Source organism: Hoplias malabaricus, chromosome 12 (genome assembly GCF_029633855.1).
Source record: "Hoplias malabaricus isolate fHopMal1 chromosome 12, fHopMal1.hap1, whole genome shotgun sequence".
Classification (NCBI taxonomy): Eukaryota; Metazoa; Chordata; class Actinopteri; order Characiformes; family Erythrinidae; genus Hoplias; species Hoplias malabaricus.
This window is the reverse complement of record NC_089811.1, coordinates 36,636,421-36,699,857: the sequence shown is the minus strand read 5'-3', so window position 1 is coordinate 36,699,857 and position 63,437 is coordinate 36,636,421. Positions and strand designations below refer to the sequence as shown.

The 63,437-nt window shown below is 42.1% G+C and overlaps 4 protein-coding genes across 7 annotated transcripts in view; 2 read left to right on the top strand and 2 right to left on the bottom strand.

Annotated features, from left to right (window-relative positions):
• The first annotated feature begins 19,227 nt into the window (after window positions 1–19,227).
• Window positions 19,228–29,865, top strand: ihha (Indian hedgehog signaling molecule a). The gene is made up of 3 exons (XM_066641287.1): window positions 19,228–19,993; window positions 22,927–23,188; window positions 27,871–29,865. Exons 1-3 carry the CDS (start codon window positions 19,709–19,711, stop codon window positions 28,548–28,550), a joined length of 1,227 nt encoding a protein of 408 aa, XP_066497384.1. The 5' UTR covers window positions 19,228–19,708; the 3' UTR covers window positions 28,551–29,865.
• An 825-nt stretch (window positions 29,866–30,690) lies between these two features.
• slc23a3 (solute carrier family 23 member 3) lies at window positions 30,691–36,462 on the bottom strand. The gene is made up of 12 exons (XM_066685935.1): window positions 36,322–36,462; window positions 35,722–35,858; window positions 35,508–35,575; window positions 35,161–35,237; window positions 34,822–35,003; window positions 34,437–34,536; window positions 33,266–33,467; window positions 32,510–32,760; window positions 32,002–32,107; window positions 31,751–31,918; window positions 31,476–31,571; window positions 30,691–31,283 (listed from the first exon to the last, which is right to left on the bottom strand). Exons 1-12 carry the CDS (start codon window positions 36,460–36,462, stop codon window positions 31,039–31,041), a joined length of 1,773 nt encoding a protein of 590 aa, XP_066542032.1. The 3' UTR covers window positions 30,691–31,038.
• Window positions 36,463–37,860: 1,398 nt separating this feature from the next.
• LOC136710814 (myc box-dependent-interacting protein 1) lies at window positions 37,861–58,324 on the bottom strand. 4 transcript variants are annotated; one of them, XM_066686644.1, is made up of 20 exons: window positions 58,064–58,324; window positions 54,662–54,742; window positions 54,477–54,531; window positions 54,282–54,376; window positions 53,649–53,744; window positions 52,590–52,700; window positions 52,336–52,428; window positions 52,144–52,229; window positions 51,129–51,204; window positions 50,978–51,033; window positions 50,730–50,774; window positions 50,141–50,213; window positions 48,830–48,952; window positions 48,402–48,488; window positions 48,191–48,208; window positions 43,840–44,115; window positions 43,478–43,519; window positions 42,186–42,245; window positions 41,995–42,096; window positions 37,861–40,278 (listed from the first exon to the last, which is right to left on the bottom strand). In XM_066686644.1, the coding sequence occupies exons 1-20, from the start codon at window positions 58,148–58,150 to the stop codon at window positions 40,177–40,179; spliced, it is 1,764 nt and encodes a 587-aa protein (XP_066542741.1). In that variant the 5' UTR covers window positions 58,151–58,324; the 3' UTR covers window positions 37,861–40,176. The 4 variants fall into 4 exon arrangements, with proteins under 4 accessions (XP_066542741.1, XP_066542744.1, XP_066542742.1 ...); XM_066686647.1 differs by lacking the exon at window positions 43,840–44,115; XM_066686645.1 differs by lacking the exon at window positions 50,730–50,774.
• Window positions 58,325–62,000: 3,676 nt separating this feature from the next.
• The window catches only part of tmem198aa (transmembrane protein 198aa), a 42,854-nt gene continuing 41,417 nt past the window's right edge, over window positions 62,001–63,437 (top strand). Inside the window, exon 1 of the mRNA XM_066686661.1 lies at window positions 62,001–62,427. The gene's annotated coding sequence lies outside the window, so the exon portion shown is untranslated. The remainder of the gene's footprint in view (window positions 62,428–63,437) is intronic.

Genomic DNA, 63,437 nt, shown 5'->3' with positions numbered 1-63,437 from the left:
CTTGAGCGTATATTTTTTAATGCGGAGAGAACAGGGTTAAATCTCTATGCAAAAAAATAGCATTCTAATAACAAGGAGATACAAGGTCCCTTGTCTGGATAATACTCTATTTTACTTAAGTCTTGAGGATCTCGGTTTTTGCTTGAGTTGACATCTGTTTGTATTACACACAAAATGAACAGTTTGTTTCCCTTTCTGTTTACATGTGATTAATCCTATTAATCCCAAACAATTCAGTTCATGATGAATGAGAGTCATAAATGCTGAGTGAATTCACATTTACACCTTCCTCTGTGTGTTTGTCACGAGTAGGAATAGATTCCCAGGAAATTGTGCTTGGTGTCTATCTTGGGCATACTAGAGGCTACACTTCTTGCTGCAAAGGTCAATATTGACCCATGAGGTAATTATAACTCCCTCAACACGACGGGCCTAGCGTCTACAGCTTGGCTTGTAGGCCTCCGGGTTCGGATTACTTGATCAAGGGAGGCTGAGATTTAATTTAGTTTCAATCAATATTTATGTCTTACCACTGCCCTGCTGAACCTGCTGGGTACCGAACAGTAGCAAAATGAGTATAAAAATATATCTGCTTCAGAGAAAAGTGCCTTTTACACTGTAATGATGAGACACTGTGATACCTGTATGCACCCACTGTCTTTTTACTGATAAAATGAATGGTAGAGATGTTAACCCGCTTGTCCTTAGTTCAGTTTTCACACTCCCTCCGATGCAGAGTCTGTACAGAGGAGCAGAGCCTTCGTTCCCTTCTCTCTTTTTTTCTGCCTTGTCAATCAATGGAGAAAAAGTAGTTAAATCTCTCTGTTAGCCATACATGTAATTACAGCTTGCCAAAATGTTACTAAATATGCCCTCGCTGGGTTTCTGGTTTTGTTTTTTCCTCCCCTTTCGCCTTTTGAAGGAGTTCTAATTGGTGGAGACAGTGTGTCAGGATTAGAGGCTGGGAGTTTTAAACCCCAACACCCCCCAAAACCACACAGATCCCCCTCCTCCTCCTCCTTCTCCTCCTCCTCCTCCAGCTTGCTCTGAGCTCCATGCTGTACTGCAGCCTTTGTGAATGCTGTACGGAGCTGTGTGTGTGTGTGCAATGTAGCCGGCCTATCAGCACCTACAGACCCCTCTCCCCAAAGATTGCAGCAAATATAGCCCCCTCCTCACCACCATACGGCAGTAAATACAGCCCCTCCTCACCAGAGTTCAGGGAGCTGTGGAGGACAGTCTTCCATACTGGGCCTTTAACCACTTCTTGTTTAATAGCTGTAGTTACAGGAGAGCCAGCCCTTTCAGGCTACTTGTCATACACTGCACAGGAGTTAAACTTTGACCAGTAATGGTGATTAGAGCACAAAGAAAAAGGCGAACGTCGACAGGATTCTTCACACCAGTAATGATGTGACGTAACCTGTATCTCAGTGACTGAAAAGTCAGTTGTCATAAATCACTGATGTCCAGCCATGCTTGGTTTTTTCCATACACTGGCCCTTTTATTTTATACCGAATATCTAAGCAATAATACAAGAGAGGGTGTACTATAATGTGAGATATTGGCACCAGTGTATTAAGTGTATTATTGCTATTACACTGTAGTTTCTTTAAGATAACTAATACGTTTTGGTGTCATGAAACATTCTCTCTTAGGCTTGCTTTCAGTTTTTCAAAGACATTTCACCACATGTCTAAAGTTAGGAAAGCCGTTGTTTGCATTCTCAGCTTCTCCAGCTGAATTAAACCCAAACACATCAATTAATGTTGTGGTTTGCATTCTGGGATGAACAGCCCTTTGTTCTACGTCCATTGTCTTGAGAAAGCATGTCTTCCATGTGATCACATATACACCGATTAGCCGTAAGGTTAAAAACACATTGTTTAGACCACCTTTTTGAACATTTCTGATCCATGGACTCCACAAGATCTTTAAAGGTGTCCTGTGGTATCTGCCACCAAGATTTTAGGAGCAGATGCTTTAAAGGCAGAGTATTTAAGCCACAGTACTGGGAAAAAAAACCATTCTAATCGTTTCACTTTGGAATGAATAAATTGGCTGCATATGTATTCATTTGTGGGTTTGAGGATGAAATTCAATGAAAATTCTGAAAAAAAAACAATCAACACAAACTCTAATGTCTATTTCAATAAATTTATGTGATTTCATCAAAGCAGACCACAATCTTCCACTGCCCCATGGTTCAGTTCTAATGCTTATGTGTAGTTGCTTTGTGTAGGTGCTTTTGAAGGTGGCCATGAGGTCAACATGAGCACTTTTTTAGGTCTTCAGCTATGGAACCCCACTGTATACTGCTTCACTGTATGCTTCAAAACCATTCTATCATAAACAGTACTAAGTTCCAGCAGTTTGTGTTGCATTAACTCTTCTGTGGGATTGGACCAGGTGGGGTAGCCATTGCTTCGCATGGACATCAGTGAGCCTTGGGCTCTCAAATCCACTCACTAGTTTACCAACTGTCCTGGTTTGGACCACATTTGGTAGGATCTAACCAGTTCATACTGGGAACACAACACAGGACCCCCTGATTTGAAGTTGCTCTGATCCATTTAGTCATCACTTTTCAAAAGCCGCTCCAATCCTGGCTGTCTATTTTTCCTGCTTTAAACACGTCAACTTGACAGGTGTGTCTGTAATAAGATCATCTAATTAATGTTGTGGTCAGGGACTCTGTTTGTTGTGGCCAGGCGCTGTGTTATCATAAAAAAAAATTCTCTTACATGTCTCTCAGTAGTCCTTGGGCCCTGAACCCAACATCCTGTTGCTGATATTTATTCCCAACCACCAAACTCTCTGTACTGGCTAAGAGCACCCCCCAAAAGCCATTTAGGGCAAGACTGTCTGGCAATAACAGTTTGGTGCAATGTAAAAGTCATTCAGGTCTTCACATCTGCTAATTTTCTGTATTGAACACAAATACAAGAACAGACAGTTATCTTATTGCCAAATGTACACTAGATTGTAACCCTGTCAAAAGAAAATCAATATTATAGCCCATCTGTTAGTGCACTTACAATGTCACTCATTGTCTGTAATGATTCTTATTTATGTTGTGAAACAGCCGTTATACTGACAGCTTGTGGCCAGGATGTATCAACGATTATGCATTAAACTTGGCTGCCCTCACTGTGAAGCATTAACTTGCTAATTCAATGATTCCAAAGCAACTTTATTCTTCATCTTACGTTGTTTGCACATTTTAGAGAAAACCCTTTTTGATGCTAAAATGATTTGCTCCCTTAGAGGCTGAAAAATGGAGGGCTGTTACTGCTGAGTCAAGATCTGATTGTTATTCACAAACTGCTAACAGCTACATTAACAACCTTATACTAGCTCCACATCTAGAAAGTTGGGATGCTGCTTAAAACATAAATAAAAACAGAATGCAATGATTTGCAGATCATTTAAACCCTATATTTAACTGAAAATAGATTAAAGACAATATTTCAAATTTTCAAAATGAGTAAGTTTATTGTTTCTTTTGTTTTTAGTTATATGCCCATTTTGAATTTGATGCCAGCAGCAAAACATATGTGACAGCATGACAAAAGAGTGGTAAAGTTATGTAATGCTACAAAAAATGGTTAATTGACAACAGATCAGTTACACGACTGAGTTTAAAAAAGAACATTTCAGAGAGGCTTTTACAAGTAAAGATGGGGAGGTGTTCACCATTGTGTGAAAAGACTGAAAGACAGTGTGGGGGCAAATGCAAGTGCAACGATTCAAGAATTATGTTCATTCATTCCTTAATTGTCTGAGTCACAGTTGGTCTGGAGCCTGCCCAGAATTCAAGAATAATGTTTCTCAACATAAAATACTAAAGAATTAGGGAATTTTGTGATCTACTGTAAATAATATTATTTAAAACTGAAAGAGTCCAGAGAAATTTCTATATGCAAGGGACCAGGCCTGAAATCAGTACTGGCTGAGTGTGATCTTTGGGCCCTCGGGTGGCACTGGATTAAACAAACACACAGGTTTCTGTAGTTAAATCACTGCATGGGCTCAGACACTATCCAAATCATTGTCTGTATCCAAACATTGTCTGATAGTTCATCACTGTATCATTGAATAAAGGTTAAAACAAAGAAAAATCAATAATAATACACTTGATCATGAAACAACGCCGCCTTCTCTGGGCCCAAGCTCATTTAAGATGGACTGAGGTGAAGTGTAAAAAGCTATTTCTCAATATGTGTTCTTGTGGACTTGGGAAACATCATCAGTAACAGCCAAAGTACTGTTCCATTTAAAAAGTCCACATCTAGCCAAGTACAGTCCAAATACTCAGATGTGTGCTTGCTTTGTCTGTATTATCAAAGATGCACAGGAATGTGACTTCTATAGACGTGAGAGAGTCAGATATCCCAGAATGTATTTTTGCACCAAATTCAGCATGATTTTTTTCATTTTGACTGTGAATAATCAAGTACATGGGTGTTCTAATTGCAGAATGACCATACAGTGCCCTCCAGTCGTGAGTTGAATTTCCAAGTTCTGTACTACCAAGTACAGCAGTCCAAAGTGAAATACTTTATATTGAGAAACATCTAAAGTGCCCTGTGGTCAGAACATCTGAAATTCTATTTGGAAATCATGGGAAAAATGCACGTGGCTTGGGTGAATTCCACATCTAAGGATGCACCCTTAATGCTGAATGATGAGGTTTTAGATCAACATGCTGCCATTCAGACAACACCTTTTTTCTTAGCAGGCCTTGCTTATTTTGGTAAAACAAGGCTAAACCGCATTATTCATGGATTACAACAAAATAACTCCTTGGTAAAAGAATCCAGGTGCTAAACTAGCTCAGACTTGTGACACATTGAAAAACAATATGAATAGAAAAACACTATGATGGTGACCCTGAGCTGATTGGCAGAGGCTGTCGAGCAAACACAGGAAAACATTTCACTTTTAAATCTACAGCAATTGGTGTCCTCAGTTCCCAAATATTTACTGAATGTTGTTAAATGTATAGTTGGTATCAAATTCAACATTTGCATATATATATATATATATATATATATATATATATGGAATATTCTCTTTATACTATTTCCTAGTTAAATATAGTCTTTAAATGATTTGCACATTATTGCATTCTGTTTTTATTTAGTGCATTTTACACAGTGTCCCAACACTTCTGGAGATGGTGTTTGTAGAGTGTGAGGTGGTGCTCTCTTGCACTGATGCTGTGCAGAACAGATCTGTATGTCTAAGACAGGTGTATGAGTATAATCAATCAGAGTCTTTCATCACCTCATCCTGCCAGCGCAGTCGACTCAGCGTCCGCTGTGGGGGAGTGTTTTTGAGGGGGGTGGCTGCTGTGCTGCTGGTACATTTCTGCCTCCTTTACTTCACTCACTTCCTGCCCTGAGAGCACGGCCTAAGCAAACACTGCACACAAAAAGCCCCACAGAGCCATGGACAGTGAGCCAAATACAGGATAGCGAGTAAGCTCCAGACCACTGTACTGTCCAGAAACCGCAGTGACCTTGATGGAACTGTAACGACCTTCACAAAAGTTCAGAGCCACAAGCTGAATGAGTTTGATTTCAATAAAAAGAAAAATGGTAAACAAATGGCACAATTTCCCAAACTTATTGAAAAGGACTGGCTTCATACAATTTTATACCATACCGCTGCATCAAGGCACACAATATAGCATTGAACCATGCTGTCCTTTACTATGTGCCCAGCAGAATGGCTCTCTATTAAATCACAGACTCATACACAGACAGTTTGTTTGGTTCCATATTCAATGGAACAATATGAGCAATCAGTGAAATCTTTGGGAGCAAGCTGGACCAATTGTGTTCCTACCACAATAAACATATGAACAATAACGGAGCATGTTTGAGTGTTGGGGTAAAGTCCTGTGCCCACTGCCCTAAGGGCTGACCCCCTGCTGAGAGCTCGGAGCCATGCCTCTTTGTGAGGGCAGACGGGATTTCCCAAAAGTGCCTATCAGCTCGCTCAGTACTAGTAGAGTTCTGATTTTAGCTTCAGAGCACATACACTGGGCTCCCTCTAGACAAGTCCAGTAACGGTGCAAATGACAGTCATTTAATGGTACCTTGAAAACATCAGGAAACTTAATTGAAGGAATGAATTCAAGTAACTTCATCAAGCACCACAATTTGATGTATAGTTGGAATTTGATACAAACTATACATTTAACAACATTCTGTAAATATTTGGGAACTGAGGACACCAATTGCTGTAGATTTAAAAGTGAACCTAGAAACACAAAAAATGTTTCTAGGTTCCTATTACACACAATTAAAGAGTACAATAATATGACAATATTACACTCTGAGACTGGTAGCTTGTCCAGGGAGTGTTCCTGCCTGGTATGTTCCAGAACCACTGTGGCCTTGATCAGAATAATGATGTTACAGAATTTAATTAATGGTTGGATGGAAAAATGAATGCATTTATAATAATACACAGTTAAAGAGGATTCCCAAAAAACCCTGTATATTTAACTCATGACGATGTAAACAAAATAATTCATACAGGTTCAATATGAAATATGCTCTGTTCTTATGCAGGTGGTGATTGATAACCAACAGACGTCTGAAAAGTGTCTAAAGTAATGCTTCTAAGAGATTCTTCATCTAGAATTATTGCAGGAAATACATGAATGGATTGTAATATGTTGCATGATGCCTGAGGCACTCTTTTACAATACTTTTAAGATGAAGGGTTTTTGTCTAAAATATATTTAAGGCATTATAAGACAAAACGTAAACACAAAGGATTGACATGTTTCCTACATTTCCACTCTTTCACCATTACCAATATTTCATAACAATAATTCACAAGGCAGAATTTGTGGTGATTTTGAGAAACAAATAAAAGGTAATATCTACGTTATTTACAAACTAACCCCTGGTTCCTATCACCATCATTGTTAGCTACTCCACATTTCATTTACATCTCAGATTTTGAATTATGCAGACATCTCAGTAAACTGGTGGTATCCATCAGAGCAGAAGCTCATACATGTCTCTAAACTTGAAGTTTTGTTTTTAGTCAAAGCTGAGAACACAGTTAAGAACCTTTACCTTGTGTTGTTTTGAAATTTACATCTGCTACAGAACATTTAAGAGACCCAAGGGTTTAGTTAGTAAAATCTTGTATGTAGTATTTGTATGAATGGATCAGTTTTTAAACACAGAGCTCACTCACTGTTCACACACCTACCTCATTGATCCTCCATGTAGATGTCAGAGACAGCAGCTCACCTGTTGCCGTTGTGTTGGTCGTCCTCTAGTCCTTCATCAGTGGACACTGGACGCTGTCGGTTTGATATATTTGGCAGGACGACTATTCTCAGTCCAGCAGTGACTCTAAGGGGTTTAAAACCTCCAGGATCACTGCTGTGTCTGATCCACTCGTACAAGCACAACACACACTAACACACCACCACTATGTAAGTGTCACTGGAGCGCTGAGAATGATCCACCACCCACATCCTACCTGCTTTGTGAACAAGGTGAAAGTGGCCTAACAAAGTATTCAACGCAACAGATTTACTACAGTCCATCCATCCATTATCTGTAACCGCTTATCCAATTTAGGGTCGCGGGGGGTCCAGAGCCTACCTGGAATCATCGGGCGCAAGGCGGGAATACACCCTGGAGGGGGCTACTACAGTCTGTAATTGTAAAATTTCGAAGTGCACATATGTGGCAAATGGAGCTCATAACATTGACAGTGAATGTTGAAACAAAGAAATGTTAGCCGTGATATAGTGAATATTAATAATATATAAATCACAGATTCAGAGGTGCTGTATTTTTCTGCTGATCTCTGTGTAGCGTTGAAGTGCTACAATACGACAGCTTGAGCGTTCTATCTGTACAGCACTAATTAACCTGCTTTATAACTGGTATTGGCCTCAAGCTCTTAGAAAAAGAGGCACAACAACATCATGTTTAGTTATGTCTCCCTTTTTTTTTATTCAGCTATGTTGCAATAGCTCAGTGGACCTCAAGCTGTGAAGGGATCAGGAAAGGAAAGGCCAAAGGAGGCCAACTGCCTGGCCAGTTTTACCCCTTTCTCTCTCTCTCTCTCTCTCTCTCTCTCTCTCTCTCTCTCTCTCTCTCTCTCTCTCTCTCTCTCTCTCTCTCTCTCTCTCTCTCTCCCCCCCCCCCCCTCTCTCTCTCCCTCTCTCTCTTGCTATCTCTCTATCTCTCATGCCTGTTTTCCCTCCCTCTCCCTCTCTTCCCCTTTATTCAGGTGAAACATTTACAGGCACTCAGTCAATAAATAATCAAGCTGTTTGTCATGTGAACTTGTGCAGGTAATGCAAAACCTCCCTGTTCATGGAGCTGTAGAAAGGTTCAGACAGAGTCATGAGCTCCACTGCCTTTTCCTCCCTCACATCACAACAGAAGCAAAGGTCTGGTGATTTTTGTGGGTAATAGTGGGTTTTTCTTCACACTGTCAGGTGGAATTGACCCCTCCGAGGACTGAAAACATAAATGTCTGTACATTTACCGTGACGTAGTTGTATGGCTTTGATTCTCACACTAAAATATAGAGTCAATTCATTATTTTGTTTGAAAGTAGTGGCAAAAAGAAACAGGTACATTTTCTGTAAAATGTGAAGATATAAACAATATAACATTTTAGGGAGCTTTCTAGCAGAATGCTCTTTAAGAAATGTCTGTTGTTGGTTTAGTTAAGGTTTTCTAAGGGCTGTTAGTTAAGGGCTATTCCTTCAGGTTTATCCTATGTTTGTCAGTTACGCAGTGTGCTGGAAAACAGACTAACCGCTGTCTTAACATTAATCAGCATTCTTTCGTAATGCTGGCATTGTTCTATCATGGGTAGATTAAAAAGAGAAACTTGAGGAACACTGCTCTGGGGCCCTAGGGTTGTGGGTTCGAGCCCTGCCTCAGGTGACTGTGAGATGTTTAGTGTGTTCTCCCCATGTCTGCGTGGGTTTCCTCCCATAGTCCAAAAAACACACATTGGTAGGTGAACTGGCCATGCAAAAGTGTGAGTGTGTGAATGAATGTGTGAGTATGTGTTGCCCTGTGATGTGCATCCAGTGATCCCAGGTAAGCTCCAGACCCACCGCGACCCACTGTGAATTTAAGAATGAATGAATGAATGAATGAATGAACAAACTCCTAAGTATTTTTCCTGTTTTCATCCCTTCTTCTCACTGCTTCTTCATCCCACTTTCTCTTATTATTCCTTGCTTTCACACCACTTGCAACACAGGAGTTAAGAAGTCAAAGAATTGATCAAGGCAGTGATAAATCAAAAGGCTTTATGTTTGTGATTTCCAGGAGAGAGCTCGCACCTTTAGCTGGGTCAGACCAGACCAGGAACACTTCAGCACAGCTGGACATGGAGCTGACCAGAGTTTCTATCACATCTGGTCTTATAGACCACAGAGAGTTTGAGTATTCTCTCTCTCTCTCTCTCTCTCTCTCTCTCTCTCTCTCTCTCTCTCTCTCTCTCTCTCTCTCTCTCTCTCTCTCTCTCTCCCTCCCTCCCTCCCTCTCCCTCTCCCTACCCTAACACACACATCCCTAAAAATACCAAGAGCAGCATATACAAGGATTATATAAAAGCTCAGAAGCACAAATATATAAATATAAAGTACATAATGAATTTATTGATATTTGCTTTTTCGGAGTAGAGGGAGTGGCATAGCAGCGGTGGACCAGAGTGGCTCTGGCACTCTTTAAAGTGGTGCACTGGGCTGTGGGAATGTGCGCTTTTGGGTCGCAGCGCTGAACGATAGCGAGGACGGCTGGCTCTGGCTCACAACACGTCTCCAATCACTCTGTTTACCCATTCAGACCTTTCTTTTCATTTCCAGAACTTTCCATAACACCAGCCACCATATTAAGTGTTGGGTTATTCCTGCATTTCCTCTTCAGCACTTTTCTCTCTCTCTCTCTGTTTGTGTATTTTGTTCTTTTCTCTGTTCTTACTCCTTTTTCTAACTTCCTCTGCCTCTTGTTCTTTTCCCTTCAATTTACAGAAGTCTCATTTATGTGCAGGAAGGGTGTTTCTGAGGAGATAGTGGACATGCTGATTAAAGCTGAGGAGACAATGGCATTAGTCAGTATTATTCCCACTGATTAGGAAGCCTAGGCAATTGTGAATTGTGTTATTGCTGCTCAGAAGTATTAAATGTAGCGTGATTGAGCTCCGACTGTTGACACATCAAACCCGAGGAGATCAGAGAGCCGTGTTTTGGTTTGGGTGCATCTGGCTGCTCCGCTCTGATTGCCCTTGTCTGCTTTAAATCACCAATGATGACAAATTGGAGCTGAGGTGGGGCCGTTAGCACACGCTAGCTGAGCCCGGCGGCGGCCCCCCGTTTCAGCGGCTGCCTGGGAGTTGCCATTATTACTTCCTCCAGATTTCAATCTTTTGTGAACATGAAGTTTGTTCAATGAGTCCCCTCCACTTTCCTTCCTACGTTGAATTCAACTTTCAATTGTGAGTCTGCACTGAAACCCTCCACCCATGACTATAAGTGGAAATCAAGCTCAGATCACTATTAGTAGATATCCTCCAACGTGAGTCAGCTTTCTCCATTCTTCTTTCTTGTACCAGGACGTGTTATTTTTGCGCTGATTAATTAGTTATGCCTTTTTTTCATTTATTAATTTACGACGTTAACCTGAGTAAATGACTCTAGTGTTAATCCTGTGTGGGTGCTTAAGTGCCTGCCGATGTGGCTGAGTGATCATTTCCTTTCCATGAATTCTGAAGCACCGAATTGAACTCTGCCGAGATGGAAATCAATAAATCAAAGTAATGTTCGCAGAGTAAATACTACTTTTCTGTAAATATCCAGACCAGTGTCATCGCTGTAATTCGGTATACTCTGGGCCTCCTTTCCTCACCTCTTCATAAACTGATAGATCTAGGGGCTGATTCACTTGTAATACATATATATGCGTGTAAAGTACACACACAAACCGTGAAGACAGACAAGCTGTCAGTAATGAATCAGGCTGTGGTTTAGGGATGATATAAGGTCTTTCCTTAGCCGAGCCTACAGCCAGTCTGCTGCTTCTTTAAGAACTCGTCCAGAGTTTCCCTTGATGATGTGTGAGCATGCATTCATTGCTGTGTGGTATTTTTGTCCATTATGGTGTGAGGTGAGCACGTCTGTGGTTGGCTAGTGTTTACCCCGTGGTCAGAGTCTCTATACTGTGCTGCTGTGAACCCACTTATAGGTGAGACAGGGAGTGAGGGAACCTGCAGGCAGACGCAGAGGAGGCTAAAACTGGGAGAAAAGAGGCACTTCTATGTTTCAGGGCTACAGTCATAAAGAACAGAATCAAAGTTCAGACCAACACCACGGACACGTCCTTCCAGTCATGCTCAAACCTGTGATCACACCTGGTCAAACGACATGCTCTAAGAGAACGGGTGAACAAACTTTTGCATACAGCTTTACCAGCGCATGCTTCATACACTAAACTTTTGAATAATTGCCTAATGTTTTATATTGTGATGACCATTTGCTTATTTAGGTTGAGTCTCCAGCTGCCAGTCACTTAAACTCATCCCATGAGAGAGAGAGAGAGAGAGAGTGGACCATGCGTGTCCATGTCTTTTGGGTTTTGTCTCGTGATCCTCTGTGGGATGCCGCTGTCACCCCGGCTGTGGCGAGCTGCTCTGGTGCTGCTGCAGGCTTCAAAGGCAGCAGGCTTGCCCACAGCCCTAATTAGAGGGTCCATGCCCAGAGCTGGGGACGAGCAAGCGGAAAGTGTGCGCAAGTGCACACACTACGCTTCGGTAGCAGCAAGCCGACATGGGCCCTGGACGAAGGGAGGAGTAGCGACCTCATCACATCTGTCCCATGATCCTCTCTCTCTCTCTCTCACTTGCTCTCTTTCTTTCTTTCTTTCTTTCTTTCTTTCTCTCTCTCTCTCTCTCTTCCTGTATTTATTTCTCTTTCTCCCTTTCACACTTTGCACTGTATGCTGTTTGTGAAAGCAGTTCAGGGCAAACAGTGAACTCGTTTCCATGAAGCACTGAAACATATGCTGAGCGTCTCCTGGTGTGATGTCATAGTGGTGCGACACCTTTAAAGAACCACGTTTGTTTTTTCTTAGGAACCTTTCAGTAGATGGAATCTTAACCCAGAGGTTCTTTAGAGAACCACATGGTGTTTTTTATTCGATCTGAAGAACCTATTCTTGCACCTTTTAATATTTTAAAGCTAAACCAGCTGTGTGCATATTCCTCATGATGTCCGAATGACCTCGCCGACGACTCCCCCAAACATCCCAATCTTACCCCCACTGTTACTCTCTCCTCTCCCGTAAGATGTCTCGATCCATAATCAGGCATTATTTTCCAGAGGGTGTTTATGTCAACACCAGACCGTCCCAGCTTGATGTGCCCCCAGTTTTTTAGTTGTTTAACCATATTGTCACAGCCTATTTAAAGGAAACAGACTGTTAGCCAGCGCACAGCTGGCAGGGCCAGCAGTGGTGTAGTAAAATATAAATATAATAAGAACGTTTTTGAGCTGGTGAATCCATTCTGAGCAGTGAAACATCACCACACTGACCACAGCTGTGGCATGCGTGCAGGAAAGAAAAAAAAAAAAAAAAACAGGCCAAGCCTCTGAAGCCATCAGAGAGAAAGCCAGCAGAAGCGAAGAACAGTGAGCATGTGCTTCGGGCTCATCATTACAGACATCATTAACATCTACTTCACCTCTAGAATGTAAACACACTGCACTCTTCTCACCTTCATCATGATCATGACCCTGTCACTGAGCCATAACCTCCTTGGATTTGTGATTTCTGTAGCGATCACCTGCCTCCATGCAGTGTGTGTCAACCCCGATGTTTACAATGAAATCCCAGAGTCTAAATATGACTATTAGTATAATTAGTGTGGTGAAGTAAAAGATTCTAAGACCAAATCAGAAACTAAACGCCTGCACCGCAAAGCTGAGCAGTTCATCCTGTTAACGGTTCCATATTTAGCTGAAAGTAAAGGGCACTGAAGCCAGTGGAGGTGAGGGAGTTTTCTGGGTAACCAGAGGAAAAAGTGAAGGTGGTGCTGAAGGTATAGTGGCAGAAAGCGTAAGCGAGGGGGCAGCTCCCACAGGCTGCCATTGATGCATTGAGTTATTCAGGGCTCTGGACTTTAGGCCTCAATTACAGCCATTTGGCAGGAGCACTAACGCAGAGAGACGCGGCTGTGGCAAGTCCAGTCCACGCTGCCCGACCCTGTGCTCGTCCCCTGGGCAGTGCTTTGTTTTTTTAGCAGGCGGCTAACTCGGGCCGCTTTTAGCCTCTGCTTTTAGACATCTTTGGTATTATTTTTTCCCCGGTCGCTCCAACTGCAACGGCCTCAACCACTCAGAGCTCTGCAGTGCTCTGCGGAGGGAAGCGAGTGATCAGTCACTGATGGCGAATAGTGTTCTGCAGGCATGGATTGGATGCTATGACATCGCCTCTCTGAGCTCCAACCAAAACAAGGGAACCTCTTCTGCCCTCAGGGCCTCTAGAAGTGACCTGCGATGAAGCTGCTGTTAGCTGTTGCTTAATATTTTGTTTCACTGCGGTGCAGAACAGATATTGACACAAAGAAATAGTTTTCTGGATGTGTAACAAAATGGACTGTGGTTAAAAATAAAGATGCCAGAAAGGGTTCCTTGCATAATACATTAGAAGAACCATTTTTCGGTTCCCTGAAGAGCTTTTCGCGGATCAAGATGATGTGTCAGTGTGAAGAACCTTTTTAAAGTTTAAAGAACGTTCACATTATGTAAAAGTTCTAGGACGATTCTTGAGGTGAATAACGTTTATTACTGTGTGAAGGTTCTTTATATCTCTGCCAAAAGACACGTAAAGAGGTTTTCACACTTACACATCTCATTTACACACACGGTTCTTAGGGAAACTATAAAAGGTTACTTTTGGGCCTTCTTGAAAGAACTCTTTGTATCACATTTTTTAAGAGTGTGGCATAGAGGATGGATATTCTCAAGACTGAGGGAAAGACGTGGATTCAGGAATCCAGTAAAAAAAAAAAGAGAGAGTGAAAGAAGAGAGAGTTTATCATTTAGTCTGATGGTTATATCCCATATGAGGTTGGTGGGGACAGCAGGAAGTGCAGAGGGAAAGAAAAACAGCAGTTATTACCTTGAGCAGAGCGAAAAGGCCGTCTTAAAGGACGAATCCTACCGCAGTCCACAAGAACGCCATTCCTGGAGGACGAAAACAACTAAAAACAGAGTTGTTTACCAGTTAATACCAGAAAAACACCAATTTGCCTATGCTCATGCTCTCTCCCTTCTGTTTCTCCTCCTCCCCCCCCCCTCTCTGCTCCCTCTCTTCCCCTCCGTTATACCCTTTGTTGGTTAGTTCCGTGGGTAGCCCTGCTGCCCATGTGAGAGCCCAGTGGACCCAGCGCACTCACCCCACTGACAGCAGATGAAAGGCTGCATGGTTGGCATTATTTGAAAGGCACCCATCTCTCTCTGTTTTGGCCCCAGTGTCCTCTTATTTCACAGGGGCAAATTAATAACTCTGCTACATCAATGGGCTCGTGCTAAAAGGGCCTGGGCTGGCGTCTGAGCCACCGCCATCGCCCAGCCTAAGCGCAGCCTTTAAGGCCGTGGGCTCTTCTCTTGAGGGCAGAAGGGATTTCTGACTGGATCCAACCACTTCTGAAGTATTGTCAACAGCCAAGTTCAATAGGCAGGCCGGCAGGGAGCCATGTCTTTATTTACATCCCTCAAAGCGAAGAAGACACACTTCGTGGGATCCACACGCTCTGTAATTGTGTCCCTGTGATCTCCAGATTCTCACTGCAAAACAAGTCCATCCGCTGCATTCCTTGCGTACATGTGAAGCAGCTCTCACTTCACCTAAGCCCTCTTCAGCTCAGGGGTGCATCCTCTCCTGATTCCCTCAGTGATGCTGGGATTAAAGGGCACTTTGCCCCAAATCCAGCTGATTCAGTGAAAAGTCTAATAGAGCATGGACTGAATTGTTTTAACTCTTTGTGTGAGGCTGGGCATTAAGCATGGTGTCCTTAAATGTATATGCAGCTACTCCTGAGCCTCCCATTTTATTCATTCATTCATTCATTCATTGTCTGAAACCACTTATCCAATTCAGGGTCGCGGTGGATCCGGAGCCTACCTGGAATCACTGGGTGATTCACACACTCACACCTACGAACACTTTTGAGTCTCCAATCCACCTACCAACATGTGTTTTTGGAGCATGGGAGGAAACCGGAGCACCCGAAGGAAACCCACGGAGATACAGGGAGAACACACCACACTCCTCACAGACAGTCACCCGGAGGAAACCCACGCAGACACAGGGAGAACACACCACACTCCTCACAGACAGTCACCCGGAGGAAACCCACGCGGACACAGAGAGAAAACACCACACTCCTCACAGACAGTCACCCAGAGCAGGAATAGAACCCACAACCTCCAGGTCCCTGGAGCTGTGTGACTGCGACACTAAATGCTCCGTCACCGTGCCCCCCCCCCCCCTCCCATTTTATTTCAGGCTTTTTTTGTGAAGATTACACAATGTGTATGTGCAGCTGAATATGAATAATGTAGCACCATTCACTGATTTCAAAGAGTGTCTTCAAACATTTGTAAATGCAAGATGCATTTTAGACACATATCTTTCATGGTAGACATTGGGGCTATATTCACAGGATTTGCTCTGTGCAGGGATATTGTGTGCCCAAAATCATGCAGTAATAAAGATTCACATGAACACATGAATGCTCAAATGAAAGAGAGTACCCACTTTTTCATTTTTTCTTACCTGCTGCACTTCCCTCTTTACCTCTCTGTTCCAAATGAGGACATGCTAACCTCTCCAGGCCTGAAATACTTTATTATTTACCCACACAACAAATAAAAATAAAAATCAACCCCAGACCCCGAAACGTCTGTAAAATTTGCTTTTGAAATGGGCTCAAAACCACCAGCTTCTTTCTGGCAAATATTTAAGTAGCTAATTTGGAAGACTTGAGGCTTTTTTTCTTCCTCATTTCTAACAGAGTGCAAGTGTCACAGATCGAGCTTTTCTTGAGGCTCTCACCGCTGGCCGACCGACGGCAGAATCATGCGCATAGTCCACACTGCACAGGCCTCCATCTGTGTAAGTGGAGCATCCTCTCTCTATCTCTCCCTCTCTCACACATCCTCTCTCTTGCTCTTGCCCCCTCTCTCTCTCTTTCCTCTCTCTCCCTCTCTCTCTCTCTCTCTCTCTCTCAGAGTGCAGTAAAAGAAGAGCTGCTCCTGTGAAAGAGTGCTCCTAATTATACTCTGCCCTCTCCCCCTTACCTGCTCCATCCGCAATTAGAACAGTGGAGCCCTCAGGAGAGTCCCACCGCTGCCCCTCACCTCAGCACACTGCAGCCCTACGCCTCTTAATGGGCTGGAAAGATAAAACTAGGCCTTGTTGTGTGTGTGTGCTAGACTTATTAGTCCAGACCCAAAGATTTTCTTAACTCAAGGATGGTTTAAATAGGATCTTTGACTATGGAAGACTCTAGATCGTTCATAAACATCTAAGATGCTTCAGTGACCACCATAATATTAAAGGCTTGGCTTGCAAACATTACAGAGCCCCTCACCTGCATGTTTATTGACTTTTCATTCTTTCTTTCTTTCTCTTTTCTACATCTTATGTTTATGTTGGTGTTTTTGGTCCTATTTCATATTCACAACACCATATTACACCAGTCACCATCATCATGTTCGTTCTGTCACTTGGGGTTAAACAATCTGTTGGTTTTGGCATTTGAAAATTGCCTCTATTTTAGCAGGGTCCATGTGTGTCCATTTCACACACACTCACCCAGTCACTCCCACAATTACACATATAAACACACCTGAAGAGCCACTGCATCTGCCCACATGTTTCTGGACAGTTGTAGGAAACTGGATCACCCGGAGGAAACCCACACAGACACTGGGAGAACACACGCGAGGTGAGTCTGTATCCACACCCCACAGAACCCTGTAGCTATGTTCCAGCGACATGACCTGTTGTTGCCCAGCAGCTTGAATCCCTTAGATGGCCTGAGGCTTGGACAAGAATTTATTACAACTTTAAAAGTGTTTTTACACTACATCAAGGCCCTTTATAACAAAAGAGGATAACTCTGTTTTCTATTGGCCATTTCAATGAGAAGTTAAAGTAATTCATTTATTCATTCATTATCTGTAACCGTGGGTGGGTCCGGTGCCTACTCATAATCACTGGACACAAGGTACCAGTCCTTCTCAGGGCACACACTCACACCTACGGACACTTTTGAGTCTCCAATCCACCTACCAACATGTGTTTTTGGACTGTGGGAGGAATCTGGAGCACCCGGAGGAAACCCTCGTAGACACAGGGAGAACACACCACACTCCTCACAGACAGTCACCCGGAGGAAACCCTCGTAGACACAGGGAGAACACACCACACTCTTCACAGACAGTCACCTGGAGGAAACCCACGCAGACACAGGGAGAACACACCACACTCCTCACAGACAGTCACCCGAAGGAAACCCACGCAGACACAGGGAGAACACATCACACTCCTCACAGACAGTCACCCGGACACAGAGAGAACACACCACACTCCTCACAGACAGTCACCCGGACACAGAGAGAACACACCACACACCTCACAGACAGTCACCCGGACACAGAGAGATCACACCACACTCCTCACAGACAGTCACCTGGAGGAAACCCACGCAGACACTGAGTGAACACACCACACTCCTCACAGACAGTCACCTGGAGGAAACCCATGCAGACACAGAGTGAACACACCACACTCCTCACAGACAGTCACCCGGAGGAAACCCACGCAGACACAGGGAGAACACACCACACTCCTCACAGACAGTTACCCGGAGAGGGACTCGAACTCACAACCTCCAGGTCCCTGGAGCTGTGTGACTGTGACACTACCTGCTGCTCCACCCAGAAATTATCTTAAAAACTTCTCTTAATGACATATTGAATATAAATACCTGACATAAACATATCATGGTCCCTTGGGGCCTCCAGGTTACTGGAGGCCTCCTTAGACTGGCATTCATTCATAATAATGCTGAACTGACCGACCTCTGTTATGGATACGTGCATCTACCAAAAGTCATTATTGTGAATGCAACTCTCTTGAAGTCTCAGACTGTAAGAGGTGGCCCCAATGGCCCTCTGTCTGTTGTTTGAGATACTTCATTGTGTGATTGATATGCCCATGTGAGCATGGGAAACACATACACACACAAACACACATATCACATGGCAACAGCTAAAGCTAAAGTCGAGATAAAGGTAAACACCAAACAGCCATAACATTAAAATGAGTTTTAAAATCCTAGTTTCTACACTTAATGTGGGATTTATCAGCTCCATTGACCTTGTAGTTGCACATAGTAGTAGTAGTAGTAAGTGTAGTTCTACAGTTAAGTTTGTAGCCTGTTGCTCTGCATACTTTTTTAGCCCATTTTCATCCTGTCCTTCAGTGGTCAGCACCCCTTCAGAGCAGGTGTTATTTCAGTGATGCATCATTCTCAGTGCAGCAGTGACACTGACATTAATGGTATATGTGTTAACGTGTGTTGCACTTGTACAAGTGGATCAGACACAGCGGTGCTGCTAGAGTTCAACACTTCTTTGTCACTGCTGGATTGAGAACAGTGCCCAACAGCAACAAATGAGCTTCTGCCTCGGACTGAAAAGGTGGACCAACAAGGTTAGTGCGTCCAACAGAGCTGACGGTGAGTGTACACAGGGTTTAAATACTCTAGCAGCCATGCTGTGTCTGATCCACTCGTACCAACACGACACACCACCACCACGTCATAGTCACATGACAAATGAGAACCTTCCAACACACAAATCTTACTTGCTCTGTAGTGCTTTTTATGGGGATCCTGATCATTGAAGAACAAAATATAAGGAGGCAAACAAAAGTATACAGAGCAACATATGAACTACAGTCTGTAATCGCAAAGCTACAAAGTGCACCTGTACGATCAGTGGAGCTGAGAGCATAGGCAGTGAGTTTTAAAACAAGGAGGTCACTTTAATGTTGAGGGTAGCAGAGTGTGTTAACTCTGTGAAGGAGGTCACTTCTCTGTTAAAGGACCTAGCGCGCGCATACACACACACGCGCGCGCACGCACGCATACACGTGCACGCCACACCGCCTCCCTCCGCTCTGTTAAACGCGCCCGTCTGCCGCTCGCGCTCAGTGTCTGCCGTGCGCTCGGCGCCTCCGGACCGCGCGTTGTTTGCCTTGTTTGTTGTTGTTTACCCTCGCGCCTCCCTCGCGTCACGGTTACGCAGCGCCACTGTCGAGGAGCGTGGAGGAGAAGGAGGATTAATGAGGAGCTCCGCGAAGAGAGGGACAGAGGAGGACAGGGATGGAGGAGGGGGGAACAGCAGCCGGACGAAGAGCAGAAGTTCATTTCATTTTATTAAACCCTTTCACGTTCTGAACCAGAGCAGCGTCGTTCGCACATTAGTAGGGTAATGCCATAGTAGACACGAACATAAAGAGTCAGCGAGAACACACAGACAAGCCTGGAAAGTACAACCAACTTCTAAGACTGAACTTTGGAGCTGGAGGAGGTGGCGCTGCGCTGCGCCGTGGAGCTCCGGGCGGCATGCGGCTCGTCGCGCTGCTGTGCGCTCTGCTGCTCGCCCCCGGCGCCCACGCCTGCGGCCCCGGGAGAGGATACGGTAAGCGGAGACCCCCAAAGAAGCTGATGCCCCTCAGTCTCAAACAGTTCAGTCCCAACGTGGCCGAGAAGACTCTGGGGGCCAGCGGGAGACTCGAGGGAAAAATCACCCGAAACTCAGAGCGCTTCAAGGAGCTCACGCCCAACTACAACCCCGACATCATCTTCAAGGATGAGGAGAACACCGGCGCAGACAGGCTCATGACGCAGGTAACAGGCGGGAGTGCTCTAGGGTGGCGTCAGTGGTGTGCCCTAACAGCATCATAACAGCTTTCAGTCAGGGGTTAGAGCTGCTTTCAGTCCAGAGTTAGAGCTGCTTTCAGTCCAGAGTTAGAGCTGCTTTCAGTCCAGAGTTAGAGCTGCTTTCAGTCCAGAGTTAGAGCTGCTTTCAGTCCAGAGTTAGAGCTGCTTTCAGTCCAGAGTTAGAGCTGCTTTCAGTCCAGAGTTAGAGCTGCTTTCAGTCCAGAGTTAGAGCTGCTTTCTGTCCAGAGTTAGAGCTGCTTTCTGTCCAGAGTTAGAGCTGCTTTCTGTCCAGAGTTAGAGCTGCTTTCTGTCCAGAGTTAGAGCTGCTTTCTGTCCAGAGTTAGAGCTGCTTTCTGTCCAGAGTTAGAGCTGCTTTCTGTCCAGAGTTAGAGCTGCTTTCTGTCCATGATTAGAGCTGCTTTCTGTCCATGATTAGAGGTGCTTTCAGTCCAGAGTTAGAGCTGCTTTCTGTCCAGAGTTAGAGCTGCTTTCAGTCCATAGTTAGAGCTGCTATTGTCCAGAGTTAGAACTGATTTCAGTCCAGAGTTAGAGCTGCATTCATTTCAGTGTTAGAGCTGCTTTCAGTCCAGAGTTTCACCTGTGTTCAGTCCAGAGTTAGTGCTATTTACACACATTCTATTCACACTTTGCTCATAGTTTAGGTCTTTATTGATCGCCCATGACCTCATTTGCTCTCAATTTCGTTCTCAGCTGTAGCGGGCGTCTTGGTGTCCTGGGATTTGTACTGAGGTCTTGGGTTTAAATCACATCCCCTGCCTCTCCTGCACACCTGCTTCTTTTATTCACTTCTCAGCAGGGATGCACTGATATGGGAATGCTGGGATTCTATTTTTGATGTAAACTGGTTAATACTGGCACTGATTCAGATACATTTAAAAACATAAAGCTGTGGTACATTAAATATAATGCAGAGTCTAATATGTCACCTAAACATTCTGGTTTCCACAATACAAAAATGAATCTGAATGTTTTAAGCACACATCTGCTGATAAGAAGTTGATGTTCTGATCTCATCAGGCATCATTAGATGATTTAACTAATATACTGACAATATTTTAATATGCAAGGTATTGCCCTGAACTGTACTGAAGAGAATTGAACTTAACAGAACTCAGCTGACATTGGGGGGTTTTATTATGAGCCGAGATCAAGTATTATTGGCCAGGGAATACTTTAGAAGAAGGGGGTCACTTGGTAGAAGAGGATTATGGTGACCAATAAATAATAATATCCTGGAGAGTTCCTGCTTAGAAGTTGAGTAACTCTTAGGAAAGCCCCCTTAAATATGTCAGGTTACAACAGTTATCTAACTAACCTCCCCATATATAATTTACATGATCCTAAGTGAACCAATCAAATGATGTTTCTGTCTACTGTAGATCCTCAATGGACTGAGTGACCTCTCTGGTTTAATATCAGTGAACAGAGCAGTGCTGTGAAAAAAAAAAAACAGTTTCATTACATTTGTGCTGTTTCATTGTGAGCTGTCCATATCCAAGGAGCGTCATGGTTTTTCCAGATTGAGCTCCTCACAAGAAACAGTACAGCTCAAGAAATCCTCAGAGTGTATGACAGTTGCTTCTTAAATAGCCCATGTACAAAGGGATATCTGTTTTAAAAATCAGAAAGGTCCCCACAGTTCCCAAGAGTTCACAGTGGACAAGTGCTCACTTCTGATGTTTCCTGACGTCCAGTTAAAAAAGTCCTGATAGGGATTTAGAAATTAATTTATAACAGAAAAAAGGTATATATTTGCAACAATATATTAAATGAGTGTATGGTTAAATATACAAAGGTGCTCCATTTTTCATGTTTTTATTGTTGTATTGTTTAAAACAATAGAATATTCACATAACAGTACAATTTCTGGAAAGTCACAAGCGTTATACATGACATGATGCCCCCTTAACCCCTTATGAAATGGTCTAGGTACTTAAACTTTACATTTCAATTTTTTTTTTTTTTTTTAGAGATTACATCTACATTTTTCTAATTAACAGCTGAATCCTTGGTGTTTACTTGTGTTGGTATTAAACAGAAAAAAATAGCACTGAATGTCAGGGGCTGCTTTACTAAAAAAATTGTTTTTCTAGGAAAACATGTAAATGGCTAGCGGAGAATGTACTTTTTTAAATATGGGTGGTTTAAGGGTTAAAGATAAAGGATATGAGAAGTGAAAACTGAAGGTGGATCTCTCTCAGACGTGCTTTTTTCTGAAAAAAAAAAAACCACAGTAGATATAGACATTGCATGGACAGATCTAGACATAATGGACAAATGGTAAATGTCATAAACAACATCTTATAAAAATAACACCATTTTTAATATGGATTGTTAATAATAAAGTTCTGTATTGATTGAATTAAAGGAGGTTGTGATTTATGAGAACAGATGACTTTAAACCATAGACGTCCATCCGTAGATGTGCATACAATATGTATCGTCTACACTTTCCCAGTTTTAAACTTGCACACTCTTCCCTATGGGAAAGGCTGCATTCTATGTGTTACTGTGATCATGAACTTTGGACGTCTCTGGCAGTGACCCTTTGCACTTTAACGATTACCTTTTGATTGCGTGTCTGCGTTTTTTTTCTCTTTTGTGATGAATAATAAATCATCTTTTCTATCACTTCCTTTCTATGACCAACTTTTCTCCCATGTTGTTTTAGTGTTCTTTACTTATACCTCTGAGATATATAAGCTTTTATAAATATATAACAACGTCACCACTGGCTGGGTTCTTGTGTGGAAACTATGTTATGAATACGTCTAGTACAGTATTTTTGGAGCAGAGGTGATAAAGCAGGTCTGTAGTGTACGGCATACACCACTTTCAGTATCTGACTCAATATCTGATCTCAATTCTTGCTTTCACAGCGCTGTAAGGACAAGCTGAACTCCCTGGCTATCTCTGTCATGAACATGTGGCCAGGGGTGAAGCTGAGGGTCACTGAGGGCTGGGATGAAGATGGCAATCACTTTGATGACTCTCTACACTATGAAGGCAGAGCAGTGGACATCACCACCTCTGACCGCGACCGTAACAAGTACGGCATGCTGGCCCGGCTGGCTGTGGAGGCTGGCTTCGACTGGGTCTACTATGAGTCCAAAGCACATGTCCACTGCAGCGTGAAGTCAGGTAGGAAACAAAACTGAGAGTCCTATCTCATTAATCATTTATCGATTAGACTAATAAACTAGGTCTCACAGTGTCACTGATGCGACGCACTAAAAAGTGAGTTATGTGCATGAGTGATTCACAAGCCAGTTCGGGTGAGGTGCATCTTAAAATAGAAAAATACATAGTAATGTTGTAGCTTTCTTTATGTCTTGTGTTAAAACATGCTCTGATATTGATTCATGCTCTGTACCTTCTCAAAGAAGCACATGTTTCCTGTACCCAGTACTGTAGCACATACAGCTCAGACACTACTGAGAGAGAAGCAGAACCAAGTCTAGGTGGTGTTCTAGCAGAAAAATGCTAACAGAAATTTGAGTGCTTTGCCCTATACACAATTTGTCACTGATTCCAAGTTCCACTGGAACCACATCCCTGAGACCACAAACTAACCAAGCACCACTCATGCCTTTTGCTGTGACCACAACATAGCTGATGAAATACATGTTCCTCAAATCATAATCTTAATTGCTACCATACCCATTATTGCTGCATGTTCCTCTGTTCTAAAGATGCACACAAAGGCTTTGCTGCAGCAGATAAACATCATATTATCTACTACAACCAGCACACCAGTCAATAAGAGCCCTAAACAGGAAATGGCCATCATAAGGTAATGGACGTCTAGCAAAATGATATGCCAGTATGTACAGACCTTAAATCACAGAACGTAAATAACACTTCACTCCATGCTTCCCTCAAATTAACAGGTGAACTCTGTTAGCAGGGTACGGTGTCTTAGCTATGTTCATTCAACCGGGTGCTTGAAGATATCAACCAGAGGAAATGTGAGGAATCAGAGTGCTGCCCTCAGTCACACAGAAAGTGCACTGATTCTGAAGGGGTGCAAAAAAACTGATTCTGATGGAGAAAGAAAGAAGATAACCCTTTTATTTCTAACACACCTACTGCACAATGATCTAAAGCATGACTGGTGTGATCTGTGGGTTTTGAGTCAGTGAGTTCTCTATAGTTTTTCAAGTGTATACTACAGGTCGTGCAAATAGAGATTAGGCTGAAAAATGCTGGAGTATGACTTTTGCACTAAAAGCGCCTCCAAGACAAGACTTTGTTCTGCTTATCTCTCGTGTGACAGGTCTGTTTGTGAAATTTTTTACAACTTTGAGAAGGTAGGTCTTTGTGATTTAATATTTACACAAGGGCAAACGACAACATTCTGCAGCATTTCTCTCATTTTTGTCAGAGCTCTGTAGAAGATTGTGCCTTATGTGTCTGCTCGTGTCAAAAAGAAATTCACAGAATCAAAGGGCAAAATGAACAACATGTAGTCTTTGTGGTGATTTCCTAAAAAAAAAAAAAAAAATAAAAAAGATTGTGTGCAGCAATTCTGTGGTATCATTCCATCTTCAACAGCCCCCTTGTGTCAGTGGGGTGTTAAGGGGTGTTAATCCTTTCAATAAAGGATTTTATTCTTGTTTATATTGGTGCCAGTAGTGCGTGTATGTGTTTGTGATGGTCTTGTTTGGTTTTGCGATCCTGTACATTTCTACATATAGTTAAGTGCTGTTGTGTAATTCTCATTAAAAAAATGCTCATTGTAACAGTGCTATGTTGTCCTTACCTTCTTCAGTTCATGCGTTATCATTTTCTGAAGTATTAAGTTCATTTAGACGGCAAAGAGGTTTAAAATGACAGTGTTAAACAAAAACTTTCACCTTTCAAGGCCAAATGACAGATTTACCTCCTCCCTCAGACACTCCTAATTGCACTTAGCACTCATCACAAGTTAGCCCTTTAATTAGCCCTTTCATGGTGAATGACGTTGAATGTTGAAGTTAACTTTACCTCATTTGCATCTCTAATTAGGCCTTTAATTCTGCCAATCTTACACAAACAGGTCTGAGTGTGTTGGAAAGGCAGGCTCAGTATGATCATAGGTGTGGTTCTTCAGGTGTGTCCAGCTGTGGGGATTGTGGTCAGTTCTCATTAGCTCAGGTGAGATAAGTGGGAGACGAGGGCTGCAGGTGATGACCAGGTAGCAGACCACATCATTAGACCATAACCTAATACGTCTCTTCGGTTCCTCTGGGAGTAAATTACTGTCCAGACAATCGGGACAAGGGAGAGTAGAGTTTTTCTGATTAGAGCACGCCCATTTACCGTTATCTAAATCGGTCGTATGCTGCAGGCATAATGTTTTGCTGGGGATATTGGGCTGATTTTATACTTTGCCAGGAAGCAGGAGAGACCATAGAAACCTTCCATTTCCCCATAGTTTCCATCATGTTTATTTTTGTGTATTTTTGTCACTCAGGAATGTGGGGTTTGCTCATTTCATTCAGCAAAAAAATGTTGCGTTAGTACATTCTGAACTCACACTAGTCACACGCACACACACACAGACAAAAAGCTAACCCTATGCCCTGTCTTAGCGCAACTCTTGGGTCTTAAAAATGTTGGGTTTGGGCCCCTAGTGAGGAATGGGACTTCTGTGTGGACGTTTGTGAAGCACTTTTTGTTATCGCTCAGATAGGCAGTGCAAACACTGGCAAGACCTGTTGTCTGCGGTTGCCTTATCAAAGTCCTTTATAGGTGTGTTCTGCTTTACAGGGAGCAGCACTGCTGCATGGCTGAGCATTTCAATGAATGATAGTTGATTAATATGAAATTGGAGTTATACGAAATGGCATTTGTGAACGGAAGCTTAGTCGTGCTTAAGAGATAAGAAGGAATTGCAATGTGATAAGAAATAGGAAATATTCTTCTCCTGCGTGCAGTTGAGGTGCATTCCTATGAACGTCTGTGTCTCTTTGTCGTGGCGGAAGCTGAGTTTCATAGTGTGTACCTTTGGGTATTAGAATGTAGGTGTGGCAAGGGCAGAGAACAGAGAGAGAGAGAGGGAGAGAGAGAGATACAGGCTGATTGTTCAGAAGTAGAGCAGGTTACTAAAGTGCTCTGAGATGATTAACCCGCTCCTTTGTTTTCCAGATGGTAATTCCGTTGTTCCCTTTCTCAGATCTCTTATCTCAGCCGTGTCTTATCACCTGGCCTTGGTACTCACCTTTCCCAAATATTTGTGTTAGACTATGCAGAGACTTGAGACTCTCATTCCAGGCCTTAAAGTGTCTTACAGAGCCGAACCCTGTCCGTTCTGCTGGAGAGGAGAAGCCCAGCTCTCGGACCCATGGTTATTTATTAGCTTATATTGTATTTCTATGTGGCGACTGGAATGGAGTGAAAAGAGAAAACTAATTAGCTCCAAGAATGGCATTAAAAGTGTTTGCCTGCAAACAAAGTTGTTTTGCCACTGTGGCAGACTTTCAGTTTTATTGGTGCTTTACGTGTTTACAATGAGGGAGAGACAGAGTCAAGAATGAGAGACAAACTCCAAGAGCATACTGAGATTAGTCCCATACAAGAAAACAGGCTAAAAAAAAAATCACAGCATGTTTACAATTAAATTCCTATTTAGGGGAATATTCCTCAAAGGGGAATTACACCATTTTTTAATCACTGACCCAGGTTTTTTATCTATAAAGAGGAGGGATTTACTCCAGTTTGTCAGAATTGTTGTGTAATTGAATGACTGATGTGTAAACCTAGACTTTTACTAATACTAGACTTTTACTAATAAACTAATAACAATCTATTGCATCATGAAGCAATGGCTCAGACATTAAATGCTTCATAGTTCCGGTCACCACTAATGTGAACAACGATTCATGTAAATTTCTCTTGAATCAAAAAAAACTCTACACTCTTCATGGATTATGATTGATATTTTATTTATAGGAACTGTAAGATAAATCACTATTACTGCATGTTGTCGGAAAATGCACATTACTTAACCTAGTAGTAAATTTGCTATTGTTTGATATCTTGCTTCTTTCCGATGTAGTCCGTGAGGCCTGTTTTTAGTCACGAACAAATTCAAATGGGCCAAATAATGTGCCATAAAAGTATAGTACAAAATGTAAATGTATGCAATAATGTGCAAATAATTAAATTAAAATAATATTTAATAGAAAATTAAGCCAAAATATTAGTGAGATTATTGGTTTTTTTTAACATATTAGCCATGCCAGCAATACTTCCAAAAGAGTTGGGACAGGGCTGTTTATGATATTGTTGCATCACCTGCTGTAATCAATGCAGAATGTGGATTGGCCTTGTCAGGCAAGCAAGGTTTTCGCAGAAAAAGACGTTGTCTGGATGGCAGCATGTTGCTCAGAAACATGTATATATCGTTTAGCATTAACAGTGCCTTCACAGATGTGCAAGTCACCCATGTGCATTAATGCACCCCATAGCATCATGATTTAAGTGTGTGCTTATAAATAAGCCTCTGGCAAAGTGGACGCAGGACCCATAATCTCCCAAAAATAAATAAATAAATAAATAAATAAAAATTTGATTTTTTGAGTCACAGAACAATTTTCTATTGTACTTCAGTTAATCTTAAATGAGCTCAGGCCCAGAGAAGGCGGCAGTGTTTCTGGATCCTTCTTATATATGATTTCGTCTTTGCATTTGTGAGTTCTGTGTTCACAGACAGTGGTTTGGAAAGTGTTCAAATTCAAATTGTCATTCCAATGACTTTTAAAAAATATGACGCTGACTGCTAGTGTTTAAACCTATTCTATGTTCGTCAAAAGACTTAAATCTCTCTCTTTCTGTCTCAGAGCACTCTGTGGCTGCAAAGACTGGTGGCTGTTTTCCGGGAGGTGCTCTGGTCACTCTGGAGGACGGGAGAAGGAAAGCCATGCGTGAGCTGCATCCAGGGGATCGAGTTCTGGCCTCAGTCCAGAGCGACGGCAGCGGTCAGCTCCTGTACAGTGAGGTCATCGCCTTCCTGGATCGCAGCCCTGCCGCCCATCAGCACTTCTACACCATAGAGACAGACTCAGGGGCTACACTGAGCCTCACCGCTTCCCACCTTGTGTTTGTGGCAGAGGGGAATTGCTCTGGTCCAGCAGTCAGTGGCAGGGTGCGGACTGTGTTTGCTGGCCAGGTGCAGCTGGGTCAGTGCGTGGTCTGGGCCCCCGGTGTGGGGAAGGAGGGGCAGCTGTCCAGGGTCAGCAGGGTCCAGACAATCGAGGACACAGGAGCGTTCGCTCCACTGACCCGCCACGGCACAATAGTGGTGAATGACATTGTCTCCTCTTGCTATGCAGCCACGGATCAGCGGCGACTAGCCCACTGGGCTTTTGGCCCACTCAGAGTGCTCCACAGCTGGGGGGGACCTATGTCTCACCAGACAGAGGGAGTGCACTGGTACTCCTCAGTGCTGCACTGGGTTGGGAACATCATACTTGACCCTAAACACTTCCACCCCTGGGGCATGATGGACATTGACAGATGAGCGGGATGATGAAGTTGCATGATCTGCGCAAAAGCAAGGGAGCATCCAGGGGAAAAGAAGAGAGAAATGGACAGAATGAGAATGATTCTATAAGACAGGGAAAAATGGATGGTTCTGAAGGGAAGAAATACAGGTGAATGCAAAATGAGGTTTTAGACATTTTTAAAGGGAAAAAATTTCAGTACATTCCCAACAGAGGAGAGGACACTCTTGAATATGGCGTTTTCCTGCAAATTTCAACATATTTTCACTTAGAAAATCGATAAAATGTGCAAATTGACGAGTGTGCCCAATATCTTGGATGCGTCTGTAGTGAAATGACAGAAGAAAAAACTGAAACATTTCCCACCCTAAAGACTCCCTTTAAAGACTTGAAGGATGCAGTAACTCTGTATGTGTTTCATCTCTTGGACAATTGTGTGCAAGGACACAGATGAAAAACTTTCAAAAACCCACATGTAATAATATTCAAAACAACATTATTTGAAAGAAATGGGTTTCTTTTTTTTGTACTGCCTACACTGGAACATTGACACCAACACACGCACACACACACACACACACACACACACACACACACACACACATATATATATATATATATCTAATACACATTCTCATATGGAGTAATGCAGCAGATGTAAACTGTACAAAAATCAGCTCAGGTAAGCAGTGATCAGTTTTAACCTGTTTGATACTGTAGGTGCTGGAATACCATGGAATGATTTATGGAGGAATAGGATGGAAGGTCGAGGCACACATTTACGTGTTGTACAACACTCTGCAGGAATTAGAAAAGGCATCTCACAAAAATATCTCGACACACCAGATGTTAGGAAAGTTATTTTACCTAATAGTCTACTGTTTCATTTGTTATTTGCTCCATACTGTTCTTACTCTTAATATTCTCATACGATCTCAGACCCATTCACGTTGTCAGTATCATGTTTCTCCGCTGGAAAAGTTCTTTTTTACTGTATCAATTATTTAATAGTCACATTGTACACTGTATTTCTACATATAGCATACACCGAGGGGTTAAATATACAATTTTACAAACTGTGTTAGTTTTAGGAGTATGGATATTGAAATATATGATGTTATTCACTCAGTACAATCATTATGTCAGTCAACAGCCTATCGATCGTTATGTCACTCTGTATTCCCTATGTATGCTTTATGGAGTAATACTCCATATACAATCTGACTTGTTGTATTTACCTTTTCTGTGGCATTATTCATTTTTACCAGAAAGATGTCAAAATTATATTATGTTCATAAAAGTATTTAAAGATCTATTTTTCAGAATTAAATGATAAGGAAATAAATTGCGCCCCTGGTTTGTTGATTTTCTTGTTAAATAAGGTACGGAAATATATAGTGCCTTGTCCTCTATGGTCCATGATGCATCATACACGAGCGCTTATTACAGGGGGTTCCAAACTAGGCTTTCTGCCCCATGTGGAGTCACTGGAGACGCTAACAGGTCCTTCACAGGGCAACACACACACACATTCACTCACACCTACGGACACTTTTGAGTCACCAATCCACCTGCAAAGTGTGTTTTTGGACTGTGGGAGGAAACCGGAGCACCCAGAGGAAACCCACACGGACACAGGGAGAACACACCAATTCCTCACAGACAGTCACCCGGAGGAAACCCACGCGGACACAGGGAGAACACACCAACTCCTCACAGACAGTCACCCGGAGGAAACCCACGCGGACACGGGGAGAACACACCAACTCCTCACAGACAGTCACCCGGAGGAAACCCACGCGGACACGGGGAGAACACACCAATTCCTCACAGACAGTCACCCGGAGGAAACCCACGCGGACACGGGGAGAACACACCAACTCCTCACAGACAGTCACCCGGAGCGGGAATCGAACCCACAACCTCCAGGTCCCTGGAGCTGTGTGACTGCGACACCTACCTGCTGCACCACCGTGCCGCCCTTTAATAAATTTCAAATTGATAATATAATAACTTATTACATGAGTCGGAATCTATTACATTTTCAGGAATGTCATGTTTAATACCAGATATTTCAGTTAAAGTTATTACATCATTTTGAACAAGTGAAGTATATTACACTTTTGTGTTCGTAACATTACGTAACTATTTCTCTAGATGTTCCTTACCTCACGTACGACTCTGTAAAGTAATGTTAAGTCAGTTTTTAAGATAAATCTGGAAAAACATAAATATAGAAGTTAAACACATTGAAGGTATGGAACAGTCATAACTTGGGGTCATTTTCCCAAACAGATTGGGAACCCTTGGCCTATCGTCACAAAGAACGTAAATTAGTGCTTTTTCTGGCATGTCAAGGTATTCCTCGATCATTTTCCTGACAATCCTCAAGCTGAAGTTACTCAAGGCTCTCTCAAGGAACAACAAAACCTCAATGTGCAAATTAATTTGTAGTTAACGTAGTTCCCGAGTCTGTATCCAGCCATGCTACAATCTGCTGTCCCTCTATTGAGGCAATAAACTGGACATCTCAATCTCTGGAGATGTTCCAACGCTTTTCTCCACATCTGGGCTTCTGCAGGCAAAGAAAGGGATAATTCGGAGTCCAGGTAAATCCAGCAGTTTCTTCACAAATAATGGAGGCTCGTATAAAGTTTCTCTGCTTTGGTAAGATTCTTCCGACTTATCAGCCAATGAACATATCTTCTTAGTGCTCTGGTCCTGTTCAAACCCACGTTCAGAAAGAGATCCTGCATCAAAAAGAAGTGTATTAATGGTGTTGGAGTTTTATAGCAAAATCCCATATCAGCTGGGTGTAAGAAATCATATAGTAACATTTTTTATGTACAATGTCAAGTCAAAATGGATGATATTGAACATAAATGTAGACGTACTGAAACATAACAACATGCACAGTAACTGTACACTACTCTATTTCATACCTGAAACTGTGTGGTCTAAGAAAAAGGCCAGGAAGCCAACCAATAAAACAGGTAGCATCAGACAAGACTTCAGGAATACACCCAACCAAGGTACACCTAATGACAGAAAGATTCAAATGTAGCTTCTATTCTAAGCATTATGGGCCATTCCTAATGAAATTTTAACAGTGTAAATGACAGCTGATATTTTAACATTGTGTCAAACATTAAAAAACAAAGCATCCTTCGCAAACACACAACTGTGTTAATCAAATCTAAAGGCATTCACATCACACCTGTGTAGATAATATCTGAATGCACTCTGAACCAACGAGGCAGCACCAGAGCCATGAACACAGTGAAGCCTGTGTTGAAAATGTTGCGTCCTGAGTCCACATCTGTGTACTGGAGGTACGTTATACCTGTGGATGCAGCCACGGTGTAGCACACGCTCAGAACAGCACCTGGAGAGAATATACAGAAATTTAGAAGATTTTCAGTTTTTCAGGTGCTACAAGTCGTGGGAGACTACGTAAAATAAGGTCACCATGTACAGCCAGAGGGATTGAGGTAAGAAGGTGTGTCAGTTGCAGAAACACTCCCAGAACCAGCAACATCCCACCAGCTATCCGCACAGTGGCCCGAGACCCACACTGAGTGAAACACACAACGAGAAGTGGTAATATTACTTTAACTGCAAAAAAAAAAAAAGAAAAAAAAGTACAAGTGTTTTGATCAAACACGCAATTAAAAAGTTCTTGGGAAAGTTATGTCCTTAAATAGGTGTGATCTTTAATGTTGTGATCATTATATCATTTTAAAGCAGTTGTGCAAAGATATGCACATTTTTTCATAGCTACATAGCCTTGTCCACTCTGTGCAAAACTTCAGGCACCAAACACATGTAATCAACAAGGCAAGGCACATTGTGTGAACTTCATTACTGGGCAACTGCTGTAAAATAAGGGAGTGACCAAAGAGAGGTGGAATACAAGCACAGCCCAGAGCAGCAGCAGAAAGATCAAACCACGTGAAGAGAAGACACGCTGTCCTACCTGACTAATCCCCAATGTACAGGCATTAGCCACACTGCTGCTGAGCCCCACTGGCGCCCCCATCAGGCCAGACAGAACACTGCCCAGACCCTCCACACTTAACCCTCTGTTACAGGCCTGTGATGGAGGACGGGGGGCCTTCAGGAGCCGAGCCGTAAACACATACACTGCCTCTGAACTGATAGAAGCCGACAAGCCTGAGGCAATTCCGGCTGCAATACTTCTGTCAGACAGCAGGGGGAGCCCTAGACCTGTATCAGGAACAGAGATACAGAAAACGCACAAGTTGACCACTGGTGAAGAGGTTAAGAATATGGCTGGCACTATATGGGCATTGCAACAAAAATAATAATAATAAATCAAATGGCTACAATCCCTCAGCGTACACAAGCAGCGTGGACTTTTTATATTAAAACTTAATAGTGATGCGTCATGCATTCCACACAAATAATACCTAGCCAAGTCAATCTGTAACTAGGGGTTGACTAATTATTTGGTTTGCTACAATCATTAAATGTAATATACATAAGTGTGAATGTGATGCTGCACGTTCAGATGATGTCCAAATCCCTGACATCAATGAGATCAATCAGTTTTCTTAGTGGGAATATCAGGATGTTGGAAAGAAACTTTTCTATAAGGATCACTCCACAGGGCATGCACTTTTACACACATCTTCCTGAACAGCACAGTGCTCTTAAGCTGTAAGGTGTTACCGCGAACTCTTATAAGAATTAACTCTGAGTGTTAACTCACCAGGTAGAGGCAGATGGAGCCATGATGAGGTGGGGTGAGTAAAGGACAGACTGGATGAGTTTGTAACAGTCCAGTATTGAATTATAGTTCTGTTGAATCGAGTCTCGCCTAAAAGCAGCTCAGGAACAGAGTGAGGTATGAAGAGACCAAACTGGTGCAGAGCTGTACACAGGAACCACACAAAGAGCACAGACAGCAGAACCTGCACACAGCCAAAGAGCCATAAACATGAGTGGTGACCATTAAATTACTATCTCAGACTTGATTCTGGATTCAGAACCACTCTGTCTTGGTACATTCCTCAAGACTACAGCATTTCTTTTTAAATATCTCTGAATTGCAATGTATATTTTATAGCACTGCATTAAATAAAAAAAAATGCAGAGATTTTCTTAAAGATGTATATATATATTAAATATATAAATAAACATTAAATAGTATGTCACTGGGCAGCACAGTGGTGCAGTCACAGCTCTAGGGACCTGAAGGTTGTGGGTTCGAGTCCTGCTCCGGGTGACTGTCTGTGAGGAGTGTGGTGTGTTCTCTCTGTGTCTGCGTGGGTTTCCTCCGGGTGACTGTCTGTGAGGAGTGTGGTGTGTTCTCTCTGTGTCTGCGTGGGTTTCCTCCGGGTGACTGTCTGTGAGGAGTGTGGTGTGTTCTCCCTGTGTCTGCGTGGGTTTCCTCCGGGTGACTGTCTGTGAGGAGTGTGGTGTGTTCTCCCTGTGTCTGCGTGGGTTTCCTCCAGGTGACTGTCTGTGAGGAGTGTGGTGTGTTCTGGGATGAATGTGTGAGTGTGTGTCACCCTGTGAAAAATTGGCGCCCCCTCCAGGGTGTGTTCTTGCCTTGTGCATAGTGATTCAGAGAAGACTCTGGACCAACCGCAACCTTGGATTATAGACAATGAATGAATGACATGTGTCGTAATGTTTCTTGTGCATATCATCAATGTCCACAAAAAACACAGTATCTCTATTTTTTTCTGTTTTAATTTTTCTGCATCATTAAAACACATCAGAGGCTGTTTCCACTGTTCAGTAATTACACAGTATGAGCAAATAAACTGGTACAAACTCTGAATTAACTTGCCTTAAAATGTAAGAATATTTTTGCCTTGTCCTGTTATTTTTACTGTTTGTTTTCCCTTCGACAGTGACACTGGGGGTGTACTCACTGAGAGCCTGCTGAAAACAGGGTACTGTGGGAGTCTCAGGCAGTTTGGGAGGAAACAGGAGCGCAGGTGCTGAGACAGAAACACCAGCAGAACCACCGTCCTGACAACAGAAAGGAGTTTGCAGTAGTTACAGCCTCTAATATTTTGAGAAGGCAAGATATTGTGATCATGTGAGCCACTAGTGACTCCAAGTTCTGATGTTGTATGATTCTGCTCTTTAAAATATACTATGTTCTCCAGTAACTTCTATAGATTATATAGTTAGAATAATGGAAATGAGCTTTGTACTGAGCTGAATTTACCTCCCATGAAGCTCAGCCCTTTAAACTTTAAATTTGTAAGTGGCTTCATAAAACAGTCCCTTATAAGCAATGCTGACACTTACAGCAGAGCGAAGCCCCAGTGGTCAGAACACAGCAGAGCTGCCTCTCTGTAGATGGAGAAACCCAAGATGCAAAGTACAGGGGTTAGTACGAGTGGACCACAGCGGCTCAGACAGGCTCCACCAACACCAAACCAACCCACTGACAACTGCACCAGTCCAGCTACTACAGCCATGCCCTGCAACTACACAGCCACAGATATACACATTTGAATTCAGCATTAGTGTTGCATCATCTGATACTGTGAGAGCGAGCGACAGCGTGAGAGAGTAAGGAGGAGAGAGTGTGATCTAGTAAGGGGGTGGTCTGAGAGTTCAGGACCACGGACAGCAGTGCAGTACCTCTCTAACTGGGTGTGTTGTTGGGGCCTCAAACTCCTTTGATTTCTCACACTGCCCCCTGCAGGCTAAAGTGTTCTCTACAGGAAAAGAAAACAATAAGGTTCGGTGCTGAGTGTTTCTACAGAGCAACAACCAGACAGTTATAGGTGTAATTTATATGCCAATATGTTACCAGTATATTATCACAATACATTTTGGGGTATACCACAGCAATTTATAGTACTTCAGCAATACTAAACACCTGCTTATACTTTAAAAACAGAGCAGAGAGAGTCTGTAAACAGCCAAAACAAATGTAAAGTAGCTGAACTCAGTGACTATCAGAGACAAGACAAACCATGACTGACCTGTTTGTGAAAGCAGGACTAAAGCTGGAATCAGAAAGTCCAGAGATGGTGCCTGGATCAGCGGCAAACTTAAAAAGATCAAAATATGTGGAGTTCCATCAATGAATATGTGAAAAGTAGGCTGAGAGCAATGTGACAATGGGAGAGAGAGAGAAAGAGAGAGAGAGAGAGAGAGAGAGAGAGAGAGAGAAAGAGAGAGAGAAAACCTTCCTACCATGATCCAAAATAACTCTGAAGAAATGTGCAAATTCCCGAGTAAAAGAACACAGAGGCGGCCATACGCTCCCTCTCAACCTCCTCCACCAACGCCCCCACCACCAGAGTACACACAGAGACCTGCACTAAAACATGCTGAATACAAGGAACGAGAGAGAGAGAGAGAGAGAGAGAGAGAGAGAGAGAGAGAGAGAGAGAAAGAGAGATAGGTGATTACACTTGGTCCCAGACAGTAAGCAGTGTTCACAATCCCACAGCTAACAGTAAGAGGGCATTAGTAGTGTAAGCAAAGAATGTTTTACCTAAATCTCATAAAATACACAGGAATACACCTACTCCAATAAACAAGACTCTGCAGAAACCGTATGTCACATAAAACGTGTCCTTTTTTCAACCATTTAAAAGGATGGGTTTTATCTTAGTGCAAATACACTTGGGTGATTTTATAAATCACATCTCAGATAATTCAATTATATTACATTGATTTCACATTTGTTTGATGAACTACAATCGAATTTAGCTCTCATTTACTGCTGTGTAGAAACCACAGTCACTACAAACCTAGTCCTTTATTAAAGTAAGTCTAGAACCGTCTCACCTGCAGCGCCAGGGCTATGTTTAGCAGAAATGGAGGACTGCGGTCCACTCGAAGACCCTTCAGTCTTACTTCCTCTTTTAGGTCCGTAGAGTCCTGCTGATCACATTTTGCCATCCGCATACCTCTGTCCACTTCCACCATGTCTCCTTCAGCTAATGTTTATCCTGCTTTCTTTTTCTGATCTGTAACATGCTGAGCACGAACTGCTGTTTTAGCCTTTCATTCAAGCCCCCCCCCCAACCCCCTCAACCCCCAACCCCAGTGTGTGAGTAGACTCAAGACTAAGCTGAGGCCTCCCACCTCTGTCCCTCTCTCTCAGACACACCATGTGTTCTTAAATCATATGATGACCTTTGACTCCAGGTTGTGAAACAGTGAGCAGTGTGTGATTGCCTCTTAGGTTTTTTTTCATTTAATCATTATCTCCTCATTGACAAACAATAACAGAATCATCACTTAATGCCAGTAGCTTTTAGGATCACGTGGCTTTGGGGAGTTTGAGGAGATATTTATGCTGTTGTAACAAAAAACTCCACAATTTAAATAACTAACGATATACTGTGATTTAGAGCTATAGCATTTTTGGTAATTTTTGTTCTTGGTAAATTTGGGGATACATATGCTCAATTACATTTAAATGTGTGTCTATATTTACTATAGTAATGCCACTATATGTTGCTGCAAACCCTGAGGAAATCGAAGTTAAGTGCTTTACCTGAAAACCAGTGGCTGGAGCCATTAAAACTGTAGCTTGACTGCACTGAAGTTTCTGAGGCATAAACAAAGAACTGAAATATAGTGTGGGGCAACATTCATTCATTCATTATCTATAACCGCTTATCCAATTCAGGGTCGCGGTGGGTCCAGAGCCTACCAGGAATCATTGGGCGCAAGGCAGGAATACACCCTGGAGGGGGCGCCAGTCCTTCGCAGAGCAACACAGACACACACTCACACACACTTTTGAGTTGCCAATCCACCTACCAACGTGTGTTTTTGGACTGTGGGAGGAAACCGGAGCACCCGGAGGAAACCCACGCAGACACAGGGAGAACACACCACACTCCTCACAGACAGTCACCCGGAGGAAACCCACGCAGACACAGGGAGAACACACCACACTCCTCACAGACAGTCACCCGGAGGAAACCCACGCAGACACAGGGAGAACACACCACACTCCTCACAGACAGTCACCTGGAGGAAACCCACGCAGACACAGGGAGAACACACCACACTCCTCACAGACAGTCACCTGGAGGAAACCCACGCAGACACAGGGAGAACACACCAAACTCCTCACAGACAGTCACCCGGAGCGGGAATCGAACCCACAACCTCCAGGTCCCTGGAGCTGTGTGACTGCAACACTACCTGCTGCGCCATCGTGCCGCCCTGTGGGGCAACATAACGTTGATTATTTTTCAATGTTCGTAAAGAGTCATAACTCCTTTCACACTAATATAACCATTTTAAAAGTGTCCCCCAGTTATTATTATCCAAAATGCATAAATGAACCCCAAAACCGAACTTGCGAGGATAAAATGTTTATTATTATCATTGATCATTGACAGTAGGGTGCAGAGCAGTAGAATAGGAACACTCATGGCTTATAGAGGCTTAAGTTGGGCCTGGATCTCAAACCCATCTCAGCAAGAGAACATAAATACACCAACACACGCTACATGAGGTAAAGCATGCCTCGATCACATTCACACAATGGTCACACATATACCGTAGATATGTTTAGAGAATATCATGTGTCTTCATCAATGAAGCTCAACAAAATGACACCATGTTCACATTTACAAATGCACTGGCACAATAACAGAAGCAAATATATTCTCAATAGACTAAAGCACAGGAGGAAAAAAGTGTGTTTTCCACCCAGTCAGTGTGTTTATTAAGACCTTATTCAGTCTACAGCTAAATCAAAAGTGTCAGTAACTCACTTTATAATCTGTAGGATACGGAAGTGCACACACACACACACACACACACACACACACACACACACACACAGACTTGCTTGATTGGATGAAACACTTCCATTGTCCTTTTAAAAGGAGGATTAAAAAGAAACAAGATTCCTCAAGTACCACAGCTAATAAATTGTAACCGTGGCTGCAATGTGCCTGGTTTATCTCCTCCTTTGTTTGGACCATGTGCTCACAAAAGGTTAAAGTTCATGTCAGCAGATACGGTAATACACAAGGGAAGTTTAGTTTCCAAGTGAACAAAGAAAGGTACATATGTAAAGAATCAACAAAGACCCAAAGCACAATATACTCAATTGTCCTGTGGATTGGTAAGAACTCCAGGAAACGATCCGGTCCATGGCACATAAGAGTATTTTACAATAAACACTCCCCAACTTCTCAACCACCATCTCACTAGCAATGTACAAAAATAAAACTATAAATCGAGTGTACAAGGATTTAATAAATATGCATGTTCTTGGTTGTGGCTGAAACATAAAGAGCATAGGTTTGATTTTTAATATATTTTAAAACATGGAAGGAATAGAAAGTGAAGAAATTGAACGACATCTCCTCCATTGAAGGTTGTGTTGAGGCTGTTCTCAGGTGGATTTGATCGACTTATGAGAGGACTTCACAGAAACGTTTTGGAGGCAGCTCAAGCGCATACTGTCCTTAAAGCACAATGGGGACACACCAAATACGGAAACACTGAAACTCATAAAAATCTGTTTAGCGCTTCCTTGACACTCAAGCTGTTAGGTTAATAATATGATATGATTAATGTAAAAAAGATGCATGGCCTCTTTTTGGATGTCACTGTATGTCAATATCTCAGATAACACCTCCAAACATTTGGTGGCTACACACATTTTTAAAGACATTATTGCGTATCTGGACGAAATAGGTCAAATACATTATGAAGGAGCCAATAATAGCTTACTATACAACATTGTGTTTTAATAAGCGCTATACAGAATGTTGGGAAGGGAATTGAAAAATACTCTAAATGCATTTAGCAGGGCACAGTGTTTATGGTTAATTGTCCATTTTTTCCTGAGCGAAATAGCTGTTACCTGTGTCTAAAGTAGCTGCATGTTAGTGGTTAATCTGCATATAATAAGGGTTTTGTTGGTTACAGTGGGACAGTTACTGCGATAGTAAGTTTGTAGGATTGATTATTTATTTCTTATCTACTGTATTTAACGCTGAGATGATCGTACATAGTGTTTACCTGCATTCCTTCCAGTTTCACTGATTTGTTCTTCAACTCTTCTTATACAATAGCGTATGTCATGATATTGTTTATCATGCCCTTTAGCTGTGACAAGGTTAAACTTTTTAAATATCATGCAACCTGTTCCATTGCTGTTTAACCTTGTATTACATGGCATTGGTTTTGGGCTCTCTATATTTGTCTATCTACTCTACAATGGTTCATAGTTTTAACTTGAGCACACTGAAAGGATCAGACCAATGAAAGGGACTGAAGGCTAAGAAGGATGCTGCTTCGCTGTAGAACATGTTGTTTGAAGCCCACTGGCACATACATTATTTTCTTCTCAAATGAGTACAACAACACAAAGTATTAGAATGACACCTCACTCACTGGAAAAACAGGCAAAAAGTAAAAGCTGATGCATTGACACAGTCTTACAGCCACTCTGAGAAAACACTGTAAACATGAATCCATTAAAATAGAGTCATCGGGTACTAGGAGCATTTTGTGTTAGATCTGCAGAGGCTGATTCGTTTGCACTAATGTTGTTTCACACACCTCTCTTTAAACTGAACATCCATAAATGGGAACGTGAACCAAGGTTTCATGGAAGAATAACGAAGACTGAGATTGATACTCAAGGTCACATCATGGCCTTTATGGCTTCTGTGTGAAGTTTTCCGGAAACACTCCTTTTTTGTTGAGATCTTTTTTCTGAATCCAATCTGCCTCTCTTACCCCCATCAACCAGCCTTCATCCTGCAAGGACACAGAACATCAATCTGCCTTTGAACTGCCTCTGAAACTTCAGGAGACTCTTGAGATGTTTTCATTAATCCGACAAGTAGCATTATCAAGAATTTCAAACTGGATCAAATTAGAGTGTGGTAATGGGTACAATGGGGTCCACGTAAAATATTAATATTTTGTTTTAGATATAAACTCTAAATAGGTAAACGTCTACGGTTAAAATAAAGTGGAATATTTACAATATATATACAGTTATGCTAAAACCTTTATGTGGGCCATACTTGACACCCTTGTAACTTATATAAACATATATGACTTATGCAAAACCAAGTATTTCTTTCATTCTATTTTTATATATTTTTTTCCATATAATTGGAGCAGAGCAGCCGCTTTATCAATTGGTAAAATGGCAAGGGACCTGGAAGTTGTGGGTTCGATTCCCGCTCCGGGTGACTGTCTGTGAGGAGTGTGGTGTGTTCTCCCTGTGTCTGCGTGGGTTTCCTCCGGGTGACTGTCTGTGAGGAGTGTGGTGTGTTCTCCCTGTGTCTGCGTGGGTTTCCTCCGGGTGACTGTCTGTGAGGAGTGTGGTGTGTTCTCCCTGTGTCTGCGTGGGTTTCCTCCGGGTGACTGTCTGTGAGGAGTGTGGTGTGTTCTCCCTGTGTCTGCGTGGGTTTCCTCCGGGTGACTGTTTGTGAGGAGTGTGGAGTGTTCTCCCTGTGTCTGCGTGGGTTTCCTCCGGGTGACTGTCTGTGAGGAGTGTGGTGTGTTCTCTCTGTGTCTGTGTGGGTTTTCTCCGGGTGACTGTCTGTGATGAGTGTGGTGTGTTCTCTCTGTGTCTGCGTGGGTTTCCTCCGGGTGCTCCGGTTTCCTCCCACAGTCCAAAAACACACGTTGGTAGGTGGATTGGTGACTCAAAAGTGTCCGTAGGTGTGAATGTGTGTGAGTGTGTGTTGCCCTGTGAAGGACTGGCGCCCCCTCCAGGGTGTATTCCCGCCTTGCGCCCAATGATTCCAGGTAGGCTCTGGACCCACCATGACCCTGAATTTGATAAGCGGTTACAGATAATGGATGGATGGTGTGTTTGTGTGTGCATAAATGAATACAAAAAATTATATATATATATAATAATATTTTTTGTAGTAGATGGCGTATCTGGACATATGAACATGAATATTCTGCTATTTGTTTGTTGGGTAGGTATTTAAATTTGTTTTATTATTTTAAATGTGTTTAATATATTAATGTTTGCTTTTTTTGGATGAATGTAAGCTGTCGATAAAACTAATGCTCTACTCCAACCATATTCAAGCTCACAGGAGTAAAAAACATAAAAAATTTAAATCCAGCCCTGCTCCTTCCCAGCACTCAACCTGTATTCAACCTTGTCAAAATAAAAGTCCTGAACTGAGCCTAAAACAGCCTAACATGTGACAAATATCTATGTACAAAGAAGTGCGGTGAAGCTACAGCTTATATTGTTGGCTTTATACTTCGAATTAGAGCACCTCCACAAAGCTCTGGTTAACTTGTGTATACACTGGGAGCTGCATTGCAGGCTCTGAATTTTAGAGGGTGCGTCAGACATGTATTTTCAGAATGACCCCCTCCCAAACACTCAAACTCATATAACAATGAACCCTATTCCTATGTTTAATAAAATGACAGACTGTAATAATACATTTCATTATTATATATAACGTGAGGATTAGAAAAGATTGCGCTAACCTGTTCATCTGGATTATCGTAAGTCATTACGAGCACAACATCTCCCGCCTTCATCTCTAATTCATCAGTGTCATTGGCAGTATAGTCATGCATCGCTTTGACCTACAGCAGACAAATGAGGGACAAAAACTCAAGTGACACAGTATAGACTTAAATGTTGTATGACAATCTGAAAAGAACTTGGGACTCACTTTGTACAAGAATCCTGGTGGCATCTCTACTTCTGTACTCTCGTTGGTCTCTTCTGCTTTCTATGTATAGAATTAAACAAGATTTAAACACAGCACAATCAGGTGTAAGGATGAAAGACTAATACTAGCACTAAAAGCTCTAAAAAGACACTACAGTAAACATATTCCTGCAAATTTTCTTCAAATTTCTCTTTACTTTTTGAAGTGAAAGGTTGAGAATAAGACAAAAAATGTGGCTGATTTAACAGTTATGACATGTTTTATGTTTTTACAGAAAATGCATATTATATTAGTTCACTGTAAAGGACAAATCATTGGTAGTTCCAGTTTGTGTGGCACCTTGGGAAAACCCAACGTTATTCCCCTCCCCACTGCCCCAGGCCCTAATTAAATTTTTAAACCTGTTGTAAGAGCAACTCTTAATTTTGGGTGTTTTCTACTTCTCTCATTATTCACAGAGCTGCTCTTTTAACCAAGACACAATGTAAATATTAAAACATGGTTTATCCACTGTTTAAATCTGAATCATATGAATCATATGATAAAATAATGCTGCCTGAGTTCTGTCTAAATTCAAAGTGTGTTGCAGAATGTGCTTGCGATATAAATTTGTTTGACTACGAGATTTGATTGGATCAAAGAGTTGAAGAATGCTCATCACTAAATACGTTTACTTGTTCACTTCCTGTTTTCACTGTGTACAGAGACGCAATCTGTGAGATGGCTTTAGAATCACACTCTAAAAACAGTTCTGAAAATTTCACAGAAATATCTGCCTCATGTCACATGACCGTGAGTATGACCAAATCTTTTTTCTATTTCTTCTAAATAGAAACTGAGAGTAGACTCAGACTGTTTAAAGTTTAAAGCAGATACCGTATGTATGGGTCCAGAGTCACCGTGCAGACCAGCGGCTCTGTGAGTGAATGTGTGTGTGTGTGAGTGCATGTGAAAACAGTTAACACGCCTGAGACCAGTCCCAGGAATCAAACCGGACATTTCCCTGTTTTTATTTTTTTGCATTTTGCTTCCTGTTTTTAAATTAGACATTGGATAGTGACTTGTTTCCTCTTTCCCATCTCAAAACAATAATTAGATAACTAGGTGTTTCCTGTTTTCAATTTCATTTCAATTCTCATTTCAAAACAAAAATCAAATGGCCGTGAGTACACAGGCCTCCACGCCACACCAAGTAAGGTGCAGCCCTGGGCATCTGTCCATGTTGCCCATGCCTAAATCCAATATTGACAAGAACAGACGTTCAATAGAAGTTTAAATGGTTAAATGCTCACTGCTTCTGCTGCTGCTTCTGTGGCTGCTGCACTTGGTGCTGCCTGAAAAACAGAGAAAGAAAAAGAAAGGGATTGAAATGGAGTAACAATGTGTGTGTGTGTGTGAGAGAGAGAGAGAGAGAGAGAGATAGAGATAGAGAAAGACACACAAAGACATATCGACAAAGAAAGCAAAGTAAATATGTGCTCTCAGACATGCTTTTTCAACATTCTACTTCACTAATACTACTTCTACTTCTACTTCTAATACAACTAGCATGTCCCAAATGCCATGCTAAGTGACCTGGTGCCCAATGCAGCATGCCTTCAGTCCAGCTCTTAAAAAGCCAGCCAAGGCATGTTCACGGCCTCATTAACAATACCTGAGCCCCTTCACTGTCCAAAACCTGAGAGCACACTGGCTGGGATCCGTCATCATCCCAGGTGGGCTCTGCAGCTGGAGCTTGCACTGGATGGCTACCATCATCATCCCAGGTAGGATAAACAGGAGCAGCACGAACAGGCTGACTACCATCATCATCCCAGGTGGGCTGGGCAGCATCATCTCCCCAGCCAGTGCGCACAGGCTGGCTACCATCATCGTCCCAAGTCTGGGGCGCCTCAGCTTGATTCTCTGCCTGCTGCGTGGGGTCAGGGGGCTGGGGGCAGGGGAGGGTGGCAAGTGTGAGGGCAGTGAGGAGTGGTGGGCAACGGTAGGAGGGCATATGGAAGCCAGGATGTAATTCACAAGGGCCAGTGAAGAGAAGCAGAGGCCAGGAGAGTGCAAAAAAAGGTGAGAGTCGCTATGACTACAGAGCTATGTATAAATATGTTGACCTCTTTGAAAAAAGAGGTATTCTGATTTAGATCATGCGAGCACTAAAAGTGTAAGAATGAATAGATGCATAACATTCTGATGGTGTCTAAAAGTTAAATGATCATAACATGAGACAAGTTTACGTGCTTATACAAATACTGTTTCTTGAAAAGTTGTTAAGTTTGTAAAATGCCATAAAAATAAGGATCTGTGATTTGCTAGTTCTCGTTCATTCATTGCCCGTAACCCTTATCCAGTTCAGGGTCGCGGGGGTCCAGAGCCTATACACTGGGAGCAAGGTAGGAACGCACCCTGGTGGGGGCCCCAGTCCTTCGCAGGGCGACACACACTCACACATTCACTCACAGCTAGGGACACTTTGAGTCGCCAATCAACCTACCAACGTGTGTTTCTGGGCCGTGGGAAGAACTGGAGCACCTGGAGAAAAGGTGCGAATAAGGGGAGAATATATTAAAGTCCTCATAAACAGTCATCCGGAGTGGGGCTGGAACCCACAACCCCAGGAACCTGGAGCTGTGTTACAGCGACACTTCACGTTGCGCCACCGTGCTTGTTCTCATGACCCTTACTTAACTGACAAAAGTACAAAGAAAATATTTCCTACAATTTCCTAGCAATGCTTGATTGCATTTCCTAAATATACATTTTGAATATACAGGAGGTCCTCAGGTTACGTCAGTCCCGACACATCTCCCATTTACTGTATAAAGCCTTGTTTCGACATGATTTTGCGTCGCAAACGTCGTAACGCGAACTCCGTGTTTGGTGTGTGCGGCGCGGTGGAAGAATACACGGTTACGCGGCTCGGGACCGAGGAGGATAGGTGTTAGGATAGGATAAGTGCTTAGAGTATGTTATTTACGTACGGTATGTACGTATGTTCCAACTTACACCGAAAAACGGTTTACGACGCGACGTAGGAACGGATCAATGTCGTAAGTCGAGGACCCCCTGTAATGATTTAATGTCTGCCAGACAGTTCATAAACATTGGGACCCAGGAATGTCCACCACTGTGTTAAATCACCTTTCCTTTAAATGACACTTTTGAATCATTTGGGATCTGAGGATGCTGCTTGTTGCAGTTTGTAAGTGGAATTGTTTTTTGCTTCAGACAAAACTTCAGGCATTCCCATGAACATGGTTGGGTTTAGTCCAATCCATCTCTTCGAGATTCACTACAGGAGATGTATTTGGACTGCAGACATACACTCTTTGTCTACAATACCTCGGTGAGGTAGTACATGCAGAAAGAGGCCTGATATTGTCGAGGGGAAACAACCCCATAACACGAGAGATGTTGGCTTTCACGTCTGTCACTAATAATTCAAAGTCTGGTTTCTGGCCTCGTTCCACACAGAACGTTTTATAAAACCGTGTACAATAAATGTGTGAATAGAGTGAACAACTTCAATTCTTTTCAGTTTTGTGAAATGTTCTATTTGAACTGTTTGAAAATTCTCTTTGTTTTTTTGGATGCTCCTGTAATTTCTTTAACTAATTTATTTTTATTTACAAAATAACATGAAGTTGGACTTTAAAACCATTGGAAATATTTTCTTTGTACTGCTGTAAAAATATTGATAATGATTCAAAAATTCACAGAAATCACAGATTTTTGATTTTATTCCATTTTACAAAATATCCCCCCTTTTCCAGAAACTAGGTTTGTATATTAATAAGCAGGCTCTGTACAATAATACAAAATGTATTTGTTTTTTTTTTCTGTACAGAGTAAATATCTCCTTCAGTCACATTTGTGTATACAATGAATTTTTGAAAAAATGCAAATCATCAGAAAACTGTAGAGATTTACAGAGACTCTTATTGTGGAAAAATATAATTTAGAGACTTAATTCATTCCCTCAATTTAGCAATTAATTCTGTCAATTTAATAATTTGTTTCCTCGATTTATTAAATAATTCCATCAATTTAATTGAAGTTATGTAATAAAATTATTTTTGGAGTAGGACCACGCCCAAACTCCTCCTCTCAGCCCTAAATATACCCCGCAAATTCACGTCATTCACGCCACAAACAAACTCACTCCCACCTCCCCCCCCCGTCTCCACCCTTTTCTCGTATTCATTTAACCAATGGGGAGGTCCGGCTGCATACGCATTCATAAGCCACACTGAACTCCTCCCCAAAGACTTCTGAGTTCACCTCCCCGTTTCAGCCTCTGAATATAATAATTAATTCCCTCTGTTTAATAATCTTTCTATCACATTAAAAATCCTGTCCAGGCAGATATTACAGAGGCTATGTGTTTGTGTTCATTCCTTAATAACACGTTACACGCAGGCATTTAGAGACTAAAATGCAGATGTTCAGGTAGACGAGGGAGTGAGCACGTTTGGTGCGGTGCACATTCAGCTGAAGGTGGGCCCGTGGCCCTTGTTGTATTTGTAGGTGTTTGTTTATACCTATTTACTTTGTTCTACATTGTCTCAAATCCTAGCCTGTGATATAAAGGTACGATATTTTATTTCTTGCTTTGTGTTTATTAAAAAATAAATAGTCGCTTTAACAATAAAATTAAAGTTAAGTCAAAGCAGCAGGAGGCACGCTTACTTTTCGCGAGCCCATTTAACACCAGATGCGGTGAGCGTGCCACATGTGCACAGTAAGCACCTCCTTGGAATCACGGATGGTTCCTCTTCATAACTTTATTATTGTAGAAAGATACAAGATGAAGGTGACAGAGCTGGAAATGCCCTGCAGGCACAGCAAGAGCCCACTGTCCTACCTCTAGCTGAATGTGCAATATGAGTACTATCAGATTCAAAATAATGCCTATATTCACTCTCTCATCTTCCTGAACATCTATGTTTCAGTTAAAAAAACATGGGTGTAACGTGTAAAAAAGGAAAGATAAAAACTCGTCCTGTTAGACTCTGTCACGTCTGTCTGAAACGGATTTTTAAACTGAGGGAATTGATGATTAAATTAAGAGAACAAATTACTAAATTGAGGGAAGGACTATCTCAATAACATTCTTTATCCACGAGACTTTAGGGGCTCCGTAGAAGTTTGAGATTTCAGGCATCTGGAATTATAATTAAATAAGAATGATAACAGAATCAGACAGATCAGCCATAACATTAAGACCGACTCCATGCTACACTCACGTTTCACTCTATCAGCTCCACTGACCAACAGGAGCATTTTGTAATTCTACAATCACAGACTGTATTCCACCTGTTGCTCTGCATACTTTGTTTCACCTCTTTCCCCCCTGTGCTTCAATGGCCAGGACCCCCACAGGACCACCTCAAAGAAACCATAAAGCTAAAATATGCCTGGTGGATTATTCTCAGCACTGCAGTGGCACTGACATGTGGTGACTCTGTGGTGGTGTGTTAGTGTGTGTTGTGCTGGTGCGAGTGGATCAGACACAGCAGTGCCGCTGGAGGTTTTAAAACCTCTGAGACTGAGAATAGTCCACCAACCAGAAATATCCAGGAACATAACTTGTAATATAATAACTGCACATAATGTAATAATGTAAAATAATACAAAATAGTATGTACCACAACTAATTTAACATAATCAAAAATAAAGGCCTGTCAGAAGCATCCTGAAATTAATGACACAACCCAGTCCTGACCTTTGAAGAACAGGGTGCAATGCTGGAAAAAACATGCAGCGAAACAGATGGACTACAGTCTGTTCTTGTTGAAATACGAAGTGCTCCTGAGGGAATGGACAGTGAGTGTAGAAACAATGAGGTGGTCACATTGTTATGGCTGACAGGTGTAATGCCACTCTTGGTTTAAAGCCTTAAATCTCCATTATTCTTTTTTTTCTACATAATTTACAGTTATGAGTTGTGTCTACATCAAAATTATATTAACATTATTAGGGACATTAGAAGAAAGCCATAACAAACTCACCTCCCAGGAATCCCAGGTCTTCAGTAAACCAGTGTTCAGCAGATTTCAGAGAATTAATGATGAGACAAAACATTAACATGAGACAAACGAACACTGTCTTTTTACCATGAAGATGGAACAACAACATTCAAAAATGTCTGAGACTTGGAGCCCTTTGAGGCTTTTAGGAAGTAGGAGCGCTAGGAAGAGAAGCACACACACACACACACACCTGTGGGTTGCCTGCGACCGGTGTGGTAGCAGCCTGCAGTGCATCCAGGTCCATGTCCAGAAGATTACTAGTAGATGGGGCATCATACTTTGAAAAACAAGGGCAAAAACGTCAGATTCAGCACACAAGCTCACAACCTCATATTGTCCTTGGACTTACGTAAAGGAACACTATTGCTCCTTTGGCTCCCCCTAGTGTAATTCATATTTACAGCACTGTACTGAAATCAATGGGAAGGTGGAAGGAGTGGGGGTGCTTTTCTGCCCTCCTACCACATTTACATAGAGCGGTTTCTGCAGTGCTGAGCCCTGAGTGACAAAGACAGAGGCTCTAATCTGTTTATTACAAATCAGTGACGTGCCACAATGATTCTGAAGCTGTAATTTTAAGGTTAAAAAAAAGAACGTAATTTTCCTTTAAAGACTTACTTGTGTTGGAGATGTAACATTGACATCTGGAGCAGAGGCATCATCAAACAAGTTTATAATGTTCTCCTGCTTCAGATCCTTGGATGGAGTGACTTTTGGAGGTGGAGGAAGAGCAGGTTTCAGCTGAAAAACACATAAAACACACGCTTCAACTGAGCAAGGAAAAATCTTATTATTCTATTGAGACTAAATTTTAAAATATCAAAGAGATTCTTTAGAGTGTAATTACAGATGAGCACATCAATAGATGTCTTCTTAAAGCAATAGCCCTGTTTTTTGCCTTTTATTTGAGTTAACTTGGACACATTGCCTTTTATTTAGAAGTGGTTACAGAGCCTGAAAATATGAAATTCACTTGTAACAGAAGCAGTGGACGGCATTTCTCTCTGTGATTTTAAACTACTACAGGAATGCACTGAAATAACTTAATTTCCATGGTAACTAGTCACAGACTACAGATTCCACACATTTCTTATGTTTACCCCTACCCCTTGTTTTTTTCAAGTGTTGGAACTGAGTCAAAGTGGGAGTGGTTAAAATCTTCCCCTACAAAATGGGACAACCCTTAAAGAACCTGATACATCATCAGAACACGTAGAAGTAGCGATTCAGCAGCGCTTCTCGTTCAGTTTGTTTTAGGGCATCGTGTGCCAGACCAATCTGCTGCTTATTTTTATTTTTTATTTTTTCAAAACCTCCATCTTAAATCTTGCAGTAGCCAAAGGCTCCAAAACATAATTGATTTGCTATTTAATGTGGAACTGGAAATTCAGAGACATCTGCTAAATATTAGCAATGTTTTCTGTTGTTATGAAGTAAAGGGACATAATGCAGTGAAACTAAATGAAATACACTGACAATCATAGTTCATTAAAGGAGGAAACACTGATATTTGTGGCGTTTTCAGTCGCATCGGCAGCCATCTTGCCACTGATTCACAATGCGTTCATAACCCTTTGTTTGGAGTGTGCCCCTTAACAATCTCTGTTTCAAGCGATAGCCCTCCCCCATGGCCCTACCCCCGTTTCCCGACAAGAAATGACACACAAACCTAGAGGCAAACGGAGTGGTAGGGCTAAGGGGTGAAATGGGCTTCACCCTAAATTAAAAATTGTTCTCTACGGCAGCTTTTTAGAGAATCCAGGTGGCAGCATTATGCATGGGAGGAGCTCAACTGAAGAACGCTGCATACACTGATATATGCAATTGTGCTGGTTTATGTGGTTAATGTGTATGAGAGAGAATATGCCTTAAATGGGCTGATACAAGTCCCCGTAATTAAAAAATAACACAGCTTCATCATCATATCACCTTAGATGGAGATTTGGGGATTGCTGGGGGTCCTCCTGGGCTCAGAGTATGATTGGCATCTCGTGTTCTTTCACTAAAAAAATGAAAGACAGACACAGATACTGAAAATCTATGGCGGTACTGCTCATGCGGGACCTCTTACTCTCATGCTTGTAGTAGCAAGCCCAGCTGTTGTGCATAACAAGCCTTAACGTCTGCAGGCACTATCCTACACTTATGCCGTTATTCTACACACGAGGAGTATCAATCAGGAAATGTGCTTACTCTGTAGTAGACAAAAACAACCTTTTGGTCATGCAAAGAGCCTTACTTAAAAACATGCATGATACTGGGTGTTATTATACTGAGTGTGCTCTAAATGCCATTGGTTTAAACGCAATCAAACACAATTTATTACAGGCTCATGGGCAGCAATCTGTCACTACAGGTTCCATCTCAAACAAAACAAAACTGCTGTCCTGGTGGACAGCACCAATTTTCGCAAAGCAAAAGCCATCATCCAAAGATAGAAAGCATACACACACACACACACACACACATATCCTCAAACAAACACACACACAGAGCACTACAGGGTTACCACCATTACCTCCTTGGAGCTGTTGATGTCTTTCCATCTTGGATGCCTGTTTGTCTGTGAGAGTGGTGTTGTGTTCATTCATTTGTTGACTGCTTTATTATTTTTAATGCTTAAAGGTTGTCATACTGAGCACACATTATCATATTCTCATCAGATGTCATTACTACAGCACGTGGTAGAGGCTCTAAAAGAAGTGTAATGCGCAATGTTTTTCAAAGGTGAAGTAACGATTGTAGTAAACAGAGAAAATGACTGACCCGGATGTGTCTTGGTTCTCCAGTTTCACCAATGTATCGTGCATATTTTGACTCAGCTGTAAAAATAAATATTAAAATTAATACATGTGGGGAAAAAAACAATAAATGTATTTTACATTACAGTGTGTGTACTTGGGGGGGTCCTCTTTACCTTCCCAATTTCTCTGTGAAACTTCTCCTCCAGACCAGACACACTCTGGAAAGTGTTCACGTAGAAGCCAACACGACTAAAACAGAAAAAAGTTCAAATCAACAGCACTTGACAGAAAATAATATACAGAGACTTTGTTTTTCTGCTGGCTGAAGTATGCCTTCTACAAGAATGGCACATTGCTTTACGGAGTATACTACACGACAAAAGTAGGTTCTGTGTTTAACCCTCTGGGGTCGAAGAACGCGCCGACGCATCAACGACCATTCGCGATGTTTCTATTAATATCTTAGCGATAGCACAGCGCAGAAACACAGTTCAAACACTCTGTGAATGTGCAGAAACTGCTCTTTCGATCGCATGTTATCACGAGACTGTACATCCCGAGTTACCAGCCTTTAGACACGCCTCCTCTGCCTCTCGCCGTGTCTCACTGGTGGATTCGCTTGTTTTTAAGACTCGAGTAAAAGGATGTTTTCATAAGAGATATAAAGCTTTTCTAAAATCGGATTTAAGTTTTTCAGGGTTAGAGACAGATTATCTCTTCATAAAATGCTCTAGGTCACATGGGCCTCTCTTAACCAGAGAGCTGAGATTGTTCTGAACATTGTGATATAAAACATGTGGGCGATATAATTATAAGACAAGTGCCTTAAAGACGAATTTCAGAAAACATTGAGAAAATGTCCTTAGACCCCAAAGGCTTTACACAAGTTGTCCCCATATTTAGTCATTGCCATTTCCACTAGTTAAACAGCTGAGATTCCCTGAACAAGCTTGGAGGGTGAAGCATAGTGTAGCGGGGCTGGAAAATGCAGGACGACCCATGCAAATCCCAGCAGTCACCAATGCACACATTCAAGCAAATTCAAGCATGGCCTTATGTACCGTGAAACAGGCATTACCCCCACTCCTTTTGTTTTTAAGAACTACACCCTTGCTGCTAAGTCAACAAAATTTGACACTTAAAAACAATTGGGGGAGAAATCTAACTGTCAAATACGCAACTTATTACCTGTTCCAAAGAGAGGGCAACTCCTCCTGAAGGTCTACATTGATCTCCTCAAACACCTTCTGTGCCCTCTCTAACTCTTCCTCTGCCTGTACACATTCATATGAACAAAATATTGTTAGGGGGTACACAACACTGCTAGTCTTTGCCCTGAAATGAACAGACAATTTGAAGACTTAAAGAGTGTTTAATCACCTGACACCTGGACAGGTTGGTCTGAGCAACATTATGAGCAGAAAGAATCCCCTGCGCCCATCCAGGAGTGGCCCTCTCCAACAAAGATGTTGGCTAAGGACAATGATAATGATACGCAGTTATAATGAATGCATTACCCTCAACAAATCAATGTTACATATGTGATAAGACCAGACACCACATATATGTTTATTATTCCTCACATGAATAGCGCTAATGTCACGCGAATATATACCTATATACACATAAGTTACCTTCGTAATCTTGATCCCACCCTCTTTTTTCTTGCCCTTGTTCACAGCAGCGTAGTTATGGCGGGCGCTGTCAAAGTCCACAAGTTTCCTGTCTCGCTTCGCTATACGAGCCTTTAAAAGAAGACACAGGTGCAGTGCACATGCCCTTAACATATGAATACATGCATGAAGGCCCATAAACTTTAAACATTTACATTTAAATCACTATAATATAGTGTTGATAACTTACATCAAATCTTAGATCAAGATGAACTATCAAATTTCCTGGTCAGATTCAGCTTTTTAGAATTTGTTAAAATAGAGTGTCAGCAAGTGAAGTTTTCAAGATTTTTAGCTGAGTGCTAAACCATTTTTAATTGTTTTTAATTATTTAGACTGACATTTATGACCTTTAATGTATAAGGGAAATGTTTATTCATTCATTCGTTGTCTGTAACCCTTATCCAGTTGAGGGTTGCGGTGGGTCCAGAGCCTCACACTCCTCACAGACAGTCACCAGGAGGAAACCCACGCAGACACAGGGAGAACACACCACACTCCTCACAGACAGTCACCCGGAGGAAACCCACGCAGACACAGGGAGAACACTCCACACTCCTCACAGACAGTCACCCGGAGGAAACCCACGCAGACACAGGGAGAACACACCACACTCCTCACAGACAGTCACCCGGAGGAAACTCACGCAGACACAGAGAGAACACACCACACTCCTCACAGACAGTCACCCAGAGGAAACCCACGCAGACACAGAGAGAACACACCACACTCCTCACAGACAGTCACCCAGAGGAAACCCACGCAGACACAGAGAGAACACACCACACTCCTCACAGACAGTCACCCGGAGGAAACCCACGCAGAAACAGAGAGAACACACCACACTCCTCACAGACAGTCACCTGGAGCAGGACTTAAACCCACAACCTCCAGGTCCCTGGAGCTGTGTAACTGTGACACTACCTGCTGCGCCAAACAGATGTGGGAAAAGATAAAAGTGTATATAATTTATCATTAAACAATTTACTGTTTTTTTCTTCATTTAAAGAGTTTCATTACCTTGATATCTGGAAACTGGCCCAAGTATGTGTCCATGGAGATCAAGGCATGATCCACAAGTTTCTGATGAAAGTCTGTCCACAGGAGGTCTGAATCCTTTTAGTAAAGCATAAATTAGATGTGTTCAATAATAATGAAATTAAACGTCTAAATGCAACACCAAAATTAATAAACTATTTTTAAATTTCTCTAAAATTCTACATTTCAGCCATTGCTACTTCTACTGCTTCACTCTCACTGATCCGTCTAAATCTAATTTACGCCTGTGATTGTTTATACTAGCAAATTATAATAATGAAAAGATTATTTCAGTAAGCGAACTTAACACCTAGGGGGTGGAAGATCTGTACAGAACCAAGATGGATCGATCTACTACTAATTCCAATTCACTTTGACTTTTACAGCAATTACCTCCCACATTTTCTGCCGTTCCTTTAGTGCATTTCTAACATTCAGAAAGAAATCAAGGAAAAACACCAGACAACAAACCAGACTGAGTGAATCACAATGTAATACGAATGCCTTTAGTGAGATGCAAAAGTGAGATAATCATAATAGTACAATTAGAATAAAACTAACTTAGACTTAGAAAAAACCTCTGATGTTAATAAGAAGAGCAGATAAAAGAGTAACCTCAATAACCGAATCCATTTCATCTTTGCCATACCAATCTGGCTCGTACATATCACCCAGGCAGTCTTGGAGACGCTTGGAAGACTCGTGCATTGCTGTTAAACAACAAAGAGAAAGCCTTAAGTAAGCAATTATAAACACATAATAAAGACCAGTAAGAACATAAAACAGTCAGCCTCTAAATAATGAATGCACCTTTTACAGCAGCTAAATAGGCACGCAGGTCTTTCTGCAGTTTGGTTCCTTCTGCCTAGAGATGTGCAATAAAGATAGAGAGAACAAGTAAAAGACAAAATACAAAAGACTTGACCAAAATAGACAGGAACGTGAAAACAACAGGCAAACTCTTTTAAATTAATTTATTCAAAGCGAGTTCTCACCAGCTGTTTGTTGAAGTTAATGACTCCTTCTTCAAATGCAAGATCTTTCGTTTCATCTGCTTTTCCAAGTTTTTGCATAACCTAAGAGATCACAAACAGGGGTTTAGTACTCCAGAGGAAAACTGCAGTATTAAAGAAGGAGAGGCAACTAAATCTATATGCACCCTACACTTTTATTAAAGGAAAAGTTATTTATCTATATTCTGTACTAAAAACATATGAATCTAATCTAACACATGGCCTTATGTAAGCAATGCAAAACATACTATGTTTATTAACATTTATTAATAAGATTTTTCCCCAGTAAATAAAAAGCCTGTATACTATGTGTTGGAATATTTCTGTGAGGATTTGATGGATTTCTGCCACAGTTGCCTTACTCATCAGTTCAGATGAAGATGCTGGATGTTTAGTTGTAGATCACAGCCACTTCAACTCATCACAAAGGTATTGGACTGAACTCTATTACCCAGGGAACATATTTCCACTGCTCCACAGCCCAGCGCCAGGGCCTTTATGCTGCTATGGCCCATGCCTGGCATTGGACATGACGACTTTAAGCTACTGTTTAGTGACTTTTCTGTGGAGATTATTCAAGTATGTGCTCATTAACACATATGTCAGCAATGGGTACACCTTAACGTGGCTTGATCCAGTAATTAGAAGAAGATTCAGAGTGTTTGGATATAAACCCATCTGTAATGACATTCCAATGACCTCATTTAGTCTACATTATATGTCCATTTTATCAGCTCCACTGACCATACATTTATGTGCAGCTTGCACAAAGCATCCTCTAATCAGACTCTTTGATCTTTGGAGGAAGGGACTGTAACAGTGATATATTTCCACCAATTGATGTGACTGCTGTGCCAGTAGTGGTCAGATAAGATCTATTCAGGAGCTAATTTTACAAGTATTTTTAAAGATCTAAGGGCTACATTTCACTGACCACAGAAACAAAACATCACTGCCATCCTGCCTGGAGATAGCCCGCAGAATATTTATTCATTTATGCACTGTAGAGGTGCTGTGTAGCATGTAAAACTGGTGGCACTGAGAATGCATTAACAGTGCCAGTGGGGCTAGGTACAGCCTTAGTCACCAGAGAGGCCAGTGTGGATTTACGGTTGTTGATGGTAAAGGGGACTGTAGGACTATAAAGCTAGTTTGGAGTGGGGTGGTTCTGGGACACCAGACTTCACTGTTGAGCCTTCTGGGGGTGTTGTGGGCTTAATTCAGCAAAACACCAACGAGAGGAGGTGCCTACCTGATGAACCCTATGAAGAGCTAGTGATACAGTGGGTGGTTTGAATGCTCATGGGCTGGGCTCAATGAGTAACCAGAGTTGTTAAGGCTGATCGGATCATAAACGGCAACAGCAACCTTAGTGTTGAGGTGTAGGATTCAACAGGAATTTTGGTGGCTGCTGGTAGGAAGAGAGTGGGGTGGGCCCTATGTGAAACTCTAATGGACTGGCATACGATATTTTACATCTTATCTTGTGTATGATTATAATTAAAAATGTTTATGTTAATGTTTATTCTGAGCAATAACCTTTTGTTTCATTTGACAATTTGCTAAAACAATGTGACGGATGACTCTTGTGTCCATAAGTTTCCTCAGACTTTTTCTAACCAAGAACAAAATGTACCTGTCGTCACTGTTTATTCTCAAAATACATGCACTTTCAGATTTTCACAGTCAGAACAGCACTGTTTTTTGAAAAGCACATATGAGGTATGTTTATAAAATGCAACAACATAATATGGTATTTTATGATGTTATTAACAGGTTTATTTAAATGTTATTTCACAAATATTAACTTATTTATTTATATTATCAATATAATATTATTTAACAAAATTTAAATATAACTCCAAAAAATAAACTCAATTTCAATATTGAATTCAGAGATGTTCACTATAGGGCAAAAATATAGAAAAAAGTCTTAAAAAATATTTAAATATGAATGTAATACTATGTGTCACATCCTGGCCCAATCTTGTTTGTTTTCCCCGCCATGTGCTTACTCAGCACATGGTTCTGTCTGTCTGTTATTGCCCATGTCTCCGCCTTTATCCCGCCTTTGTTCCGCCTCCTTGTCCTTTACCCTCTTTATCTGTGTCAGGTGTGTCTCGTTTGTTCATGTATTTAAGTTCCGTTGTGTCACTTCCTGTCATCGGTCATTTGTTTTGTATTGGATTGTTTTGTAGTGTATGGTTTAGTATTGTTTGCTATGTCCAAGTCTTGTTCTCGTTTCGTGTCGTTCCCATCTCTAATCATGTTGTTTATCATCTGTTCCTCGGTTCGTGTTTACCCTGAAATTCGTTTGTGTTTGTTTTGTTCTATCGTTAATAAAGTATCTGTTTTGTAGCGTGTGCGTCCGTCTCCGTTAGTCTGCCCTTCGCGTTCCCCTGACACTATGACGTGTGCTGCTGGGGTAAATATAGTGCTGAAGCAGTGACTACATTTTTGGTAAATATTTTGGGAAAAAAAAAAAAAACAAACAAACAAAAAAATATATACATATATATATATATACAAATCTATTGACAAACATCATCAAGATTATGATGACGGAAAATCACACTGCAGTGGCCCAAATGTAACACTGACATTCAGGTACAATTGTTTTCATTATGATCTCTCTCATTTGCTTTATCCCCCAGTGTTAGTGTTTCTTTATATATTTTACACACCAACTGTATCTTACTCTCAAAATACTAATGAGCTGGAAAGGGACTGTTGTATATATATATATATATTGCTCTTCCCATTCACTTTCCACCCAGGTACAGAATAAAGTACAGCCAATTAAAGCAGAAGTCATTTACACATATGACTCTTAAAGGAAGAGTAACAAAACCAACCTATGTAAATGCAAGGGTAAAGAGAGGTTGTAAAATGACCATGAATTATGAATAAAGACTGTGTTTTGACTCAAAAAGTGGACCACAATGCAAAACAAAACTCTCAAAATGTAAAACATGGGTCACTTTCCTGCCAGTGAGGTTTGCACGGGTCAAGGTAAGAATCAAATGGAGCACAGGAGCAGTGAGGTGTGAGCTCACAGCAGTGGATTGTGCGATGTGGAGGTTTCAGCACCATGGACTGGGCTCTGTGAGCAGGGAGCCTGTGCTGAGTCTGCGCAGTAGCTCGGACTCTGTCAGCGTTATCCTCTACTTACACTCACTGCAATGTTAAACATTGCATTTTTTTTTTTCGCCTCAAAAAGCCAGCTCTATTCAGTCGTGTTTAGAAAATCACGAGATAAAAATGGGGTCGACGCAACGCTGTCCGTCACGACAACGTATCCACCATCAGCTCCCCACCACTGGAACCATCCTCCTCCACACAGAGGTCAAAAACAACCGTGTCGTATTCTTGAACATTCCTTACCTTTTCCTGAGCCCTGGTCAATTTTTTCTGCACATTGCTGGCTATCTTCCCCGCAGAAACTCCTTTCCCCATTGGCAGCTCGGCCATTTTGTCTCGTTTTTTTCTACCTTTTCAGCTGGTCGAACGGCTAAACAGTCTGTTGCATTAGGTGGTTTATCTCGCTTGTTTATTCACGACAACAAATGCAAGATATTCTTCCTGAGGCCTGTTAGTAAGAGCACTACTGTAATTCGCAGTGGAAGGTGAACCTGCTCAGCTCCGGGTGAGATGCTCGTCCAGCGACGACAACGTCATCTTAAAGACACAGAGCACAATTACTGTACTTTAAAGTAGGCTTCATCCAGGCCCAGTTAAAAACCTCCCAATAACCTTTACCATGAATGCGATTGAACCTACAGACATTTTCTGAAATCTGGTTCCTCTGAAACAGCTAATGTAGTTTCCCTCTTTGAGATAATTTATTGATTCATTCACTGTCTTTAAACACTTATCCAGTTCATGGTTGCCGTGTATCCGGAGCCTACCCGGAATTACTGGGCGCGAGGCGGGAACACACCCTGGAGGGAGCGCCAGTCCTTTACAGGGTGACACACACTCACACATTCACACCTACGGACACTTTTGAGTCTCCAATCCACCTACCAACATGTGTTTTTGGATTGTGGGAGGAAACCGGAGAACACGGACACAGGGAGAACACACCACACTCCTCACAGACAGTCACCCGGAGGAAACCCACGCAGACACAGGGAGAACACACCACACTCCTCACAGAAAGTCACCCGGAGGAAACCCACGCAGACACAGGGAGAACACACCACACTCCTCACAGTCGACAGTCACCCGGAGGAAACCCACGCAGACACAGAGAGGACACACCCCACTCCTCACAGATAGTCAGCCAGAGCGGGACTCAAACTCACAGCCTCCACAGCTGTGTGACTGCCGCCCTCTTTGAAATAATGTGTTACAAAATATTTCATTTAAGAGAATTCAGATAATAAAAGGGAAAGAGAGTGTTTCCCTTCTCCATCTCAGCTTATCTTATATTGTTTAAATGTGAATATCTTTTTTTCCCCATTAATAATTAAGGTAAACAAACAGTGTCATTGAGGCTTTTGAATCACAGATTACAAATAACACATTTTCTTGACAAACTGAATATGTTGACTGATGTTTGAGAAATTGCCTTCCCTTTGCTTAACTAACTGCTCATCTGAGAAGGGTTTGCACTGGACAATATTCAGATGACATTAGGATTTCAGCCAGTAGAGTAGTTCAGGTACTGAGTATATTTAATTAGTTCTGGATCAATCCATTGTTAAGATCCAAAACAACTCGTTCTATTGACAGTGGATTTATATGTAAATTATGCAAGATTTTGAGTGCAATTAACACCTGTGTCAGCAATGGGTGCAGCTTAAACTAACCGAATTAGCACTGGTGTCTATAAACTTTTGGACAGGCCTGTTTTATACTAACGGTATATGTTCCAGGAGTGGGACAGGTTGTATTTAACTGAATTCTTTATTATGGAACAATGTATTGCACTCAAAGGTTGTTAATAAAATGCTCCCTAATCAGAGGGAAAATATAATAAATGTTTTCAGTTTACATCAGGATATTGGTTAGAAACCTTGGCACTGCTAAGAATGACATTTAGAGTCTATGTGTACCACCTTGTTTTCCAGTGAACCACCATTAGTCACGTGATGTCCTATGATGCGGCACTGATACAGCTTCCCCACATGAGGGCGACATTACGGGGTGATTTTGTGGGATGCACGGAACTAAGATGGTGTAAAGGGGAACATACGGGACACTAATATGACATCCTGTGTTTTACCTCAAATTTGTTGCTAAAATAATAAACGCCAGCATTGTTGTGTTCCTGTGGTGAAGTGTGTGATTAACTGCCCTTGATTTCTAGATTGACATACAAATGACATTATTCATTTGAGCAACTTATTCATAAATAGCAGAGCAGGAAACTATTAGTGTGTCTAATCTTGCCTGGAAAATTAGTGTTAAAAGTGAGATAAGACGTTTTATAAATTAGCAATATACTGATGTGTATTTCAAGGCCACTGTTTTATTTTTGGTCTATTTACAAATGCTTAATAAAAAATAAGCGCGCAGCAGGTAGGTGTCGCAGTCACACAGCTCCAGGGACCTGGAGGTTGTGGGTTCGATTTCCGCTCCGGGTGACTGTCTGTGAGGAGTGTGGTGTGTTCTGCCTGTGTCTGCATGGGTTTCCTCCGGGTGACTGTCTGTGAGGAGTGTGGTGTGTTCTCTCTCTGTCTGTGTGGGTTTCCTCCAGGTGACTGTCTGTGAGGAGTGTGGTGTGTTCTCCCTGTGTCTGCGTGGGTTTCCTCCGAGTGACTGTCTGTGAGGAGTGTGGTGTGTTCTCCCTGTGTCTGCGTGGGTTTCCGCCGAGTGACTGTCTGTGAGGAGTGTGGTGTGTTCTCCCTGTGTCTGTGTGGGTTTCCTCCGGGTAACTGTCCGTGAGGAGTGTGGTGTGTTCTCCCTGTGTCTGTGTGGGTTTCCTCCGGGTAACTGTCCGTGAGGAGTGTGGTGTGTTCTCCCTGTGTCTGTGTGGGTTTCCTCCGGGTAACTGTCCGTGAGGAGCGTGGTGTGTCCTCCCTGTGTCTGCGTGGGTTTCCTCCGAGTGACTGTCTGTGAGGAGTGTGGTGTGTTCTCCCTGTGTCTGCGTGGGTTTCCTCTGGGTGACTGTCTGTGAGGAGTGTGGTGTGTTCTCCCTGTGTCCGCGTGGGTTTCCTCCGGATGACTGTCTGTGAGGAGTGTGGTGTGTTCTCCCTGTGTCTGCGTGGGTTTCCTCCGGGTGACTGTCTGTGAGGAGTGTGGTGTGTTCTCCCTGTGTCCGCGTGGGTTTCCTCCGGGTGACTGTCTGTGAGGAGTGTGGTGTGTTCTCTCTGTGTCTGCGTGGGTTTCCTCCAGGTGCTCCGGTTTCCTCCCACAGTCCAAAAACACACGTTGGTAGGTGGATTGGCGACTCAAAAGTGTCCGTAGGTGTGAGTGTGTGAGTGAATGTGTGTGTGTGTGTCTGTGTTGCCCTGTGAAGGACTGGCGTCCCCTCCAGGGTGTATTCCCGCCTTGCGCCCAATGATTCCAGGTAGGCTCTGGACCCACCGCGACCCTGAAGTGGATAAGGGTTACAGATAATGAATGAATGAATGAATGAATGAATAATTAAAAATAAGTATTTAGCTGTCTAATCAGCCTGGTAATCAGTTGGTAGTCATCCACTTTCTGTCATTTGATTATAAGACACATTCACACAGAAAAGAAACTGTGAAAACATCAGAAAACATTAGAGCAGCATTTAGGGCACCTGAATTATTTAAACAACTTAACAAACTAAAGCAAGATTACAGTGGGAGTACATGTTGAGGACATAAATTATAGGGCTGGGTGATTATGTCTATAGTGGTGCATCGTGGTATTTATGCATTGTAATGGTACTTTTTTGTTCTGATGATATTTAGTGATATGTCTCTTAAATAAAATACGTGTATCTGTCAGGTTGTCTCTTTAGTTATAATTCAGTTCTGTTTGGTGAACTTTGCTCATGATTTCCAGGATCTATATCCTGCTAAAATCTGTTTGTGGGTATGTGTATATGGCTAAAATTGTGGAGTCCATCACGGTGTAATTTAACAATAGAAAGCAGAAGAGAACAGAAGATTCCAATGTAAACAAGGTGTGCGTGATTGGTAAAAATAGCTTATGTTTTATTAGCTTAATGAGAATCAACTTAGACACGTTATTATTGAAAACTCACACATCATACCGCGATGATGGAAAATACCGGGCCAAAAAATACCGCGATATTTGATAGTATCTTTACTGCCCGTGTTGTACTGATGTATAGAGTACATGTGTCGCTCTAGTGCCGTCGCTCCTGCGCCCCCTCTGTTGTCTCTGTAATGGTTCAGTCCAAACAAAGCCAGGAGTGGAGAAAAGCTGAACAGAACCGAGCGGAGCTGGAGACACTGGACCAAAACTGACCCAGCTCAGTTTGCACTGAGACACTGCCCAGTGGAAAAATGGCTCAAAGAGACAAATGAAAGGTGTTTGGGTTGATTTCATCCAATGGTAGCGTTGCTCTGCTCTTCACCACAGACTCATTGTGGTGAGGGAAATTCACCTGTTATGATTCTGCTCAGTAGAAATGGCTGTTAAACTCAGCGAAGGAGTCGGTATTAATAAAAGAAGACACTGGCTTGTGCTTGTTGGAGGATGTTGAGCTTATTTCCAGTGTTCAGGCTTAAGCTCGACTAGTTTCCACAGAGTAAAGTCGAACTACTGAATGAAGCGTGGAGGAGGAGGAGGTGGTGGAGGTGGTAAGTTGTTTTTATTTGCTTGGGGTTCAAAACACCATCACGCAAGAGGTCCACTGACTCGTGTTTATTAACGTTGGATTTAGTATCGTACGTGCGATACGGTGTTAGAGATGTTGATTTAGCGTCTACATCGAAACCTATTGAGGGTCTTGTTGAGATTGTCGCTGTCATATTTCCCACATGGATCATTAAAAAGCAGTATCCGTTATTGTTCCCGTGAGTGGCGACAAACGTAATAATTTACACTCTTAGATTCGCGTTGTTTCACATCCGTAGCGTTCCCTTTCGAAACATGTACAAATGAGACGAGCTGCACTTGAAGGCGAGCTGCTATTGTTCTCAGCCCAGTCTCCTTTTGTTTCCTCGCTCTCTGACTATTGGCTCTCAGTGTTTTGGTCCGTTTCCAGTCAGTGTTTTGAATAACGGTTGACCAGCGTTTAAGATGAAGGCAGGAATTGTACTCTCATGAATAATTAATAGATAACGGTCGTGAAAACACGCGTTAATGTAATTTAATTCGCTGTCATTTTTTCTGCTGGAAAACAAGTAGAAATCAGCTAATACGGAGTCACGTGGTCATGGGGTAACTAGATAGGTGCTGTTATGAAAAAATGGTGGACGTTTATAAACACGTTCCACGTTTGTTCCACGTTCGTCTTTTTTGACGCAAGTGTTAAGTGTGAATACGTTATTTTGCCTTTTTAACAGTCCGTGTCATGTTTTTATGTTCTGAAAAGCCATGCAGTATTTCTGCTTTAATACTTTTAAAAACACAGACTCGGATATCTGGGGTTTCTGACGTCATACACCTAACTGTAATCAGTCTCCTCAGTTTTCAGGCAGGGCTTTCAGGCTGCAGGTGAGCAACAGAGGGGTAAGATGAATGAATAGAGGGGACTAACTTCATATTGATAGAACTGCACACAGAATAAAAATGGAAATATTATATCTAAGGCATTTCTAAAGCATAAGGCATTTATAAATATATATAAATAACTTTCTAAATATGT

Excerpts from the sequence above, each read along its gene's own strand:
- ihha (XM_066641287.1), top strand. The coding sequence starts at position 19,709 with ATGCGGCTCGTCGCGCTGCTGTGCGCTCTGCTGCTCGCCCCCGGCGCC. Across the intron at positions 19,994-22,926 it reads CAGACAGGCTCATGACGCAG|CGCTGTAAGGACAAGCTGAA; the intron begins GTAACAGGCGGG and ends TTGCTTTCACAG. Across the intron at positions 23,189-27,870 it reads CCACTGCAGCGTGAAGTCAG|AGCACTCTGTGGCTGCAAAG; the intron begins GTAGGAAACAAA and ends TTTCTGTCTCAG.
- slc23a3 (XM_066685935.1), bottom strand. The coding sequence starts at position 36,462 with ATGGTGGAAGTGGACAGAGGTATGCGGATGGCAAAATGTGATCAGCAG. Across the intron at positions 32,761-33,265 it reads GCTCCATCTGCCTCTACCTG|GTCTAGGGCTCCCCCTGCTG; the intron begins GTGAGTTAACAC and ends TTCCTGATACAG. Across the intron at positions 32,108-32,509 it reads GTACATTGGGGATTAGTCAG|TGTGGGTCTCGGGCCACTGT; the intron begins GTAGGACAGCGT and ends TGTTTCACTCAG.
- LOC136710814 (XM_066686644.1), bottom strand. The coding sequence starts at position 58,150 with ATGGCCGAGCTGCCAATGGGGAAAGGAGTTTCTGCGGGGAAGATAGCC. Across the intron at positions 50,775-50,977 it reads GAGAACCAAGACACATCCGG|ACAAACAGGCATCCAAGATG; the intron begins GTCAGTCATTTT and ends CCACTCTCACAG. Across the intron at positions 42,097-42,185 it reads CACCAGGATTCTTGTACAAA|GTCAAAGCGATGCATGACTA; the intron begins GTGAGTCCCAAG and ends TGTCTGCTGTAG.